This window comes from Brassica napus, chromosome C3 (genome assembly GCF_020379485.1).
Source record: "Brassica napus cultivar Da-Ae chromosome C3, Da-Ae, whole genome shotgun sequence".
NCBI classification, from domain to species: Eukaryota; Viridiplantae; Streptophyta; class Magnoliopsida; order Brassicales; family Brassicaceae; genus Brassica; species Brassica napus.
Genome location: NC_063446.1, coordinates 61,756,542 through 61,818,591, shown reverse-complemented (window position 1 = coordinate 61,818,591; position 62,050 = coordinate 61,756,542). Strand labels below are relative to the sequence as shown.

General features: G+C 33.6%; 4 protein-coding genes, 1 long non-coding RNA gene and 1 pseudogene across 6 annotated transcripts in view; 5 read left to right on the top strand and 1 right to left on the bottom strand.

Annotated features, from left to right (window-relative positions):
* Nucleotides 1-14,749: 14,749 nt before the first annotated feature.
* Nucleotides 14,750-19,945, top strand: LOC125583762 (aconitate hydratase 1-like). The gene is made up of 20 exons (XM_048751256.1): nt 14,750-14,945; nt 15,049-15,153; nt 15,235-15,395; nt 15,721-15,813; nt 15,902-16,087; nt 16,197-16,358; nt 16,490-16,634; nt 16,745-16,887; nt 16,968-17,024; nt 17,119-17,198; nt 17,275-17,350; nt 17,593-17,778; nt 17,875-17,942; nt 18,022-18,140; nt 18,224-18,345; nt 18,441-18,539; nt 18,633-19,112; nt 19,225-19,323; nt 19,406-19,648; nt 19,731-19,945. Exons 1-20 carry the CDS (start codon nt 14,942-14,944, stop codon nt 19,797-19,799), a joined length of 2,697 nt encoding a protein of 898 aa, XP_048607213.1. The 5' UTR covers nt 14,750-14,941; the 3' UTR covers nt 19,800-19,945.
* A 256-nt stretch (nt 19,946-20,201) lies between these two features.
* Nucleotides 20,202-22,068, bottom strand: LOC125583215 (probable prolyl 4-hydroxylase 8). The gene is made up of 7 exons (XM_048749848.1): nt 21,840-22,068; nt 21,727-21,791; nt 21,189-21,271; nt 21,000-21,130; nt 20,712-20,841; nt 20,431-20,618; nt 20,202-20,221 (listed from the first exon to the last, which is right to left on the bottom strand). The coding sequence occupies exons 1-7, from the start codon at nt 22,066-22,068 to the stop codon at nt 20,202-20,204; spliced, it is 846 nt and encodes a 281-aa protein (XP_048605805.1).
* A 2,112-nt stretch (nt 22,069-24,180) lies between these two features.
* Nucleotides 24,181-31,670, top strand: LOC106361293 (DNA-directed RNA polymerase II subunit RPB1). The gene is given in 13 exon segments (XM_013801018.3): nt 24,181-24,493; nt 24,606-24,869; nt 24,973-25,275; nt 25,357-25,515; nt 25,656-26,038; nt 26,113-26,590; nt 26,683-26,969; nt 27,070-27,328; nt 27,637-27,910; nt 27,913-30,697; nt 30,813-30,884; nt 31,139-31,323; nt 31,417-31,670. Coding segments are annotated over 12 exon segments (5,514 nt in total). The 5' UTR covers nt 24,181-24,409; the 3' UTR covers nt 31,305-31,323; nt 31,417-31,670.
* A 16,560-nt stretch (nt 31,671-48,230) lies between these two features.
* LOC106359036 lies at nt 48,231-50,388 on the top strand (annotated as a pseudogene).
* Nucleotides 50,389-53,125: 2,737 nt separating this feature from the next.
* On the top strand, nt 53,126-57,464 carry LOC111198530 (phospholipase D delta-like). The gene is made up of 9 exons (XM_048751255.1): nt 53,126-54,090; nt 54,491-54,635; nt 54,819-55,013; nt 55,391-55,759; nt 55,866-56,013; nt 56,131-56,279; nt 56,360-56,503; nt 56,651-56,851; nt 57,033-57,464. The coding sequence occupies exons 1-9, from the start codon at nt 53,189-53,191 to the stop codon at nt 57,327-57,329; spliced, it is 2,550 nt and encodes an 849-aa protein (XP_048607212.1). The 5' UTR covers nt 53,126-53,188; the 3' UTR covers nt 57,330-57,464.
* Nucleotides 57,465-58,960: 1,496 nt separating this feature from the next.
* Nucleotides 58,961-62,050, top strand: part of LOC106370097 — a 5,230-nt gene continuing 2,140 nt past the window's right edge. Inside the window, exons 1-6 of one of the 2 annotated variants that reach the window (XR_007320842.1) lie at nt 58,961-60,687; nt 60,779-60,899; nt 61,136-61,293; nt 61,396-61,486; nt 61,593-61,750; nt 61,848-61,962. This is a non-coding gene — a long non-coding RNA (uncharacterized LOC106370097). Of the gene's footprint in view, nt 60,688-60,778; nt 60,918-61,135; nt 61,294-61,395; nt 61,487-61,592; nt 61,751-61,847; nt 61,963-62,050 lie in introns of both variants that reach the window. The other variant, XR_001274188.3, reaches the window with a different exon arrangement.

Here is a 62,050-nt window from a genome sequence, read left to right as displayed (position 1 = left end):
TCCTTAATGTAATATTACAATTTCATATAAAAAATTAAATAAATAAATTCGAAAATTAGAATATGAAAATATACAATATCAGAAAATATACAATATTACATTTTTTACGTTTAGTTTACAAAAAGGTTAAAGAAATAAACTTGAAAAATAAAATAAGAAAATATACAATATAAGAAATGATAATATTAAGTTAAATAAATAAACTCAAAAATTAGAATAAGAAAATATACAATATAAGAAAATAATAATATTACATTTTTTTATATTTAATTTTACAAAGAGGAGTGTTCATGTTAGGATACAAATCTTTTTTCCAAAAGAAGTCATGTGGCTCATTAAATCATATGACCGAAAATAATAATTTTGACCGGAATAAACCAAAAATAAGCAATCTCTATTTCTTACGGTTCAAACAATCTTCCATAATGTAATATTACCATTTCATAATATACAAAAAAATTAACAAGAAATTAAAATAAGTAAATATACATTATCAAAAAAAAAAACAAAAAAAATAGAATAAATAAATATACAATAAAAGAAATGGTAATATTACATTAAATATAATATCTGAAATAATGTATAGTTTTACATTTTTATTATTTCCAAATCTATACTAATAATTTTACATTTTTATATGAAGAGACTGTTTATTTCCCTATAAAAAATGGCTATAAAACCATTAACGCAGCAACAGTGAGCTCACACCATTGCCCCCTCATCAAAAAAGACTTCAGCAAAAAAAAACAACGACTCCACTAACTTTGTAGGGGTTCTTCGCGTTGGAGCATCTCAGAATCACAGATTTTTATTTGATTATATTCACTTCTATCAGGCCGCGAGTACGTGGAGCTTGCGGTGTCGATTTTTTATGCCAAGCGATTATGATTTGACTAAGCTTCTCACTTTTTTAACAAAACAAAGAAGAATAAGTTATTGGGGTTAACTGATTCATTGGTTAAGCAGAGTTAAGAGTGACTTTGTGTGTTGTGTGTGAGCTTTGGCAGGTGAGAGTCAAACTTCACTTAGATAGGTGTATAGCTTCTTTATACATGAAATTTGGTTCAATGGTGTTTCGTTAACATCACATAATCTTTTGTCCATGCCCTTTAGCATAAAAGAAATCTCAGTGTGTACTATTCTCTGTTTGGTGAATGACATAGTCTAAACTTATATATCTGTCACTTTATTTTCGTGGAAAACACAATTTTTCGACATTTATGTTCCGTTGAAATTTACAGTGTTCGTGTGAACCCGAGTGCATGGTCTTGCATGCTGGTTCGATGTTCTCTTTGATGGAAGGTATCAAGCCATCACAAACTTATATGTTTTGTATTGTACTTACGATTAATATACCTTTAATGTGAAACAAATAAATAGAAAAGCTAACATATTATGTTCTCTTTATATCCAACAGAACTGCAACGAGGGTTCATGACTGCTCCTGCTGCACCAATAACCTATTGGTACCAAATTTACGATATTATTTGTAAGAACAAAAAAAAGAAAATCCATTTACGATATTATTTTTGACATTTCATCAAAATCCGACAAATGGAAATGAAAACGAAAGTAATATCATGGATATTCTTTTTGTGGTTACCAAGCTCAATCTTAAAAATATTCACATGAAAATTGAAAGAAAAACACAACAGTGATTATTACATAATCAAAACATAATTCTTATTTTTTAAAAAAATTAATAAAATCTAATAAATAAATTTCTATTAATTAAGTAGAATTTGTTTTTTCCTCATGAAACACATCGTCAAATGAAGAAATTTACCACATTTGGAAATTTATCTAAAATTTATCAGTAAAACATGAATATAATGTTATTGTCTCCATTAAGCTCTAATGAACTGTTGTTCGATTGAGTTTAACCTTTCATTCTTAGACTATGATAATTATGATAGTTACAGTGATACTTTTTAAATGTGTGATTTTAATTTTAAACAAAGTAGGTTAACATTATATTTTCACAAACACAAAAATTATGTAAATTCATTAGATATTGATAATTTAGAAATCAAATTTAATTATTAATAAAAAAATAAAGTTATAAACCCGCACTTAGTTTAATTATATTTTTTAATAAGTTGGTTTATTATCCATTTTGGGATTAAAAGTAACAAAACAAAATTTCTTTTCAGTTTTAAACTGTGAATAATTAGTTAAATGATATATCACTATCAAATTTGTATCTTTTTCCACAATGTAAAAATAATATCTTATTATTATAATCTTTTGCAATATTAAAGATTAATACAAAAGATTAAAAACACTTATATATAAATAGCTATATTCAAATATATACTAAAATTTGAAATATGTTTAGTTGTTTTTTAAATTGCTTACCCGTCTTACTAATAAAATGGACATTTTGAGGCTCCATAGAGCGTCCATATCAGCAAAAAAAATTCTCACGAAAGATGACACGTGGCATAAAATATAGTTTTACATTTTAATATTTCTAATTTTCGAAAATCATAAATAATATGTAAACATACAGCATAAAAAATGGAAAAACTACAAAATTACCATTTTTCACTTAAAAAAAGACGGCTTATCTCCATAATGTAACATTACCGTTTTATAAAAAAAAAACAAAAAACATTATATATAATTTCGAAAAAAATAAATATATGTAAATATACAAAAAAAAAATGGAAATACTACATTAAACATATGTAAGATTACCATTTTACATTTTTATTTTTAAAAAATAATATGTAAACATACAACATAAAAAAAGGAAAAACTACGTTAAACATATGTTAGATTACCATTTTTCACTAAAAAAAGACGGCTTATCTCCATAATGTAACATTACTATTTTGTAAAAAAAAAACATTATATATAATTTCAAAAATAATAAATAATATGTAAACATATAACATAAAAAATGGAAATACTACATTAAACATATGTAAGATTACAATTTTACATTTAAAAATAACCATAATATGTAAATATACAACATAAATAAATGGAAAAACTACATTAAACATATGTAAGATTACTATTTTTCACTAAAAAGAACGACTTATCTACGTAATGTAACATTACCATTTTATAAAAAAAAAAAAAAACATAAATATAACTATTTGACTATTTATCCAAATCTATCTTAAAATGTAAAATAGAGATATTTAGTAAATAAAAAGTACAAGAAATGGAAATATATATACAGGAAAATAAATAATAAGTAAATAATGTAAATATATAATATATGAATTATATATATAATAATAAGTAAATACACAATTTTTTTTAAAAAATGGAAAAAGTTCATTAAGCATTAAACATCTATCTTAAAATGTAAAATATATAATATAAGTAAATACACAATTTAAAAAAATGGAAAAGGTACATTAAGATTTAAATATCTATTTTAAAATATAAAATATAGATATTACGTAAATAAAAAATATAAGAAATGGAAATAAACATTTTAAAAAATGAAAAAAGTACATTAAGATTTAAGCATCTATCTTAAAATGTACATCTATCTTAAAATGGTAGTAAATTATATAAAAATGGAAATACCACATTAAGCAAAAAAATAATAAAAATGTATAGTTTTACATGAAGAAAGTTCCTATAAAATTCATTATTCCATCAACATCAACCTCACACTAACAAGGAAAACTTCAAAGCACTCGAGCAAAAAAATGGTTCCACCATCAACTCTTACCGTCCCAAAAACCTTTAATGACCCTGAATGAGATTTTTTATAACAACGAACTTTTTGTTAGGTGGATTCATTGTTAGGAAACCCGCAACTTCCAAAAGCCAAACTTATTCATGGAAATTGAATTGCTTTTCATAGACTCAAAGGTATTCTTACAAATTTAAATTAATCTAATCCATAATGTTATGATCAAACCATTACAGTTAATAACCATTCAAGCGTTTATCCCGAAACACTTCTTTCTTCGCCGAATCAGGTATTGGTTCATGTTGGTTTAGTATTGTTTTTGGTTTATTAACCGGTTTAGGATGATCCTATTGTAAATATAATTTAAGTTAGTTTAGCTTATATTATGCTTAAAATAACTTAAATTAAATAATAGTAATATTATGCTTAAAAAATAATTTTAGAGAGTTTTCAAATATAGTTTACATTATAGGTGATGAATTTAATTTATTAAATTTGTTTATTACTTAAAACTAAGTTTTTTTTAAAACATACTGAGTTATAAATATCAATGCTGGATTGGTGAGTATAACATGAAGACAAAAATATAAATATTTCATTTTCAAGATAAGAAATTCAGCTTTTATTCAGTTACCCAATATATAATATCTTAAATTATTTTTTAAAAAATATACATGATTTATATATATAGATTAATCTTCCAAACTTAAACTATTATATTATATATGAATAATGTTTTAAAATAAAAATAATTTCTGATTTAAAATAAAAATAAAAACAACAAATGTTATTTTCAAATAATGGATGTAATTTACATTATACTATCATTTAACAAGTATTAGATACGTTTTGATATATCATTATTTTCCATTTCCAGAAAAAATAAATTGTTAAACATCAATATCATCTAGGTTAAGTATACTAACAGCACAAATTCAAACATCACAAAAATTATTTACATAAACATTATAATACAATAATTTAATCAAAAAATACAATTCAAAAAAACAATATTCAAAAGAATAGTTATATACTTAATATTTGAAAATCAAAGATATTTTTCTAAAATTGTACTTACCTGGCCAAGGAGATCAACCATCTTTTTACGGATCGATCGATTGCTGAGCATGTGGTCGATCCGAAAATACTCTGCAGTTTAATTAAATATCTAAAACATTTATTCCAACACTCAGCAGATAATTTTGCTAAATATGATAACTAGATAGCCAACAAAATTACAGAAAAAATATTTAAATAGTAAAAAATATGTTAATTTAATGTGCTAAAATTTAAAAATAAATTTTAATTATGACATGCATCTTAACATTTATATAAATATATATCATAACCTAAATATAAATAATTTAACAACTTAAATTAGATAAAAATAAAAATCTCGGACGTAACCCGGGTTAATCCCTAGTATATAATTAAAGAAAACAAAAGAATGAGAAGGAAAAGACTACAAAATGCTATTAATGTCAGTTATCAGCAAAATTAAAGTTATTATAACTGTAGTTATGCAAAAGATATGCTTTCTTTCGATTTGTTTTTCCATGTGGAATGTTTTTCGGTTTTGGAAAAGAGATCAATATCTTACGTTCATCTTGGACTGTTGTAATATATAAATTCAATTATTTTGTGGAAAATTTACCAAATATGACTCAAAACTTGATTTTAACCCTAAAAGTAACCTCAAACTTTAATCAAATGTAAAAATATCCTAAGAAGCTAGTAAATTTACAATTAGCCTCTTATGACCAAACAAAAAATCAGAATTTATTTTTACCATTATAACCCCCTTAAGTCTTCTGAGAATTTGTAAGTCTTTTGAGGTACTTCCATGAAAGTCTTCTCGTATAGTAGATCTTAAAAATAATTTATAATTTTTTTAAAAAAAATATTTTGATAGGAGAAAAATTGAAATCGTGTAATTATAAACAGTTGTAAGTGATATAAATTAAGATATAATAAAATTAAATAGTTTTCAACATAGATGAGTGAAAGTAGTTAATCATGATATTCTTGGGTTTAAGATTTGGCAACATATGTTGTAGTATTGTATGTATTCTTAGGGTTAGATTTTGGAAAGCTTAAATGTTTTTTTGAAAAATTAAATTTTTACCTATATGTGTTTATTGATGTGTATAGTAAACACTTTTTAAGTTTAATTTGGTTTTATGAAGTGTTTAGTTAATTTATTTATTTTAGAGGTTATGTTTAGAGTCTAGACGACTAACATGTAAGTCGTCTAGTAAGTCTTCTATTTTAGTTTCCCGCTAAAAATATTTTAGTTTCCCGCCAATAATATTGAAATCTTTTGGGCGACTTACAAGTAAGTCGTCTAGGAAGTCTTCTGAATCGAAAATATTTAACCTAATTGGATTTTTTGTCTCCCTATATAAAGATAAATTTACACATTTTTTCATCCTCTCAAATGACTGCAACAAAAATATAATGTTCCTCATTCTAAAACTCTCTAACCTCTCTCTAATCTTTTTGAACTTATAAACACCAAACTTTATATCAACTTATTGTTTTTGTCTCATGTCTTTCTCACTAATTTATCTTGTTTTTGCAGGTTTTTTATCACATGGTTCTCATCTTCCACTCATTTAAAGGTAGATCTATTAATTTTAGATATGTATTTTTGTGTGTTCTATAAAGATAAATCTATCTAATCTCACTCATTTTCTCTGTTTTTAAGCCATTTGAATGTTTTTGCATATGCAAGTTTTTCAGATCTGTAAGACATCTCGGAAGTCTTCTCGGAAGTCTTCTGACGGAGTCTTCTCCCATGTCTCCCTTTCATAACAGATTTGAGCGTTTTGGTAAGTTTTTATGTCTGTTTTTTCTTCATTTGGTAACCTCCTATCGCATAAAGTTCATACATTTTTCCCAAACTAAAACTCTCCAAACCCACTTTAATCTCTTTGATTTGAAAACACCAAATTTTATATGAATTTTTCATTTTTGTCTCATGTATTTCTCACTAATCTATCATTTTGTTGCAGGTTTTTGATCAGATTGTTCTCATCTTCCACTTGGATCTGTACGTTGTGTGTTCTATAAAAGTATATATATCTAATCTTCCACTCATTTTCTCTGTTTTTAAACCATTTTGAACGTTTTTTTGATATGATATGCAAGTTTTTCAGATATGGGTTTGATATACATGTTTTTCAGATCTAGATCAGACTTTGGAAGATTTATGGGAAGTTTTTTCGGAAGCCTTCTAAAATATAATGCGCTAGAAGACTTCCAGGAAGTCTTTCAGACGACTTCCACGATGTCTTCTAGGAAGTCTTCCAGGAAGTCTTCCAGACGACTTCGAAGAATTTTTCCAGGAAGTCTTCTGATGGAGTCTTCTTCCATATCAAGTGGAGTCCAAGCTTGTATTTGTAGAGGAATGATCTATAATAGTTTTGTTTCTGGTCTGTTTGTTGATTTGCATGTGTACTCCTTTAGTTGTGATTTTTTTTGTAAATTTGAAGATATATTAATGAAAAAATTTGGTGAATATGTTCATTATCCATAATAGTATTTTGCCAAAATTACTTGACATAACTAAAGTTATTGATACAACTTCAATAGAAAACACACAATAACACAAAAAAATTAATCAAATGTATTACAACTAATAGAGAAGAACTCTCAAGAAAACTTAGTCAAATTCACAGAAGATAAAACATTACATAAGTTCAAAGAAGACACATTTAAACCATGTTACTTGATATTCTTGAAGTTACTTAACACTTTTGAAAATTAAATAAACATATGTTAAAGTTACTTAACAAATTTACAAAAACTGACGCATGGAAGTCTTCTGGAAACATTAATACACATGAATGTTGGTAACCCAATAAATATCACCAATTAAGTTATAAATTTCATTCAGTAGCCCTAATATTGACTAATATACATGAATTAATTAAAAAATATTAAAAAGTCTTTATAGTTTTTGAGAAAATAAAAGTTCATTAAACATTGACGCAGACGACTTCCACGGAGGTCGTCTGGTAGACTTCTAGGAAGTCGTCCATTTAGGTTAGTTTTGCAATTGATTTTTAACCTATGCGACTTACATGGAAGTCGTCCATCTTTGTTTATTAAAAAAAATCGAGACGACTTCCATGTAAGTCGTCTAAGGAAAACATGTTAGTTTTGCATTTGACCGGATTGTGTCCAAAATTTGACTTTTCCTGGACGACTTACACATAAGTCGTCCAGTAGAAAATTAAAAAATTAATATTTTGTTACACCTAGACGACTCATCGTCTCACTTTAGTTTTGCAACTGAAATATAAAGGAAAAAATATGTTTTTTCTAGACAACTTACACGAATGTCGTCCAGGATAAACAAAGTTTGACCAGAATCTCGGAATAAAATCATTGACGACTTTCGTGTAAGCCGTCTGATGGACGACTTTCGTGTAAGTCGTCTAGACAAAAATATTTTTTTGTTTTATTTTTCAATTGAAAAACTAACCTGAGACGACTTACATGTAAGTCGTCTAGGTATAAAAAAAATATTGATTTTTTTAATTTTCTACCGAGGAAAAGTCAAATTTCTGACACAATCCGGTCAAATGCAAAACTAACTCGTTTACGTTAGACGACTTACATGGAAGTCGTCTCGAATTTTTTTTTTTAACAAACAAAGATGGACGAATTTCATATAAGTCGTCTAGAAAAACACATTTAAAAGTTAATTGCAAAAGTAACATCTGCATTGACTAGAAAACTTTCATGTAAGTCGTCTATAACCAGACGACTTACCCATCTAGACGAACAGATCTGGAAAACAAACTGATTTCATAGTTTCATGAGATAACTTGTTTAGTACACAAAAGTCTTCTCCAAGCACTCATAATTTCAAACAAAAGTGACCCACCAAAAATCATAAGCTTCAATGGCTCTATCAACCATAAAAATTTTAGAATCAAAATATTTGGTTTTTTTGGATGAATATGGAGAGAAAGTGAAAGAGATGTTGTTTTTAATTCATAATAATTGAAAAAGAAAGAGTGTAAATCGATTTTAGGTGCATAGAGCTTCAAATTGGTTGTCATGGTGGTTGGTGTATTGATGGCAATGGCAATCTTGTAAATACTTGAAGATGATGAAGTTGAGAGAGTAAAAATACCATTTTCGAAAAAAACTAATGGTATTTTTATGAATAATATGAACTTGTGGGATGAATATGGCAAAATAAAAATCCAAAAATAAATGTGGATTAGTTTTAGGTTTGACATTGAGTTTTGAGTCAATTTCGCAAAAAGTCCTTATTTTGTTTTGTTTAACTATAATTGATTTAGTCAATATAATTTTTAAGTCTTGACTATATATGTATATGTAATTTTTTTTCTTCTAGTAAAAAGTATTATATTTTATTTTGTAACATATATGAAAAAGAATTAACCACCGCGCAGTTGCGCGGGCAATATCTAGTAATTAATAAAGGGTTTATTGGCGAGATAGCCATATATGAGTGTCAAATTAAGTAAGTAGCCATGATTTTGACATAATTAAATGTCAGGCTTTTTGCACCCAATCTAACCCGTTATACCCTTTCCAGCAACAAGTTTCCAGTTGCATTGTCTAAAGTAAATGACGTGGTTGTTTTTTTGTGGCTTATTAACAATCACAGAACTGTACTGAAGGCGTACATCAGATATATTTAACACATATGATGAAAGAATAAACATCGACATTAGGGAATAATATTTGTCTGTGTAACAGAACATACGTACACGTAATGGATATTTGATGTTATTGAAATTGCTATTTCATATAGATAAATAGCATAGTTCACATATTACAGGACAAAATATATGTGTTGTAAGTACTCAATGCTTCTCAAATGATAACCGCTGGAAACATGGTTATAACAGAGTAATCCATTGTATTTTATATAGAAATGAACTTTTTATATTTCAAACATTACAATGATGAAGAACGATAGCGCATTCGGTACAGATCATGCAATTTCATCTCAAGTAGAATAGTTTGTCAATCGATTCTATCTCAAATAGAATAGTTTGAACATATAACTTTTCATATTCTATTTCAAATAGATTATGCATAAAAGATCTCACACAGACAAGTTGTATTGACTAAACCCTAAACCCAAATATAATATCTAAACCCAAATAGAATGGAACAAAATAAATAACACAATACATATTCGTAAAATTATAAAATGTATATAATTGCATGGAAAGAAGTTAATGATGACCCTAACTAGGCCTGGGCGTTCGGGTACCCGTTGGCATTCGGGTCGGGATTTTCGGGTTTTCGGATTTTCGGGTTTACGCTTCTAGGTCCCATACTAAAATTTTATTAGTACGGGTCAGGTTCGGATAATAACACTTCGGGTTCAGTTGAAAATTGTATTGCATCATAAAACCCATAAAGTAATCATATATCTTTTGGATTCAGGTTATATCGGTTTGGTTCAGATATAACCAAAGTAAAAAACAAATTTTTTGAAGCAAAACATAAAGAAAAACATCTAAATTAAATAAAAATTAGTCTATCACATATAAAATTGATAAAATAATAATAAAATGTTAAATCAAGCAAGAAAACAAACATCATTTGTAAACAAACATCATTTGTAAACAATATGTATTGCCTTATAGAGAGTAGACTTTTTATTTCAATGAACAAATTATAAAATATTTATTTATAACTAATTGTGTTCTTAAAGCATTTATTAGAATTTTAATATTTATTATTATATATAATATTACCGCAAATATTGAATTTAATAATTGGAATACTTATATATATTTCAAAATATTTATATTGACTATTAATTTCAGATTTTTCGGGTTACCCGTTCGGGTTCGGTTAATAACACTTCGGGTTCGGATATTTTTTGTACCACTCTACAAGACCCGTTCGGGTATTTTTATGTTTCGGGTCGGATAACGGGTCGGATTTTTCGGTTCGGGTTCGGTTCGGATTTAGGGTTCCGGAACCGGGAGAATCGTCTTGACCTAAAATTTCTGTAAAAGAACAGATGAGAAAGTCTGGTCGGAACAGAGAAAGACCTAATGTCTCCATGTCTTTAGAGCTTAAAGCAGAGGTGTCTAGCAAGATATATCAGAAAACCAATCTCAAAATAAACAAAAATTGCAGGAAAGTCATGTTTAACGATTGAACGGTTGAGGACTATTTGATTCATACCACTTCAATGAGCGACATATATATAAACAGATCATGGTTTTGTTAATGCTTCTGTCAGCTCTTCAGAACTTGGTACTGATCCAGCTTTCCCCTGAAAGTTTACGCAATCATGGATGTTTGAAAAGAGAGCCATCATACCTTAGGAATTTTCTAAGATGATGATCAAGTTTCTTTCTCTTTGCCCACCACAAACATATGTGCTCTTTCGTGTCTTCTGATATCACTCAAATTACCCTATAAGTGAATTACTCTTTCAAATAAGAGGTTCAGTTGTAATATTTAGGGGTTGAATCCACAGAGACTCTAGGATTACACAATAGATTTGTAGTCTTCGAAGCAAAGCTAGACAATTATGATTAAAGCAGTAAATCGGTTTTGAACAAAGTGATTGTTCGATTTAATGGTTTTAGGTTGTAAACTGTTTTGGAAAGGGATAGACTTGGGATAATTCTCAGGTATGACAAGTATCCAAATGTAATTAAGTTGTTTAGGAATTATATATTATATGTTCTCGAACTCAAACTTAGGTATAATCTATCAACTTTCGTTTGTTTAGATTATCTAATGTCTAGATATAAGATCTCAGTTGTCGCTTGTTGATCTTGAGAAAGCGTCGATCGATGATTCTATGAGAATATTGATCGATTCACCTTTCAGCCCGTCGATTGATGCAACTATGCAGTTGTCGATCGACGTTCCTTCTAGCACGCTTGCGAGCAAGTTTGAATAGGTTCTCTAATTTTCTAGACAAACGTCCATGTGCATCTAGTAAATTAGATCATACTAGTTTACTTTGAGGTTACTAACCAAGCTTCCGCTTGCGCTAGTTAAACGTAAGATCTAGGTTTAGGGTTATCAATCCTAGACTTAGCATTAAGAACAACTATACGAAGAATTATTAAAATACCCTAACAACAATTCATATTAACAATACATAAATCACCCTTTGAAGAACCCTAATCTAACAATAAGAGTACTCAGACATATTCATAAGAAACATGGTCATAATGATCTGAATAATACCTAAAATGAAATGAGTATGAAAAGTAACAAGATAAAGTAAGAAAATAAGGGAGTTCAAGAGCTTCTATGTTATGAAGTTCAGATCTCTCTCTCCTCTCCTAAACTCTCCAAGCTATCAAGTATACCTCCTCTTCAAGTGCGTGACAATGGTGGGAGAAGTCTCAAGAAGGCATGCCTCTAAAATGATACAAAACCCTAATAAATAACCTAACATGCGGCCATGGACTTATGTGCAGTAACTTGGAGTTTTGGGTAAAACTTGTGATTTCCTTAAATGATGTTCTCGCGGATGGCTCGCCGTCGATTGACATCAATAGCTCTCTGTCGATCGATGGTGAAAGTGATCTGTCGATCGATGGTTATATTCAATAATCGATACGCCTTATTGATTTCAACATAACTCTCTAAAAGGTTCCAAAATGCTCCAAAATCACCATTTCCCTCAAATGAGTATCTAAATCTGTCAAAGCTCTGAAAAGACTCCAAATGCATATAAAAGCTTAAGTAAACGATGTCCCGAGGGTGGCAGAAGCCTACGGTGCTGCAAGGTAAGAAGATTCTCAACTCCGGGCAGATTTAACGGCTGGAGTTCCGAAACGACTTTAACCTTTAAGAATTTTTTTTGGCTTGTATTTTGGATATTAGAATATTTCTATACTAGTATTATTACCCCATGCTAAGCACGGGATCAATTTTTACTTGCACTTAACTGATGTATTTTTTTTTGAAATATTGCACTTAAACGATCTTTTTATTGTACAATTCCAATGTTGTTGTTTCATTTTTGTTTTCATCAAAATTAAGCATTATGTTAGTAACACACACCGGCATCTAAAATTAGAAGTGGATGCATTCAGACAAAGAGTTTGAAGCCTTATAAGAATTATTATGATTTTTCAGAGATATAATATACATATCTGGAAACAATTTTCATAGAAAGTTAAGATACATACAAACATGCATAAATGTAGTTAAAAAATATGTTTAATCTATTCAGTTTTGTTTGTATTTTTTTGTAAATACTCTTGAAAATATAAATCTCCTTATTTCTAATATAATGGAAAATAAAAACAATAAAACTAAACAAACGAGATTTGATATATTTAGAATATTCAACTTGTATATAATAGACATGCTCTATTATAATTAAAAAATATATATTTTTGAAACACTCAGATCATAACTTACAGATTTGTAAATGCTTTGCTGCATCATCAAAGTTGTTAATACTCTTTTTCCCCGGTAGAGTGTTTGGTTTTTAATGTATTTTCTTCTTTCGAAAGCTGTATCACATCTTTAATATTGACTGATGGAATTTCTTCAAGTAAAGGCTACAAAAATAAAATAGATACTTTTAAAGAAAAGCATAAGAAAAATAATCAGATAAGATCAGTTACAAAAAAAAAAGGAATTAGAGAAGATCTAAAATACCACTTGTTATCAGATTATGGACACCTGATTCTACTCCTTCGTTTGTTGGAGAAAAAAGTCCTTCATTTTGTTTCGGCTTTTATTTTGCTGGATTGTACGTTGATCCAATAATACTTCATTCTTGTTAAAGCCAGTTTGTCTTATCTTCTTCTCTCCTGTTTCTGAGGGATGTAGAGTTGTACACTTACATAAAATATTCTATTTCGCTCCCTCTATCTCAGATTCTCATATTTGGAAGAAAGAAGATACAAACCTGTTTTTTTACCAAAAAAAAGATACAAGCCTGATTTTTTCTAAAAAACCTTGCATGCGAGAGCTTGATACATAAATATCATAGTGAAAAGGCATAGAAAATAATGAGATCCAGAGAAATTAAGCAACAAAAGGAGAGAAAAGATGAGATGATACATCAAATATCAATTTATCTTGGAGAAGATCCTTTGTGTGGATTTGAGTAAGAGAACCTTACAATGACATTGCAGAAATATAGATGATGGAGTGAAGGTAGTTATAAGAGAGATTGACGTGAATGGTGATCGTGGAGGTGTAGGCAAGAAGAACTGTTGGAAAGAGATTATTGAATTGAACTGGATTGTTAAGAAAGTGTGTTACTCTTCTTTTTTCCATTTTTATTTTTGCTTTCATTATTTTATAAACAATTTTTAATTTTTAAAATAAGAAATAGGATCCATGTGTCACAATTTGATTGGTAGACTGACTTGTGTTTTAGTATATAAGAGATATTAGATTTTTATTTTAAATTTTTGAATTTACGTCAACAATTGATATACATTCGTCGTAATATTTACAATCTGTTTAACATGATTTCAACGACAACGTGTACGTCTATGTCACGACGAATGTTTAAAGACATATATACAACCATTTAGTAGGACATAACATTATATCTACTTTACAACTAATAGGTTTATGACGATTTAACGATTAATATATTTAGTCGTAATATTTAAGACTAATTATCCGTTACGACGAGCTATTAACGATGAATGATAAATCGCGTTAGTTTATCGTAATAATGAATTAATGATGATTTAACAACAAAATGTGCATTCATTTATTATTTTTTGTAGTGTTTTGATGACGTGTCTGTTTGTTATCAACTGAAATGAGTTTGCCACATGTATAATATATCAAAGAAGAACTGATGAAGACAACTAATATACGTTAGTGCGATATGTGAAAATTAATTGACCAAGAAGTTGCATGAATTTTATCAAAAAAAAAAAAAAAAAAAGAAGTTGCATGAAACTCTATCTAAGTTATTCCAAACATAAAAAAGGAAAAGTTATTCGATGCATGATGAACTTTTTTTTTTTTTTTTGGGTCATGGCACATACGACTCAGCCATATATTAAACATTTAAACATGTAAGGTGGAAGGATCAGAGAATAAAATAGTTAATTAAATTATTATTCATGCAAAAAAAAAAAAACAGAATATTCAGAAAAAAAAAAAAAATCAAAGCAGCCATCACTTCTGACGAGAAGAGCCCACACACGCATATTTTCAGATATTTTTTTTATTCCAACATATAAAAATCTTTATCGTCGTCTTCCGATTCATCGCATCGCCAACTCCGCAAACTCAGATCTCTGATTTGCTTCTTCATCCATGGGTACCTACTCTCTCCAGCTCTGTCTATGATCCAAAACGATTCATTATTTGGCTTTGTTATTTGATTTGATTTTTTTTGCCTCCTCGATCCGATGCGTTTTCAGCTTCCGAGAATCCTTTCCGCAGCATACTGAAGACGCTAGAGAAGCCCGACGGTGGCGAATTCGGAAACTACTACAGCTTGCCAGCTCTGAACGATCCAAGGATCGGTGAGTTCGCTTCCATCTGATGACCAAAAATAGTCAGAGATCCATTTTTCTCTTCTGATGTTGTTGTTGTGGATGATGCAGATAAGCTTCCTTATTCCATTAGGATACTTCTCGAATCAGCGATACGTAACTGTGATGAGTTTCAAGTCAAGAGCAAAGATGTTGAGAAGATTCTTGATTGGGAGAATACTTCTCCCAAACAAGTTGAGATTCCGTTTAAACCTGCTCGGGTGCTTCTTCAGGTATACACAGGCTAAGATAAGGCACATGATTGAGAATTGTTTGGAGGCCAAACATAATCAACTTGACTTCGGGATATCAATTGCTTGTTGAACCCTGTGAATTGCGGAAAGAGTGCTTATACACGTTCTTTATGAGATAATAAGTTTGTTGAAACCTGTGATTTGCTTGTATTAAGAAAAACTATATATTGATCATATAATAACATTTAGTTCGTAATTGTTTCAAACCCCATAAATCTCAGAGCCGCATTTTTTAATGAGATAAAAGTTTGTGATCTCCGGAAATAGATTGATTTTAAAGTCATTTTTTTCTGTTTGTTTTCAGGACTTTACTGGTGTCCCTGCAGTTGTTGATCTTGCTTGCATGAGAGATGCTATGAATAATCTCGGTGGGGATTCTAATATGATTAATCCCCTGGTTAGTTTCCTCCCGCTGCTATTTACTGAGATTAGATGATATCATTTGTCTGTATGGTATGGTACAATGTTTTTTTTTGTACATGCAGGTCCCTGTAGATCTTGTCATTGACCACTCGGTTCAAGTGGACGTGGCGAGATCAGAGAACGCAGTGCAGGCCAACATGGAGCTTGAGTTCCAACGTAACAACGAAAGATTTGCTTTTCTTAAGTGGGGTTCCAATGCCTTTGACAACATGCTTGTCGTTCCTCCTGGATCTGGAATTGTTCATCAAGTAAGTAATAAGAGTTCTGGAATAAGTGTATTTTTCTGTAACGTTGGGAGTCTTTTTGATGTTTATTCAATATAAATGCCTCACAGTTCTATAATTTTGCGATTTTCAGGTCAACCTAGAGTACCTTGCCAGAGTTGTTTTCAACACAAATGGACTTCTTTACCCAGACAGTGTTGTTGGGACAGACTCTCACACCACTATGATTGATGGACTCGGTGTTGCTGGGTGGGGAGTTGGTGGTATAGAAGCTGAAGCTACCATGCTCGGTCAGGTGAATTATATGCTCTTTCTGTCAAGAACTCAGAACTAACTGTCTGAAGTCTTTTGCAGTTGAGATTTGAACACTTTACTGATTTTTCTTCTATTATAAACTGTAACATGGATATATCTCTTTCTATACAGCCAATGAGCATGGTCCTGCCTGGTGTTGTGGGTTTCAAGTTAACGGGTAAACTAAGAGATGGAATGACAGCTACTGATTTGGTCTTAACAGTGACTCAGATGCTGAGGAAACATGGAGTAGTTGGAAAGTTTGTAGAGTTCTATGGTACATTCGTGAAGAACTTGATATCCATATATGTCATTTCTTTTACTTTCCCAGTACCCGACTGAGCTAGGCTAACTCACATATGCATCCAATTACTTTTTCCTACACAGGGGAAGGGATGAGAGAATTGTCTTTAGCTGATCGTGCTACAATTGCTAATATGTCTCCCGAGTACGGTGCAACCATGGGATTCTTCCCCGTCGATCATGTGACTTTGCAGTATCTCAAGTTGACAGGCAGGAGCGATGAAACTGTAAGGGTTTACACGAGTAATCTACTTTTTTTGTGTGATTGCGTTTCCATCAGGGTAGTAATTTGTGAATTGAATTTCAGGTCTCTATGATAGAGGCGTATTTACGAGCAAACAAGATGTTTGTGGACTACAGTGAGGTAAACCCTGGACTCTGTTACCTCATTTCTTTTGTCTATTTTCATCTATCATAGAGCATAACATTTTCTCCACTTGGGGACTTCTTTCTCTCAGCCTGAGAGTAAGACCGTATACTCCGCAAATCTGGAATTGAATCTCGAGGATGTGGAACCTTGTATTTCTGGTCCCAAGAGGTACTAATAGCAAAATTGTTCTCCATAAGTTTTCTAGGATCTATTCTAATTATAACATTTATTCTCTATGCAACAGGCCACATGATCGCGTTCCTTTGAAGGAAATGAAAGCGGACTGGCATTCTTGCTTGGATAATAGAGTAGGATTCAAGGTTAGAATTATTCTTTCTTGTTCAGAAGAAATTCTTAATGTGAATGCTTGCAGTCCCGAGGGTTTAGTAGGAAATTATAGCCAATCTAGCAAAACTGTTACAGTGGTTTTCTAACAATAGTACAATGTCGAGGTGTTTGAGTCATTAAATTGGTGCAATAGACAACTGTGTCCTGCAACACAATTTAGTCCCAGTATACAAAAATTGTGGTTAGTGATCCTACTTCTCAATGATATTCTCAGGGGTTTGCTGTACCAAAAGAAGCGCAGAGCAAGGCTGTAGAGTTCAACTTTAACGGAACTCCAGCACAGCTTAGACATGGAGATGTTGTTATAGCAGCAATCACCAGTTGCACAAATACCTCAAACCCTAGTGTTATGCTTGGCGCTGCCTTGGTTGCAAAAAAGGCTTGCGAACTAGGACTGGAGGTTTGACCACTGTCCTTTCTAGCCATCTCTTTTGTGTGAACATGTTTTGATATCTAATGGAAGTTATACAAGTGTTTGAAATTTCTCCATTGTTAGGTTAAGCCATGGATTAAAACTAGTCTTGCTCCTGGCTCTGGAGTTGTAACAAAGTACTTGGCAAAGAGGTACTGCAAATACACCACTGAATGTTTTGTTATTTATTTCCTCCTGGTATCATGTGGTCCTGAGTTTTGAGTCTTGCAGTGGCTTGCAGAAATACTTGAATCAGCTTGGATTCAGTGTAGTTGGTTATGGGTGCACCACATGCATCGGAAACTCGGGGGATATCCATGAAGCTGTGGCTTCAGCAATAGTTGATAATGGTAAGTCCTCGAGTAATGACGAAATGCTTATTCACTTGAATTTTCGTTGGTGGAACTAAATATATTTCTGATCAATGTACAAGACTTGGTGGCATCCGCTGTGTTGTCCGGGAACAGAAACTTTGAGGGACGTGTTCATCCATTAACAAGAGCGAACTATCTAGCTTCCCCTCCGCTTGTCGTAGCCTATGCACTGGCTGGCACTGTATGTTAATGCTTACTCTAAATCCTTACACAACAATTAAGTATTCTTGATAATGTAAATGAAGCACTGAATAATTTCCATGAATGTTCGTGCAGGTTGACATTGATTTTGAGACGGAGCCCATTGGAACTGGGAAAGACGGCAAACAGATATTTTTCAGGGACATATGGCCCTCTAACAAAGAAGTTGCCGAGGTAAATATATTGCGGGCTGCTCGTGCAATACATAAACAATAAGAGATTTTAATAATTAGAAGGGATGTCAAATTCTCTGTTTCGTTTTTATAGGTTGTGCAAGCCAGTGTCCTTCCTGACATGTTCAAAGCTACATATGAAGCAATCACCAAAGGGAACTCCATGTGGAACGAGTTATCCGTAGCGTCAGGCACACTCTACGAGTGGGATCCGAAATCAACTTACATTCACGAGCCGCCTTATTTCAAGGGCATGACCATGTCTCCACCCGGTCCACATGGTGTGAAAGACGCGTACTGTTTGCTCAATTTCGGAGACAGTATAACCACTGATCACATCTCACCAGCTGGTAGCATCCACAAGGACAGTCCAGCGGCTAAGTACTTGATGGAACGAGGGGTGGATAGAAGAGACTTCAACTCTTACGGGAGTCGCCGTGGTAATGATGAGATAATGGCGAGAGGAACTTTCGCCAATATCCGTATTGTCAACAAACACTTGAAAGGGGAAGTTGGTCCCAAAACAGTCCACATTCCCAGTGGAGAGAAGCTTTCTGTCTTCGATGCTGCCATGGTATAACATCAATTTCTAGCTCTTTTAATCATGAAAAGATTTGAAAACAGAATAATAGCAGTTTCGTAGCTTTGTTCTTATCAGATTGTATTTTCTTTATATGCTGTACCAGAAATACAGAAACGAGGGACGTGACACAATCATTTTGGCTGGTGCTGAGTATGGAAGTGGAAGTTCTCGTGATTGGGCTGCTAAGGGTCCAATGCTTCTGGTACATTTCTGGCTTATATGCTTTTTCGTCTTTAACAAACCTAATATTTTACATGGTTATAAAATGTATTTTACAACAACAGGGAGTGAAGGCTGTGATCTCAAAGAGCTTCGAGAGAATCCACCGAAGCAATCTGGTGGGAATGGGAATCATACCATTGTGCTTCAAGACAGGAGAAGATGCCGAGACTCTAGGCTTAACAGGCGAGGAGCTTTACACCATTGAGCTTCCAAACAATGTCAGTGAGATCAAACCAGGACAAGATGTAACGGTCATTACAAACAATGGCAAATCTTTCACAAGTACACTCCGATTCGACACAGAGGTAAAAAAATTAAGAAAACTCGTCTTGATTCTTGTGGCTTTTAAGCAGACCGATGTTAAGTAAGATGGATTTGAAATGGCAGGTGGAGTTGGCTTACTTCAATCACGGAGGTATATTGCAATACGTAATCAGGAATCTGATCAAACAGTAATAAATCTGGTAAGCCGCGAGGGACTTCATGTCAATGTGAACTTTGCTTTCTCTGTCTTATGTTTTCGCTTCTTGCTACAGTCACTTGGAACCATTGTCACAAGTCGTTTTCTAAATTTCAAATAAAATATGAGCACTCTTTTGTTATACCAGGAAAAAATTGATCGGTATACATTTATTTATTGTATTGTCTATCAAACAATAAGATTTAGGTCTTTTTACTGTAGTTGATAAGCTAACATCAACTCCATCAGTTTACTTAATTAAAGGTGAAAACGTGATTTAGTTGCTCCAGAGTTTTTTTTTTTTTTTGTTGCTAAAAGCTGCTGCAGAGTTTGAGAGCTCGTAAGAGACGTATCAGGATGAAATTGAAAATGATACACATACTAGTTAATGTTGTTAGTTAGATTTGATCATGTAAACCTGCAAAAGACGACAGAGACATTAAAACAATCAGAGACAATACAAAGTAATCAATACTAAAGTGAGATTAAGAGAGCTTAAACCTCTTAAAAAGCCATCTTCATTTTATTCAAGCCGTGTACTCGTTAAAGTGAAACCATTTAGTTGATGACCACTTGTTCCCTTTGATCACTGGTTAAAAAAAAGGGCAATCTATCTCTCTTTCTTACCATGCAAGCTTGAAGGGTCTAGGGTCGCATCAGGCCTCGCACTCCAGAAGAGTAAAGCATCTCTCTTCTTTGGTAAAACAGAGAGTCCTTCTCTACCACATTGTGAGAGCTCGTTCCACCACGGGACATCACTAATGTTTCCTTTAGCTGCAGGGAAAACCGTCTCTCCGCCTTCTTCAACGTCCGAGCTACGATAGTAGTAGAATCAAAGGAAGAAAGATTATTACATCTAGCGCATTGATGATCATGATAAAGATTGTGAAGATTTATAGTTTACATACAGATACATGAGTACCGTAGCTATTCGGTTCCCTCCTCTTTTGACATTGTACTCGTCTGAGAAATAGTCATGATGAGGCTCATATTTCTGCCCAACTTCATAGTGGAGAACTTGTAGCCCTTCTCCATTTTCTACATTTACGTCACATTAACACCACAAGAAGAGTCTCTAAGAAAATTATAGACTAAAATAGAAAAACATAACTGATAATCTTAGACGACCAAGTTCTTTTTGTTCGGTTTGAAAGTGTATCAAGTTTTGGAGAACTAAAAGGACAGAAGCTACGTACCTACAGGAATGAAGGTGAAATCTGAAATTCTATTCTCAATCTCTTCCACTATTTCGTCTTGCCCTCTTTTAAGAAACGTTCCTGAACTTGTTCGTACTCTGCACGCTAATAGAGTTGCAAAAGTTAGGGTTCTAAAGAATCCAAAATCAAACTTGAAGGGGAAAAAAAGACATCAATGAGTAACATAACCTGCTGTCTTTGCTCCCTCCAGTTTGCACATCAACCACCTTTGACTTTTTCATGCTAATCAAGTGCTCACATTCTTCATTTGTCTTACAAAATTTTAAAGAACACACATGTCCCAAGATCAAAATTCCAAAAACTTTCAAAATGTATACTTATAATCTCAAACATGAACATGTGTTTCCTGTCAGATTTGATTGGCGGAGAAAGAGATCTAAACACATGGGAAAATTTAAACCAAAGTTGAGATTTCATCGCTTGTGCGACAAAAAGTACCTTAACTATAAGAATAAACAACACGTGGGAAAATAATTTCACCAAGTTAAGATTTCATAGCTTGTGTGATAAGAACCATCGTAACTATATGAATACGCATAATGAAGTAAGTTATAAACACATGTGAAATTTTAAACCAAGTTAAAATTTCATAGCTTGTGTGACAAGAAACATCTTAACAACATGAATAAGCATGGTGATTGGTGAAGTTGAGTTCTTGATCAAGCATATAACATATCTGTATCACAATTTTAGCAAACATAGTTACCAGGAAATTATGGTAAAGGAAAGCTCTAGGCTCCCACGAGTACATCTTCATTTCCATAACTCTCCCTGCTTGATAAATTCATATCTATTACTCAACCAGGAAATGAAGATAACTTGCCAAACAAGCAAACAGAAACCCTAACCTCTCCTCGCTATCCCGTACAATTGTGGTCAAATCAACCGGCCTTGAAGAGGACCTGCTGGTGCTAGGTAGTGAAAGGATACCGAGACCGAGAAGAATCATAATGAAGAAGAGTAGAAGAATGATAACTGTGAAAGCCTGCGTAGTCGTCGATGAAGATTTACGCGGCTGATGACGGAGGTGATACGGTTTCTTGGCCATTTGAGTTTTATCTATAAGTTTTCAAGAACCCACTGAAAACATGCATTTGAAGATGATGGAATCTATAAACATCCATGTACTTATTAACCACCATATCTATTACTCTGCTTTAGTAGAGAGAATAGGGTAGATCAATAATTTAATTTTATCAACTCTCATCTCTCGTCAATTCATTCTCTATATAATCTAGATGGACATTTATATCAAATTTCCTGCTAAATATAGTTTGAAATCAAGTTAAGAAAAGAATTGTATATTGCAAAGACTTTTTTTTTTTTTAACACATATATTGCAAAGACACGTATCTGTATTTTAAGAAATTTTAAGAACTGTAGACAAGAATAGTGAAATAAACTAGTTAATTCAACTCAGTATTAAAAATAAATTATGTTTAGTTTCCGTTGGGGCTATTTAAGGAGTTAGGCATTTCCTATACTAAGATGAATTATAGATATCTTAAAGTTTCAACCTAATTGCATAGTTATAAATTCTTACAGCATAGGCCATAGGGATTCTTTTCTTATTTTCTAGCTTTGAGCCACTTGCTGTTAGTTAATTAATTGCTAGAACCTTTATTGTTGGGCAAATCTCCAAAATAGCACATTTTTAAGTTTATATCACAAAAATAGCACTCAAAAATTTAAATGACCAAAATAGCACATTTCTAATTTTATCCTTTGAAAATTTTAATTTTTTTATTTTTCAAAATTTGAAATCTTATCCCCAAAACCTCATTTCTCAACTCTAAACCCTAAACCCTAAACTCTAAACCCTAAACCCTAAACCCTAAACTTTAAACCCTAAACCCTAAACTCTAAACTCTAAACCCTAAACCCTAAACCCTAAACTCTAAACCCTAAACTCTAAACCCTAAATCCTAAACCCCACATTTTAACTCTAAACCCTAAGTTTGTGACTTTTGATAAAACATTAAGTGCTATTTTTATGATTTTTGACTTTGAGTGCTAGTTTGGGAACATAAACTTGATTTAGTGTTATTTTTGTCTTTTTTTCTTTATTGTTTGGTATTTCAAGTATACTGTTTAGCTTTCACCAATATAGTTAAGTGAGGTTACTATTGTCGTCATCGTTTTACTCATAGATCATAAATCCTACATTGGTTTGTTCACGACCATTTTTATCCCATAGTGCTCTCACTTCTCATGCAATGAATATGAAAGTTAAACCAGTAGCTGAAATGTATTTTGAATAAACTTGTCAATTGCTACATTACATGTATAAGATTGAGACTGGTTAAGAAAAAAAGAAAAGAAAGATACAAAGACTGGTTATATTATTATTAACACATTAGTCATCATATATCTTAGCGAATTAGCCTGCTTATTGTATTTCATTTTTATTCCCCAAAAAGACTAATTAACCCTACTTAATTAATTGTAATGTTAAGAATATGAACTAAGTTCACCAACAAAAGTAAATTAAAACAAGCCGAGCTTAATGGTTCTTTTGAGAAAACTACTTTCCTTTTTCATGTGTGTTTGCATAAAAATTCGTTGCATCGGTACAGTAAACCGGAATACAACAAGAAACCTAAACCAACTAAACCGAATCTTGAACTCTTGGTAGCCAAAGAGGCAAAGACACATGGCTTTCATGTTTCATCCCTAAGTTTTTTTTTTTGCTCGTCGATGGTTAATTATACTATTACAAACTATGAGAAATATTATAAGACGATTCTACAGCCGGTAATTTTACATGCCTTATGAGGATTCACGTCTGACTGCATCATCTTGAGCCGGCCTATGAGATCCATGCATGATGGTACTTTTTGTGTCATGCCGAATATCTCTTGTACGTTTTTCTCCATAAATCTGCAACTCAGACCTACTGGTGTAAAAGCATTAATGAACCCTTAGTTAAACCACCGGAACGAGGAGGCTTCCACGTTTCATCCCAAGTTAGGGAAAAAGTAAAGAATTATAATTGGGGCCCCGGCTAGTCCGAACCGACCTCCAAGGCGCCGTTTTTCTATAAATAGATTACAGAAACAGATAAATGATAGTTGGGCCTCAGTCATTTACGGCCCATTAAAACCGACTCTGCGGGGACATTTTTCTATAAATACAGAGCTTAGGGCATCGAAATCTATCTTTGCTCGTTCCTCTCCTGCGAAGAGACGAGAGAAATCCAGATCTGGTCGTCTCCCAACAAAACGAAAAAAAAAAAAAAAAATTTAGCTCAAGTAAACTGCAAACTCACTCATTTGAAAGAAAGGGAAAACACCAATCGGGGTTTAATTCCAATTTGAATCCTTTCTTTCAATCCGCGTTCTAGGGTTCTCGATTCTTTCGAATCCGTCTTTGATCGGAGCTCCGCCGCCATGGATACGCGGTTTCCGTTCTCTCCGGCCGAGGTCTCCAAAGTCCGTGTGGTCCAGTTTGGGATTCTCAGCCCCGATGAGATCGTAATCCTCCTTTCTCTAGCTTATTGCTCCTCCGTCTATTTGAAATCGAATAGGCTTAGTTGATGAGCTTGTTCTTCTCAGTCTAATGATCTAATGGCTTTTTGTTTTGCAGAGGCAAATGTCTGTTATACACGTGGAGCATAGTGAGACCACGGAGAAGGGTAAACCTAAGGTGGGAGGGTTGAGTGATACTCGGCTTGGAACGATTGATAGGAAGGTCAAGTGTGAGACGTGTATGGCTAACATGGCCGAGTGTCCTGGGCATTTTGGGCATCTTGAGCTCGCTAAGCCTATGTATCATGTGGGTTTCATGAAGACCGTGTTGAGTATCATGCGTTGTGTTTGCTTCAACTGCTCCAAGATCCTAGCTGATGAGGTGTGAACGAATGTCAATGTGATTATGATTCTTAGAGACGGAGGATAGATTGGAACTGTATTGAGTATTTTTAATCCAATTTGTTGTTTTTTTTTTCGTGAAGGATGAGCATAAGTTTAAGCAGGCCATGAAGATTAAGAATCCCAAGAATAGGCTTAAGAAGATTCTGGATGCTTGCAAAAACAAGACCAAGTGTGAAGGTGGTGATGACATTGATGATGTTCAAACCCAAGACACAGACGAGCCTGTGAAGAAAAGCCGTGGTGGATGTGGTGCAACGCAACCTAAGATCACTATTGAGGGAATGAAGATGATTGCAGAGTTTAAGGTTACAAAGAAGAAAAACGATGAAATAGACCAGCTTCCAGAGCCTGCAGAAAGGAAACAAACACTTGGCGCTGACAGGGTTCGTCTCTTTTCTTTCCATTTCTAATGTACATATCCGTTCATGTTTGGGGTAATCTGATGCCATGTGAAATTCTTGCAGGTTTTGAGTGTTTTAAAGAGGATTAGTGATGAGGATTGTCAGCTCTTAGGGTTTAACCCTAAGTATGCTCGGCCTGACTGGATGATTCTAGAAGTCCTTCCTATTCCTCCACCCCCTGTTAGACCATCTGTTATGATGGATGCCACTTCCAGGAGTGAGGCAAGTCTGGCTTTTCTTTACCGAATAAAAAAGTTGCTTAGCTCCTAGTGCAGATTTAGTCTGACGGGAAAATATTATCTTCATTTTTGACTATGCCAACTGATTGTGTGTCGCCTTGTTCATGCTTCTTGTTGATGCAGGATGACTTGACTCATCAGCTAGCTATGATTATTCGGCACAACGAGAACTTGAAAAGACAGGAAAAGAACGGAGCCCCAGCTCACATTATTTCAGAGTTTACACAACTCCTGCAGTTCCATATAGCAACCTATTTTGATAATGAGCTGCCTGGACAGCCAAGAGCTACTCAAAAATCAGGGAGGCCTATTAAATCAATTTGTAGTAGGCTGAAGGCAAAGGAAGGCAGGATCAGGGGAAATTTGATGGGAAAACGTGTGGATTTCTCGGCACGTACTGTTATTACACCAGATCCAACAATAAATATCGATGAACTTGGTGTACCGTGGAGTATTGCCCTGAATCTCACATACCCAGAAACAGTTACTCCATACAACATTGAGAGGTTAGTATGTTTGGCGTTTATTTTATATAAAGAGAGTCCTCCTCCATGTTTTGTTAACAATATTTCATTGGCAGATTGAAGGAGCTTGTTGATTATGGACCACATCCTCCACCTGGGAAGACTGGGGCGAAATATATCATTCGGGATGATGGCCAGAGACTAGATCTTCGGTACCTTAAGAAGAGCAGTGATCATCATTTGGAACTTGGATACAAAGTGGAGAGGCACTTAATTGATGGCGATTTTGTTCTTTTCAATCGTCAACCAAGTCTGCACAAAATGTCTATCATGGGTCACAGGATTAGGATCATGCCATATTCGACCTTCCGTCTGAATTTGTCTGTCACCTCTCCTTACAATGCTGATTTCGATGGGGATGAGATGAACATGCACGTACCACAGTCATTCGAGACCAGAGCCGAGGTGTTGGAGCTGATGATGGTTCCTAAATGTATTGTCTCTCCTCAGGCAAATCGGCCTGTGATGGGTATTGTGCAGGATACCCTTCTAGGATGCCGTAAAATCACAAAAAGAGATACCTTTATTGAGAAGGTAATCATTTCTTTAGCGATTACTTGCTGAAGTTCTCTTTTTGTTAATTAAAAGTAACCTAATTCCTCTGCTGATATCTTTTCCATGTACAGGATGTATTCATGAATACGCTTATGTGGTGGCAAGACTTCGATGGGAAAGTTCCAGCTCCTACAATTCTGAAGCCACGACCTCTTTGGACTGGCAAACAAGTCTTCAATCTTATCATACCAAAGCAGATAAATCTGTTCAGGTACTCTGCTTGGCACTCAGATGCAGAGACTGGATACATAACTCCAGGGGATACCCAAGTGAGAATTGAAAGAGGAGAACTTCTTGCCGGAACTCTCTGCAAAAAGACCCTTGGTACCGGTAATGGGAGTCTCGTTCATGTTATTTGGTAAGCTGATGCATCCTGTTCACTTGACACCAAAATATTAACATCAAGATATGTAGTGTTGATCGTGGTTTGTGTACATTTTTCTTTTCTTGGTTTATAGGGAAGAGGTTGGTCCTGATGCAGCTAGGAAGTTCCTCGGTCATACTCAATGGCTGGTCAACTACTGGCTTCTGCAAAATGGTTTTACCATTGGAATCGGTGATACTATTGCTGATTCGCAAACAATGGAGAAAATTAATGAGACTATTTCTTGTGCAAAAACCGCCGTGAAAGACCTTATCCGTCAGTTCCAGGAAAAGAAATTGGATCCTGAACCGGGGCGAACTATGACCGAGACGTTTGAGAACAGAGTTAACCAGGTACGTTAATGTCTCGATAATAATTTTCATTTGGTGCGTCTCTGATATGAGTGACTCCTTATTAAGATAAAAGCAAGTAACCGTAGTTCATTAGGAATAATCATGGGTTAGTTACTTTATCCTTTGTCTATGGGAGAGGTTGAGATTTGTTAGCGAGAGGAAGAGAGAATTGTAACAAAGATCTCCGTATTTCGTTAATCATAAGCGCTCTTCTTTATTGATCTTTGTCATTTACAACGTTTGATAACCTAAACGTTTCAGTGTCATTGAGTTTCTTACATATTCTGACTCATAAACTGCTCTTATAGGTTTTGAATAAAGCTCGTGACGATGCTGGAAGTAGTGCTCAAAAGAGTTTAGCAGAAACCAATAACCTGAAGGCCATGGTGACAGCAGGATCCAAAGGAAGTTTCATCAATATTTCTCAAATGACAGCGTGTGTTGGTCAGCAAAATGTGGAAGGGAAGCGGATCCCATTTGGATTTGATGGCCGGACGTTACCGCATTTCACCAAAGATGACTATGGGCCTGAAAGTCGTGGGTTTGTCGAGAATTCGTATCTGCGTGGGCTGACTCCTCAAGAGTTTTTTTCCATGCCATGGGAGGAAGGGAAGGTCTTATTGATACTGCCGTGAAGACATCAGAAACTGGATACATTCAGAGGCGATTGGTCAAGGCTATGGAGGATATTATGGTTAAGTATGATGGGACCGTCAGAAACTCGTTGGGTGATGTCATTCAGTTTCTCTATGGGGAAGATGGTATGGATGCTGTGTGGATAGAATCTCAGAAGCTGGATTCCTTGAAAATGAAGAAAGCAGAGTTTGATAGGACGTTCAAGTACGAGATTGACGACGAGAACTGGAATCCTACATACCTAAGTGATGAACATCTTGAGGACTTGAAAGGGATCAGGGAGTTGCGTGATGTATTTGATGCAGAATATCAGAAACTCGAGGCTGATAGATTTCAACTCGGGACTGAAATTGCTACAAATGGTGATAGCACTTGGCCATTACCTGTGAACATCAAGAGGCATATCTGGAATGCACAGAAGACTTTCAAGATTGACTTGCGCAAGATTTCGGATATGCACCCTGTTGAGATTGTTGATGCAGTTGATAAATTACAGGAGAGGCTGTTGGTTGTTCCTGGTGAAGATGGATTGAGTGTAGAAGCACAGAAAAATGCCACACTGTTCTTCAACATTTTGCTTCGAAGCACTCTTGCTAGTAAAAGGGTTTTGGAGGAATACAAGCTCAGCCGTGAGGCTTTTGAGTGGGTTATTGGTGAGATAGAGTCAAGGTTCTTACAGTCGCTTGTAGCTCCCGGGGAAATGATCGGTTGTGTTGCTGCTCAGTCAATTGGAGAGCCTGCTACGCAGATGACTTTGAATACTTTCCATTATGCTGGTGTCAGTGCGAAGAATGTTACACTCGGTGTTCCCAGGCTGCGAGAGATTATTAACGTCGCTAAAAGGATTAAAACACCTTCCCTATCTGTCTACCTTACACCAGAAGCTAGCAAATCAAAAGAGGGGGCTAAAACTGTTCAGTGCGCTTTGGAGTATACTACTCTCAGGAGTGTCACTCAAGCCACGGAGGTTTGGTATGACCCGGATCCGATGAGTACCATTATCGAAGAAGATTTTGAATTTGTGAGGTCCTACTATGAAATGCCAGATGAAGATGTCTCTCCAGATAAAATATCTCCTTGGCTGCTTCGTATTGAGTTAAATCGTGAAATGATGGTTGACAAGAAGTTGAGTATGGCAGATATAGCAGAGAAGATCAACCTGGAGTTTGATGATGACCTGACCTGCATATTTAATGATGACAATGCGGAGAAACTGATCCTTCGGATCCGGATTATGAATGACGAGGGAGCCAAAGGAGAAGCGCAAGATGAATCAGCTGAAGATGATGTTTTCCTTAAAAAGATTGAGAGCAACATGCTGACAGAAATGGCGCTCAGGGGCATTCCAGACATCAACAAGGTGTTCATTAAGCAGGTTAGAAAAAGCAAGTTTGATGAGGATGAAGGATTCAAGACATCGGAGGAGTGGATGTTAGATACAGAAGGCGTTAATCTGCTGGCTGTTATGTGCCACGAAGATGTGGATCCAAAGAGGACAACAAGCAATCACTTGATTGAGATTATTGAAGTTCTTGGAATTGAAGCAGTTCGTCGTGCTTTGTTGGATGAGCTTCGAGTTGTGATATCCTTTGATGGCTCTTATGTGAATTACCGCCATCTTGCCATATTGTGTGATACAATGACCTATCGAGGTCATCTGATGGCGATCACTCGACATGGTATCAACAGAAATGATACTGGGCCTCTGATGAGGTGCTCATTTGAAGAAACTGTCGATATTCTGCTGGATGCTGCAGCTTATGCTGAGACAGACTGCTTGCGTGGTGTTACGGAAAATATTATGCTCGGCCAGCTTGCACCTATTGGAACAGGAGACTGCGAACTCTATCTGAATGATGAGATGCTGAAGAATGCAATTGAACTTCAGCTCCCTAGCTATATGGATGGACTGGAGTTTGGAATGACTCCTGCTCGCTCGCCAATGTCAGGAACTCCTTATCATGAAAGCATGATGTCCCCAAACTACCTCCTGAGTCCAAATATGCGGTTGTCTCCAATGTCAGATGCTCAGTTTTCTCCATATGTTGGTGGAATGGCGTTTTCTCCTTCTTCATCTCCAGGCTACAGCCCATCTTCTCCTGGTTACAGTCCTACTTCTCCTGGTTACAGTCCGACTTCACCTGGATACAGTCCGACTTCTCCTGGCTATAGTCCCACTTCTCCCACGTACAGTCCTAGTTCTCCTGGCTATAGCCCAACTAGCCCTGCTTATTCTCCAACAAGTCCTTCATATTCTCCCACCTCCCCTAGCTACAGCCCAACGTCTCCTAGCTACAGCCCAACGTCTCCAAGCTACAGTCCAACGTCTCCAAGCTACAGCCCAACATCCCCGAGTTACAGTCCAACTTCACCTGCTTACAGTCCAACTTCTCCTGCATACAGCCCAACGTCACCTGCATACAGCCCTACCTCTCCATCTTACAGTCCAACTTCACCATCTTACAGTCCGACATCGCCTTCTTACAGCCCTACTTCACCCTCCTACAGTCCAACATCTCCTTCTTACAGCCCTACTTCACCTGCATACAGCCCTACGTCTCCTGGCTACAGCCCTACATCTCCAAGCTACAGTCCAACGTCTCCTAGTTACGGTCCGACATCTCCAAGCTACAACCCTCAGTCTGCTAAATACAGTCCATCTCTGGCTTACTCTCCTAGCAATGCAAGACTATCACCAGCTAGCCCTTACAGTCCTACATCTCCAAACTACAGGTCAGTAGTAATCTGCTCTGTAGTGTGTTTGTTCTTTCTACCAACTTTGAAGCTGTCATAATCCCTTGTCGTTTCTTTATTTTGTTAACTATTCATAAATTTTCTTACTCTGCAGCCCTACATCACCATCCTACTCACCCACATCTCCATCGTATTCACCTTCAAGTCCAACATACAGTCCCAGCAGGTTCGGTTTTTACCCACTTGAATCTGTTGTATGCATCGCTGTCATTTAGACCAACTTCACCAACTACATTTTCTTTGGCATTTGGGTTCTGCAAAGTTGTTGTTTCTTATTGTTGAATCTGTCTCAGTCCATAGATTTTCTGTAGTGTGCGTCGATGACATTTAGAATTACTTCACCAACTACATTTTCTTTTGCATTTGGATTCTGCAAAAGTGTAACTGAGTTGTTGTTCTTTCTGTTGAAATCTGTCTCAGCCCATACAGCTCAGGAGCAAGCCCTGACTACAGCCCAAGCGCAGGTTACTCACCAACACTTCCTGGTTATTCACCCTCATCCACCGGTCAGTATACACCACATGAGGGTGATAAAAATGACAAGACTGGAAAAGATGCCAGCAAGGATGATAAAAGCAACCCTTGAAAGGAATTCAAACGTGTAGGTAACGTTTAAATCTCTTGGAACCATTGGATTTAGAACTCAATAGTAGCTTGCTCACAAACCGAAGCCATCACATGTTATTTCTTGTAACCAGAAGCAGCAGTGGATGATGCTGTGAGATAGAAAGAAGAAACCGTTTCAAAGTCGTCTCCTTTGTGACAGTTTTCTTTCTAAGTAGTTCCTCTATGTCGTGCTTTGTATAAATTGTTCTATTTTTCATAAAGCTACCCATCATGGATCCAAAACAGAACAATATGAACATCATAGTCTTTGGTCTTTTCTGTCTGGTTGTTGAGTTCTTGTCTTGTCGGATTTCAGAAACTAAACATATTAAACTGTTTTTTTTTATTCGTGTTTCTTAATTGATTAGATTTTGAATCGACAATACTTGTTCTTTACTGTAAAGATCACTAGATTTTGATCCGCGCCGATTTATTTTAGAATTAAATAAATGATTTTTACACAAATTTTTATATAAGATAAAATATAGATTTGAGCACATTTATCGGAAACCAAGAAATTGAACCGTACCATAAAAAAAACAAAATTAAACTGAATTTCATATATAATCGAGCGGATCCAATATCTCTAGAATCAAAAAACCAGGACAGAATCAAAAACTAAGAGTATCTAATTTTTTTAAATACAAATTATATACCAAAAAATATTTGTTATATTTAATTTTGAAATAGCCAAATATCTAAAAATATTATTTATAAACCGACTTACCCAAAAAAGCGAATTACCCATTTTTTATTTAAAATATTAAAAATTATCTGAATTATTCGTATTTTTGTCCAAACAACCTGAATAACCCGATATTTAAACTAACCAACCCGAATTATCCAATTTTTTTATTATAAATCTGAAATTACCAAAAACCATATCGAACTGGAAACAAATTGGAGCCGAATTTATTTTGGATATTAACTGGTTCCTAACTTTGATACCCGAACCAAAGTAGAAACCAAAATAACTTAACTGAAACCGAACTATACTTTGTAAGTACTTGAAGAATTTCTAAATTTCTAAAAACACAACACCAAAAACCAAAAAAAAAACTGAAACCAAATGTTGATGACTAATAATGCACTACATTTAGATGGCGTGAAAAATTATGGTACTTTTACAAAGTTTTTAACTCCTTTTAGTTGGATATATATGTGGTTTATAGACGATTTAAGATATAAGCAGTGTTTTCATACACGATTTAACCCGCAGTCGAAACGGTAAATTTGGTAACAATATATAATATGGTTTCGATTTAATGAAAAAACTCATTAAAAATGCAATAAAACCTAAAAACCCGCCATTAACCCGTGAACCGACACATGTTAGATCCAGTAAAATCCCAGAAAAATGTGATTAAACTTCTCATATACTTTTTATTAGTATAAAAAATTAAATAAACTATTTGATTTGTCATATAGAGTAAATACATTATATTTATGTTATGCATTTTAGTTTATGAGTTTTGTAATGATCATATTAAAGTTACATTTGTGAGTTTTGAAATTAATATGAGATTTTAATAATTTTAGTTATATTATTATAATATAACTATGTAAATAGATGAAATCTCTTTTTTTTTCCCAAGTGAAATAGGATTCTCTTACACTCTCAGATTTTATGTATATATATATACACTAACGTGTGTTGTGCACTATTAGTCTATTATTATAAATGTACTAGGGGCATTGCCCCCGCGCAAGCGCGGAGTTATGAACAGAGTTCTTGCTTCATCTCAATATTTGTTAGGGTTATTGTAGCTGTGAATTTTGCGTTTTGGGTTGATCATTGTTTTTCAAGTTTTTTATTGTTATAGGGTTAGAGTTGTGATCATGAACTGTGTATGCACTGTTCTCCTCTCATGAAGGACTAAACTGTGTTAGTAATGTGATTGATATAGTTCGTGATGTTGTTTGATGTGTCACTGAGACTTATTGTTTGTTTGTCTTTTTAATTTTTTATTTGTACTGTTGAGATTACATAAATTATATTAAGGTTGTTGAGAGTACTTTTTGTTTCTGAATATTTTTTCTCCAGTTTAGTTGTGTAAGTTGTGTGTATTAAGTAATAATATTTTTTATTCTTATTATGTTGGTTATATGTTTTTTTTTTAAACTTGTTGCTTTTACCAGACCTTTAAAACAAATACATGAAGACTTGTAGAAATAACTATAAAATGAGTGACAATTAGTATTTGGGCCTTAATGGGTTTTAAACGAATATATGTATTTCTTATAAGAAGACAATAGCATTAGCCTGTTGACATTGAGCATGTAAGCTATTTTCATAAGACAAGAGGAGTGAGCAGGTGGAGATGTTATTGACGCCTTTGTGTCTGTTGAGGTTGTCTCTTGTATCTCCTGGTGTGGCTGTGTTTGTTTCTCTTTTATTTGATGGGTAATATGTAAATAAAAATCATTGTTAGTTGTATTTATCAGAGTTTGTAACTTACTCTACTTTTTTGTTCAGGTAATTTCACTGATCTTGGTTGTCATCTTCGTCTTCTTCGTAAGAATATGCGAAAGTAAGTTTGTAAATTGTTAAATAGCTGGCCTCATAGTTTGTATTTGTTTAGTTGGTTCAATGTATATGTCGTTGAGTTTTAGTTGAGTTGATTGGTATGGTATATTTGTTTTGAAGTTTATTTGTAAGATTAGACAAAAAGGGAGGTGATCATTAATGATTCGTCTAATTTTTGGTGTTTGGTTTGTTTGGGTTATCATTATTGATGTTAGCACAATATAGACAGTAATATAAAGAAAATTATGTGTTGATTATTTCTTACGGATCAATGAGGAGACGGATAACGACTCGAGTTGTTTCCTTGGTGAGGTCAGTGCCCTGGACAGAACGGATTTGTCCAACCACGTCTGCGAGTTTAAATATCATTTATGATATCGAAACATAATATAAACCCAGATGCAATATGATAATATACCTGGGAGTTCTAGGTTTGTGTTCGCAATCACTTGGAGATTGTCGAACAGTCTAATTTTCATCAATAATGGTTAGTGAGATGAAACGAATGAGGAATGGATGATCAGTTATCTTGTACATGCTTGAGCACCTAGCAACCTCAAAACGATCGACTTTCAAAATGTAATCTGCTTTCAAAGATGGCTTGTAATGATTAGCACGTCCGACGGGAGTAAACCCATGAATCACTGTATCTGCAAATAATATTATTTAACAAAGAATCAAGAAATCAATTAAAATAATTATGTTAAATAAGTGTGAGAGATCGAAGATTAAATTATCTTTTCATCAAGGAATAGAACCGTGATTCCCACAAACTCCCTGTCTTTCTTGAAGTTCAGGGAATCCCAGAAGCGGAGGAAGCCAAAATCTATGCTCTGACTACTACGGCCAAGACGGAGACTCGAAGGTTGAGTGACGGACGCCGGTTTGAGGAACTGGAGAGGCAGAGGACAAACATTTTCTAGAAAATGGTTAAAGCTAAGAGGAATCAATGAGTTTTGTGGAGATGTAGATTGGGTTCATCAAAGATGAAAATTATATATATAGGGGTTTAAAGAGGGGCTACAAATCAGGAACATTTATGATCAAGCGATTTAAGATGGGGACATGAAGAGTTCAACGCTGAAAAAATAGATTACGAACAGACACACGGCGCAACTCTGTAACTCAGACTTGTTTGAGACAATGATGAAAAGAACTCAAACTCATGTTAAACGACAACAGTTTACAATATGGGAAAACTATAATTGTTGCAAACTTGAGCTTTTTTTCATATAACGTGATGAATCTCATTTAAAAATGAAACTCATAATACACTTGTAGGCCCGACCCTCAGAGGAAGCCGAAGAAGCGAGGGCTTCCGACCTTTATAAATATATATTAGGTTTGGCCATCAATGTACAAAGTATCATTTAGCTTAGTGGTATAAATGTTGGTGATTATATCTCAATAACCCAGGTTCGAGCCAAGGACTTGACACTTTTTCACATTTTTTAAAAGTGGACCCCACAAAACGCTGAGGTGGCACGCTGAGGAGTGAGCAAAAACTCAACTATTATAATATAGATTTGTTAATGTCACACACTGAAGGTTAGCCAAATAAAAATGTCACACGGTTAAAGACTTTTTGTAACGGTTCCTCGCTTTTAATGAATAATTATATATATATGTCATAAGAATCAAAACAATCGGTAATGTTTTGTTTGAATTAATTGTAGGACCAAAATAATAACTAATAATAATAGATAGACCAAACAACTTTTTTAAGTAGATTTATTAAAACTGCTTCTATTTTAATAGTATTGAAAAAATTAAATAAACTATTTGATTTGTCATATAGAGTAAATACATTATATTTATGTTATGCATTTTAGTTTATGAGTTTTGTAATGATCATATTAAAGTTACATTTGTGAGTTTTGAAATTAATATGAGATTTTAATAATTTTAGTTATATTATTATAATATAACTATGTAAATAGATGAAATCTCTTTTTTTTCCCAGTGAAATAGGATTCTCTTACACTCTCAGATTTTATGTATATATATATACACTAACGTGTGTTGTGCACTATTAGTCTATTATTATAAATGTATTTGTTAATGTCACACACTGAAGGTTAGCCAAATAAAAATGTCACACGGTTAAAGACATTTTGTAACGGTTCCTCGCTTTTAATGAATAATTATATATATATGTCATAAGAATCAAAACAATCGGTAATGTTTTGTTTGAATTAATTGTAGGACCAAAATAATAACTAATAATAATAGATAGACCAAACAACTTTTTTAAGTAGATTTATTAAAACTGCTTCTATTTTAATAGTATTGAAGTATTGAAAAAATTAAATAAACTATTTGATTTGTCATATAGAGTAAATACATTATATTTATGTTATGCATTTTAGTTTATGAGTTTTGTAATGATCATATTAAAGTTACATTTGTGAGTTTTGAAATTAATATGAGATTTTAATAATTTTAGTTATATTATTATAATATAACTATGTAAATAGATGAAATCTCTTTTTTTTTCCCAAGTGAAATAGGATTCTCTTACACTCTCAGATTTTATGTATATATATATACACTAACGTGTGTTGTGCACTATTAGTCTATTATTATAAATGTATTTGTTAATGTCACACACTGAAGGTTAGCCAAATAAAAATGTCACACGGTTAAAGACATTTTGTAACGGTTCCTCGCTTTTAATGAATAATTATATATATATGTCATAAGAATCAAAACAATCGGTAATGTTTTGTTTGAATTAATTGTAGGACCAAAATAATAACTAATAATAATAGATAGACCAAACAACTTTTTTAAGTAGATTTATTAAAACTGCTTCTATTTTAATAGTATTGATAGTATTGATTTGAGCTCTTTCCATGCGGCTCTCCTGATCCTCTAATAACGCTAACGTTTAATTCAAAATCAAAATGTGTTGTTTTATTGTGGACTATCGTGGCAAAATAATATATATATTTTTTTTTTTGATCAACGTGGCAAAATAATATAAGATCCAGATTCATGCTGGTGTGATTTTTTCCGGTACTATTTTATTTTAATTAAAGTTTATTCGACGATGATTTCCGGTACTGATAGAAAGCAGGGAAAACCAAACCGGGCCGAGCGAGAAGAATGAGCCAGACCAAAAATTAAAATCCGAGTTGATTCTCTTTTTCGATTCGTAGTGCACCATAAGAAACGTGAGTAATGCCCACAGGCAATTACTTACTAGAGGTGTGATATTAAAAAAAGAATTACTAGATTTTTTTTTTCTATTTTATAGTGTTGTATATTGTATAACTCTATAAAATTATTATTTTTTTATTCGACACTATTAATGTATAGTTATTTGTTTAAAACATTTTACTTTATTATTAACTTTGATTACTTACTAATATATTTTTTGAGTTAAATACAAAAAATAATAATATGGAATAATCAAATAGAGAACTTTCTTCAAAATATGTTTCTTTCTTTAATTTATAAATTTTACATATAATATATTTTAATTTTATTTATTTATATTATAGATAAAAATATGTTTAAGATATTTAACATTTACATGTTGTGTATAAGAAAATACACTTTAGTATATATTGTTTTAGTATTTTATGAGAATTCTAAGTAAAAATATTGTTTTGTTTAAATAATATAGTCCTATTATTTTAATAAATTTATACGTAGAAGTATTTATCGTATTAATTTAGTAAATTTTATTGATATAAGATATTTTTTGGATACTATCATATTAACTTTTTTAAAAAAATTAAGACTTTAAAATATTAGATTGCTTTAAACTCTCGGTAACTTGAAAAACGATCGCACGCATAATCAGATTGAAACCATAACAGGATATGAAAGTTGAATTAGTCATTGCACACCCTAAACCAGAAGTAAACATAGGTCTCGTACTAAACCCAACACACTGGTCTCTAACATCTCTAGGCATGATATCGAAATGATACGAGATCCCAAAACAAGTCCTTTTGTTTCTGTTCCAACATTCATGAAATTCTGAAAAGCAAAATTTTCGAACATTCTCATCTAAAACGAACAGCGAATATAACAATCTACAAAGATTTAGATATGAGATGACAATTCATACTCTTCCCTCTACATTCACACGAATACAAATATTCTTTTAAAATGCGAAACGCAATTCATTAAAAAGCAGCCGCAAAGCGGCATGCATTCAGAGCCACACGCGGCCAGTCCCAAAAATATAAATACGGCCACACTTAGCCAAAGCAAAAGGCCAACAAGGCTAATCTCGAGGCCTACAAAGGTCCAATACAAAATGCCACCAGCAGCAACATGCTCGATAATCTCTTCGCAACACATAAACTAAACTGTAAAGGTTTCATTGGAAAACAAGGTCGTAACACCTTTAACTCCAAGATGAACTACGAAAGGCTTAATCCCTTCAACAAAGATACGTGGGCAGCCTTCAAAAGGTGCAGCCCCAATCTTAACACATTCCATTCTCATGATGAATAAAGAATGAGAGTCCACTACTTGTAGAAATAAAAAAACGAGATGACTCTCCGCAATAAAAAAAACTCGAAAAGGTTTTCAAGAGAAAAAGGAAACACACTCCTAGCTGTAGATTCTGATTAAAAACATCACTTGCTCCCAAGAATCGTCTTTGAAACTTACAGGCTAGGGGGCTAACTGTTGAGGTAAAGAAAATAGTAATCTAGAAATTAACGTCTAAGATTGTTACTTTTGGAAAACTTTCCCGAGAAAATTTCAGAAAGTGCCAAAGTAGAGATCTTCGAAGTATCAAAAAGGCTTCGTCCTCGTCCAACTCGCTGAATGGTGAGTGGGACGAACTGCGTCCAGCTCCCATATGACAAGCATGACGATTCGAGTCCAGCTTGCCATAGTGCGAGTAGGATGAACTGCGCCCAGTTCGCCATATGGCGAATGAGACGATCCGAGCCCAGCTCCTCATATGGCGAGTGGGACTTATGGCGAGCGAGATGATACAAGCCCAGCTTGCGATATGTAAAGCGGGGCGATACGAGCTAAGCTCGCCATATGACGAGCAGGACGTTACGAACCCAGCTCGCGATATGGCGAGCGGGTTGACGCATACTCAGCTCACTATACGGCAAGCGGAATTACACAAACCCATCTCGCCATATGGTGAGCAGGTTGACAAATACCCAGCTCGCCTCATGGCGAGCGGGTCGACGCATACCCAGCTCGCCATATGGCGAGTTTGAAACCTGCACTCTCCAACTTGATAGAAGGTATTGAGATATGTACATATCTACATTAGTTATGATTGGATATGATCATATATTCTGCGTATCTATATTATAGGATAGAAACATTGTTAAAATAGAAGGGTCCTGGACCTAAGAATCAATATAGAAAACATTTTTCATATCTTTGTTTTCTGACAAAACATTTCCTATTTTTACTAGTTCTCTAAACTTTCCAAAACAATGTGACTTACCCACAAAAATGTAAATTCGGAATCAACAATACATGTATAAATATATATGTATAATTGATTGGTAGGCTAAACAAAAAAAAGAAAAGAAAACTTATAAAGACTGAAAAGTTTGGTGAACGAAAAAAAGAAAAAAAATGGATACAGGTTCCATCCTAGCCATTACCATCATCATTGTGGGACTCATCATCCTCTCAGCTCTTGTAGCTTGCTTATTTTGCTCCCGACAACTTATCGAACGATTTGCGAGTAATGAATAACTATTATTTTGTTACAAATTAATTATGTGTTTTTTGTTAGTTTTCAATCAAGTTTTGTTTCGCATAATGATATTGTAATTCTATTATATTTGCATAATTGAATTATGGTTTTATTATGTTGTAATTTTACATACCACTAGTACCTTTATCATCAAACTTATAAGAAATCTTAAAATCAGTTTGAACTTTTTCATTAATGTGTACATTTTAGTAATTCAATAAGATCATGAGTACAAAGAGGAAACACAACTGATCAACCAGTAGCAGTAGGCAGTTCATATTTTACCTTCTAAACCGAATCTACAGGCAGCATTGTGGACTTTTCAAGTTGAGGTAAAAGCACCCAGGCACAAAGAAGCAAGCAATATTGAAAATTATGAGGAAGAATAAAACAGTTTTTTACCAAGCAGTAATTAAGATCTAAACAGAGCCGTCAAAGACAGGTTACAATAGAATAAGCTTTGCATTTTACCTTCTGAATTACCATTGAGATTTCTCTGCTGAGTATACATGCTAGCGTCAACCATGACACCAGTTTTGTGAAAGGAATGTGACCTGTTAAAGGTAACAATCAAAAGAAGAGGCTAAGGAGGATGATACATACACAATTCTAAAATGTATATATGATCAATTTGGCATGTCTTCTCTCATGGCATAAATTTTGCATTAGGGAGGACAAACTTAAGCAATGGCAAAACTGACAAGATAATTACAGTCAATAAAGTAACTTCTTTCCCAGTAAACTCCAGCAACTGACTAACAGAAGGTTGGTTGTGACTCGACCAGCCGGTTTTATAAAAAATAGAGATATTATGCAGTAGTGCCTCATGAGCTAGATCCATGAGAGAGATCTTCTTTATGCTCTATTTCACATGAGTTGATTCTCACTACTTTATATTATATGTTATCAATGTGTTCAATCTGGATTCAGGGATCTACTTATGCCAATAGAAGTTTGCTCTTGACGATATCACTGAAGCCTGCATTGTTTCCGATGGATCAGAATCACCAACTTGTGTTGGTTGAAGGTGCGATGATTTCAGAACCGACTAGATATCAACATTTAGTTGGAAGATTTATTTACTTGAGAGTAACGAGTCCTGAGTTGCCGTAAGCAATTCATACTCTTTCCCAATTTATGCAAGCTCCGAAACATGAGCATTGGGATGCAACCATTTGTGTGGTACGATATCTGATATGGAACCCAAGACAGAGAATATTACTTAAGGCAATGCATACTTTGACTTTGAGTGCTTGGTGTGATGCAGATTGAGGAGCATTTTCCATCACAGAAAGATCTTTTAACGGCATGGTTTATTCAGTTAGTTGGGTCACTGGTTTCTTAGAAAACATTCAACACAAGACATAGACTTTCGCTCGTAAACGGAAGCAGAATACAAAGCAATGTCGGATACAATTAAAGAGATGGTTTGGTTGAAGAGTCTACTGACTACATTTGGCATCTGCTTTGACAAACACAAACCAATTAAGATTCATTGTGATAACACTTCAGCTATTCATATGAGCAGCTAATCCCATTTTCCATAAAAGGACAAAGCATGTTGGAATTTAGTAACATTTCATAGGAGATTAGGTGTTTTCATGCACCACTTTTAAAATTTAAATCAACATTAAATGTAAATGCATGACACAATTAACTTCAAGTCATGTCAGTATTGTTAGTATTCTATGTCATAATTTTTTTCTTTCAAAATCAATATGATGATGACACATGACAAATCACTTCTCAAATAATGTCTAAGGGATGAGATCGTGAGAGGTTTTGTTACAACAAAACATGTTCGACAATGATGCAACAAGAAAATATTTTTGACGAAGGCACTTGGTAAGAAGGAATTTTCAGTATTTCTTATCAAGTTAGAGTTCGAAACCTACACTGTCCAACTTGATAGAGGGTATTGAGATATGTACATATCTACATTAGTTATGATTGAATATGATCGTATATTCTGTGTATCTATATTTTAGGATAGAAGCCTTTGTTAAAATAGAAGGATCTGAGACCTAAGAATCAACACAGAAAAAATTTCCATGTACTTTGCTTTCTAACAAAACATTTCCAATTTTTACTAGTTCTTAATAAGAAATCTAAACTTTCCAAAATTCTGTGACTTACCCACAAAAATGTAAATTCAGAATCAACAATACATGTATATATATATATATATAATTGATTGGTAGGCAAAACAAAAAGAAGAAGAAAACTTATAAAGACTGAAAATTTTGGTGAACGAAAAAAAAGAAAAGAAAATGGATCCAAGTTCAATCCCAGACCTAGCCATTGCCATGATCGTTGGGCCACTCATCATGCTCGCGGTTATTTCAGCTTGCTGGTATTGTGGCCGACGACTTGAAATCGAGAACTGAATAACTATTATTTTGTTACAAATTAATTATGTATTTTTTGTTAGTTTTCAATCAAGTTTTGTTTCATTTAATGATATTGTAATTCTATTATATTTACATAATTGAATTATGGTTCTATTATGTTGCAGTGTTAAATACCACTAGTACCTTTATCATCAACCTTATAAAAAATCGAAAAATCAGTTTTAGCTTTTCATTAATGTGTACATTTTTTTAGGAAATTATTAAGTGAGATTTTGAAACGTATAATTACAGCTTGCACTTTTAACTACAAACTCGAATAGGACTAGCATCTGGAAATCATAGATTTATTTTCGAAATTAAATAAACTATTTTTAATGAATTTCTATATAACATAGTGTATAGATTTGGGCATATTTATTCGGAACCGCGAACCGAACTTTACCAAACTGAATAAAAAAGTAACCGAGCAGATCATATCTCTCTAGAACCAAACAAATTGAAATGAAGTGAGAACCAAATGGGTACCTTAATTTTTAAATTTGTTTACTTACAAATATTTGTTATATTTAATTTATACATATTATATTCTGAAGAACAATGTGTTTTCATTATTCCAATGTAGTAAGGATATGAACTGTCGATTTTAAATTAGAAATGATTTTTTTCTAATCATATATTTGTACAATAGTTGTAACCATCAATTTGCACTACCTTTTATCCCTATACAATTTAGAAGCTATTGCTATTTTGATCCGTTCTTTCAAAGCATAAATATATTTTTGTTGACCATTTGATAAAATTTACATGAATTTACAATTTTTATTAGAAAATAAATTATTTAAAATTATTCTATTATGATGTAGTTTCAAGCAGTATTTTCATATTTGATCCAGATCTGTGGTCGAACTGGTAGACTCGGCGCCCTGTATATAATGTAGTTTGGATTTATGAATTTTTTTAAATTAAAAATCATATAGATCCAGGTAATAACCCACAGTTACTAAAAATTGATCCACACTTTCAAAATGTGGGATATTTAATAATGAACAATTCCATTAACAATGTTTTAAATGTTTTGTAACTTTGTAAAAATTTTGTCCATTTAAAACATTTTGCATTTAAATCAGCATTTTAAACCCAAAATGGACCCGCGGTTGATATGTAAACTCGGTGATGCAATATATAATCTGGTTTGGATTTTAAGAGATATCCATTATTTTTTAAAAAAATGATGAAATCTTCGAAGACCGCTTTAAAAAATGATAAAATCTTCAAAAAACGCTAAAACCCCGGGTTAACCTGTTGAACCAATGGGTGATTGATATGTAATCTAATTTTATTTTAATTGTTATTGTTTAAAATTTAAAGTTAATTTCAATGTTTCATTTGATATTAAATACTTATTAATTTCAATCTTGTTGTATTTCTATTATATGTCATAATCTGCATAAACTGGAAAATCTTATAATTTGTTTCTACAATTATAGGATGTATTCCTTACAAAATATTGAGAAATTGTGGAAAATTGTCCCCTTATAAGTTTGGTATATATATGGGAATTATGATGATGATGGTTTGAATGTCTCTATATAATTGTCAACAACTTTTGATTGTAGTGTTCTGCAGTTAACATATTTCAATATCAAAAACATTCAACGAAACATAGATATATGTCGACGTCTCACATAGTTTTGTTATGAATCTAATAAAATAATTGCAAGATGACATAATTTTGCAAACATCATTTGTTGCTATAAGGTTTAAACTTTGGTTGACTAAAATGTACAGTATAACCTCTTTAAATTAATTCTCTATAAACTAATATACACCAAAAATCTCTAAAAATAATATAATTTTATAGTCTTAAATTGAGTTTTTGTTTTAATTACTATATCGATAAATTAATAATCTCTATAAATTAATAAAAATTTATAGTTTTAGTGTAGTCTCAACATTATTAATTTATAGAGGTTTCACTGTAATAGAATAATGATATTCTTTCACTACCCATATTGACTACAAATTACGAATACAAAAGTGTGGTCTTAATTTTACGCCGACTGTACATCTATATTACGACGAAAACAAATTTGAACTAAACATAAACCTAGAACGACAAATTTTCATCGTAAATTTGTCGTAAACTTACGACAAACAATTTGTACATGTCGTCGAAAAGTTGTTGTTACATTACGACAAAATTACATCAACACATTTGCATTTAATTAACGACTAAATTACGAATAATATAGAAGATTGTTGAAATTGTGATAAATATTTATATGTATGGTTGGTAAAAATAGTGGTAATATAATTGTAAAGTAGTAGTAAATTTTATGATATCGTAAATTCGTTGCAACATTCTCACCTATCAAATTTGAAAATTTTCTAAATATGTTCTCCTTTCTGATTCTAAAGATGCACAAAAAAAGACAAAAAATAAGAGTTGAAAAATGTCTCATGGTGGCAATATCAATGAGTTCCGGAGTTGGGTTTACGCACATAACGATTCTGCGGAGTAGTTGTCTTGACAACAAATTTTCCAACGGAGTAAAGGAGCAATCTCCTCTGATTTCGTCGCTTCCAGAAGACATCATCGTCGATATCGTAGCTCGTGTGCCAAGAAGCCATTACCCAACTCTCTCCCTCGTCTCCAAGACTTTCAGGAAACTCATTGCTTTCCCTTAGCTCTACAAGAGGCAATCTCAGCTGGGAATCACCCATCACCGTGTCTACGCTCTCCTCAGTGACCCCTACACTGGTAACTCCCGTTTCTACATCCTCCACTGCAACCGCTTGGTCATCGTCGGATCGCTTCCTCCCATGTCTCCCCGTGGAAGCTTTGTTCCCGTTGGTTTGAAGACATACGTGTTCAAAAACCCGGACGCGCTCAGCGTCGACTGCGCCTCTCACACGGTGCAGCCCATCTCCGACATACCTCAACGCATGCTTAGAAAAGTAGCTAATGCCGTCGACGGGAAGGTGTACCTGATTCCTTTTGTAGTTAGTGTGTTAATGTTAATATTCCTATAATGTCGGGATTTAGGCATAAGTATACTTTCCTTTTCCTAGTTCGCATAGGCGATACACTTTGTATAAATACCAAGGTCGGATTGATGAATAAGATAAAACATTACATTATAGGGGGTGATTGGTGGGATGTATGAAGTGACTTTAGCTTTAATTTTCATCTACAACCTTAAATACTACCAGTTATGCTTTATCTTAGTTTTTAAAGGTACAACCAAAAAACTAAAGTTACAGTAAAAACATACAAAAATGGTTGTAAGAATCTTATTTTCTAAAGCCTCGTCTTTTTAGCTGTAAGAAATTTTAAAGCTACATTCCTTAAAGCTAAATCGAAAAATTCTATAGACTAAATTCTAAAGTAAATTTTCTACAGTAACAGCCCAACCAATCAGCCCCATATTTTATGGTATCAGAGCCAAAAGATCTCTAAACCCTAATTTTTTTTCTAGATCACGCTTACTGCTGTTGATCATCCTCTTCAAAATTCATTACTTCTACTCCGTCCATCATAAACGATTTCTGACGTGTTTTCTACTTCTTCTAACCCGACAACACAAGCTGCATCTATCCTACCATCACCATACTATCTCAGCCCATCCGACAACCCTCGAGCACTTATTAAGTCGGTTCTACTTACTAATGAAAACTACTCTGAATGGTCTACGGAGCTCCGAAATTCCCTGCAATCAAAGCAGAAAACGGGATTCATCGGTGGCACCATCACAAAACCAGAAGCCGAACCTGATCTATCACGGTGGCTCACCATTAATTCTATGGTTGTCGGATGTATACGTACGTCGATCGACTCTAAAGTTAGATCAACAGTAACACATGTTTCTGAAGCATATAAGCTTTGGAGACACTAGGCTTCCGCTTCTCCGTTAAAAACAGAACTCGTCTACATCAACTCCAAGATGAGATCACTAATTGCAAACAAGATGGGCAGTCGGTTCTTGACTACTATAGAAGACTCACCAAGGTATGTGAAGAGTTACAGAACATGAAAAGTTCTCGGCCGTGTACTTGTGCTGCTGCCGCAGACATCGAAAAGGAGAGAGAAGATGCTCGAGTCCATAAGTTCTTATTTGGACTTGACGACGCACGATTTGCTTCCATACGATCGCGCATCACTGATGAAGAGCCGCTGCCAGATCTCAATATTGTCTACTCTCGTATCATTCGCGAAGAACAGAACATAGCTTCTACACGTGCCAAAGAGCAACGAACCGAAGCATTAGGATTCTCGGTCAAAGCTGATCATCCGAAGGAGTCTACTGCAACTACAGTTGAGGTTCAACCATCACGATCCAGAGATCCAGCAAGATTGTGTACACATTGTGGACGAAAAGGGAATGACTATTCTGAATGATTTCTAGTTCACCGTTATCCAGAGTGGTTCAATGAACAACAACGTCAAAACAATTCATCAGGTTATCGGGGTGGTCGTGGCGGCCGATCCAGCAATAACCGAGGTCGTGGACGTGGATGAGGGAATGCAACGCAGAGAATTATAACGACCCGGTTCACTAGACACATTGGCTTGGTTTATAATTAATTACTAGATCTTAACCCGCCCGACTGGACGGGTCTATATTTTTATGATATATATATAAACATTTGCAGATCTTAATTTAGTTGAACGAATTTGTATTATTAAAGTTTACTGTTTAAACTTTGTATTTCGTCACTGTATTGTGTAATCTTGAAATGTTGAGAGCAAACAATATTTTATTTAGATTTTAACAAATTTACAGTTTTAAGAAAAATACATATTTTATTTTATGTATATTCATTTGTTTATGGAAAATTAAACGAAGCCAAATATATCAATTCAATATGGTTAAAAAATCATGTGTATTATATATTTCGTAACTGGATGTGTAAGATCTGTCAAATTGTTATACAGTATTTAAAATCTATATTATTATAATCTATCTTAATACAATTATAGGGGAACCTTATTTATAATTAATGAAAAAAATGTTGAAAAGGCAATATATATTACATCAGAAACTGTTTGTTCTTAATATATGATAAATACTTTTAAAATATGTAAGAATAAGGTTTTTAAAATAATTTTTTCACATAAATAAATAATAATAATAGAAAAACAAAGATAAAATAATAAATGTAATTTGGAGAGGTAGTTATTCGATATTAACCTCCAGCACTCGTAACTGTAAAGTTCTCAATAAACCGCCATTCACCAATAGGAAGGTTGCGCTGTAGACGATACATCTGATTTCTTTTGGCAGAAGCATGAAGTTTCTCACCCTAAACACAATATAAAAGCTGATATTAATATTTTTTGCTAGTATAAACAACAAAATCGATAGAGTATTACATATAAGAGACAATATATATATATATATATATATATATATATATATATATAAAATCAAACTTACTTGTTCATCCATGAGAACGCATTCGAGAGATTCACCAGAGTTGTTGTTTATCTTACATGAGTGAAGACACTTCACATATACTCGCCAAGTGTCTTTGAAGGGTTTGACTTGGTTAAGAAAAACCAAACTACTTTACTTGTTAGACATTTTAGTTTTTTTTTTCTTTGCTACGGTGAGTATGAAGAATATGAGGGGAAGGTTTATATATATAGTGGGTTATACGTAATCTAAATTTTTTAAAAAAAAAATTAATAGCACGAGTTTTGTGGAGTCAATCAAGCAAGATATATATTAGTTTCCTAAGTAACTAAATTTGTTAGCACAAAAAGAGAATATTCGGTTGTTATTCTTAAAAGTGGTTTTGATAATTTATTATTTGAAAATTGGATAAAGAAGGTGTGAAATGAGGGAATCAAGTAATTAGGATTCTCGTTCAGATATGTTAGTTTGTAAGATCGATATATGTGGAGTTAATGTGTTGGAATTATGTTTTTGTTAAGTTTAGATTTTGTGTATATTTGTTTTTGAAATATATGCCTTATTTTTAACTTGGAAGTTACGTTCTGTTAAAATCTAGCCGTTTTTATTAATCCTATTTTAAGTTAAAATCTAAAGTATTAAATATATGCCTTATTTTGTTTTGTTCACGTTTTTAAAAAGCATGTCGAATTTTTAAATTAAAATCTAAAGTATTAACTATATCTATGCATCCAAACAAAACAGTTTTTATTAATCCTACTATTCATATACCCAAACAACTCTGAAATGTACTTCACTTTTAATAATATAGAATATAGATTACTAAAACACCACTCATCCACCTTTCCTTAAACCTAATCGTGTTACATATACGTACATGTATCCTCTTCATCATTTGGCCGTCAACATCACAACACAGTGAACGAGAGATGAGCCATGATCCTCTCCTTCATTATTGATTTCTCTCCTCCATACTGTGTTGGTTTGGAGATTTATTTTCACCACCACCACTCGTCGTTCTTTACGGAACCAGAACCATTGCCGTCATACCGCATCACCATTCCAACGACACCATCCATGCCGCTGTCGTTAGCCGGAGCCACAGCCGTAACTGTCAACCACCGTTATGTGCCACCATGGGCCGCGGGTCATCGGAGGGGCACGTCCTTGTCACCGGAGTCATCGCAAGTCTCATTAAGTCTCCATCGGTTTTCGGGTGTAGTCATCTCGTACGTACCAGTTCCTTAATATAAATTAAAAACGTGACCGAGCCGAAAGGGAGAGAAGGCACATGGAACTGGATCCATCGTCTCACCACCACCTGGCACCAACCACCATCATCACTTGTTATCTAAAAGCCGTGTAGCTAAGTGTTCTTCCTTCCTACTTGAGCTACAAGCAACCGGCATATAATTAACTTTAATCGTGACGTGACATGCCATGCGCAGGAAGAAACATGGAACTTTAGGTGTGAATTATATCAATAATTCATGCTAATATAATGCCTAGACCGAGAGACATATTCGTTTTGGGTATTTCCTGATCCATTTCCAATATTGGCTAAGGTGGGTGAGGGTCTTTTCCCGAACTTCTCTTATACGGCTTAGGACCTCGAATAAGTATAATTTATTTCTAATGTGTTCCCTCTGCGTGAAATCGAGTCTGTCATTGCTTGTTTGGTTTTTAGGTTGTTTGCAATCTCGTCTGATTCCGTCGCTTCCAGGCGACGTAACCGTTGATATCCTAGCTCGCGTACCAAGTAGCCATTACCCAACTCTCTCCCTCGTCTCCAAGACTTTCAGGAAACTCATTGCTTCCCCTAAGCTCTACAAGAGGCGGTCTCAGCTGGGAATCACCCAGCACCGTGTCTACGCTCTCCTCTGAAACCGCCACACGGGTGACTCCCGTTTCCACATTCTCCACCGGAAACTCAACTGCAGAAACCGCTTGGTCATCGTCGGGTCGCTTCCTACCATGTCTCCCCACGCAAGCTTTGTCCCGGTGGGTTCCAAGACATACGTGTTCAACGATCTCGAAGCCCTCAGCGTCGACTGCGCCTCTCACACGCTGCAGCCAATCTCCGACATGCCTCAACGCATGCTTAGAAAAGTAGCTAACGTCGTTGACGGGAAGGTGTACCTGATCGGTGATTCCTTTTGTCGTTGCGCCCATGAAGATGGGTCGTCGTAGGAAGCGTGGAGGAAGACATTGATGGTTTTTGTTTACGAACCAGAGGAAAACAAGTGAGAGTTGATGAACGAAGTGTTGAACTCTAAGGAGCGGTGGGAGGGTGCGTGTGTGATTGATGATGTCCTCTACTTTCACGATCGTTCTGGGGAGAAGGCGTTTGATCCGAAGCAGAGCCGTTGGAGTGCTGTCAACGGTTTGGAGGAGTTTTTGGCTGTGGAGGTGACCGATGTGGTCCAAAGTGGTGAAGTGTGGGGAGAAGAGGTTGGCTCTCTTTTTCCCTAAAAAACGTGAGGGCAATGAGGTCATTTGATGTGCAGAGATTGCTTTGGAATGGCGCCAAGGTGGAGGAGAGATTTGGGGTAAGGTGTTGTCCTGTGATGTTGTCCTTGAGGATGGGCGGTTTGTCATGGTGAAGTGTGTGTCTGTCACTGTTTGATGCACAGCATAAAAACTTTGTTTTAGATCTTTCGTAATTTAGTTAAATCCTAAATGCCATCTCGTGTGGTTGTAAGTTTGCTAACATCGTCAGTATAAGACAAAACCTGTGCTATGTTCAGTTAAATTTGTTTATGTTTTTATCTGAATCGTTTCATTATACATGAAGTTTGCATCGTCACTGGTTTAACGTAGTATGCCTAATTGGAAATGTAGTCAGTTTTAGACAATTTATGTTTGGTTCATGCTCAACTTATGATGCAAACGAAACCTAAGGTTCGCTAATGTTTGGTTCCCGTTCAACTATGATGCAAGCCTTTGATAGAAGAACTAACTTATTGTTGCTTCTATAAAAATACATAACAATGTAAACATTATTTTTATTTATTTTTTTTGTAAACTTATAGAAATTATTAAAAGTTTCAAAAGAAAACTAAAAAACAATACTGAATTACATCACCCCGCCCACATGAACGTAATTCAACGACGGCATATATGAAGAAAACAGCTCCGACCACCCTCGCTTGTTAGTTGAGTATTTTATTTTGTTGTTTTTTTTTGGTAAAAGTTTTTTTTTTAATTTTTTTATTGTTTTCATAGTGTTACTCATATTTTAAAATAACAAAACCTCTTAATCTCTTTTTTTTTCTTGAGCAAAATCTCTTAATCTCTTTTAAATTAACGAAATTTCTTTATTAAAATTTCACGCTCATGTAGTTGGAAAGGCCAACTATCTAGTTTATAATAATGTTAAACTAGGTGTTTTGCATGCGGACATAATCATCTTACGAATACTTATTATTTTATGTCTTATTAATCCAAAAATCAGAATTATAAAACTCTAATTAGTGAACATGTCGAAGGAAAAAAATTATGGTGAATTCTTTGTTCCTCAAAATTTATATCAGATATGTTAAAATTTTAGTCAAATTATTGAAAGGTAGATCCCATTTTTTTCTTCTAAATTCTCAATGGAAGAATGAATTTATAAGAAAACATATCCCTATGCAATTTTGATAAGGAACAAATTGAACAAAAATTCATATTTTTTTCAATTCCTCAAATGAAATTTTATTTTTTATTTTGTTCATTTTTTTCATTCTTCTAGTGGTCACCAACTCAAGCTATAGTGTTTCACGGATTAAACTTAAACTGGTTTAAAGTAAAAGCAAGAAAATTTGTTTTGAAATCATTCACAAGTTAAATTATTATTTATGATTTTAAATAGTTAAATCAAACATCAAATTATTAATATGTCAAAAAGTTGTTCATCAAATTATGTACTTATTATTGTGTTAAAAGTTTTAAAACACTCATATATTAGAAATAGTTTAGAAAATATATTTATATAAATATTTTTGTTTGACTAATATTTAATTATAAACTGTATTATATCTTAGTTTTTTTAACTTTATAATAAAAAATATTGTTTTCAGTTAGCAACACAATATATATAAGAATTCTCTTAATTTTTAAATATTTTTTCACAACTTTATTATATTAGTTTATAATTAATTATTTAATATAACATATAAATTTAATAATACTAAAATAAAATGCATTTTTTTATTATATATAAAATTCATTAAGGGTGTTTTGAAAATTAATAAATACTCAGCTAAAAACTAATAATAAATCAATGACCTATATAAAAGCTTAAAACCTAATAAAATATGACAAATAAGAAAGTAAGAATTTTAATATAACATATATATTTAAATATTATTAAATCAAATTTTTTTTTAAATTATAGATAAAATTCATTACAAATAGTTTTTTAAATTAATAAATTAGTGATTCAGCTAAAAATTATTAATAAATCAATGACTAATCTAAAACCTAATAAAAATATGACAAATAAGCAAAATTGACTAAAATCATAGAAAATATGACAAATAAGCAAAATAAAAAAAATTATATATCTAATTACATATTTTATAGTTATATTATTTAAATTAATAAATTATAGACTCAACTAAAAATTATTAATAAATTAATGACTCAGCTAAAATCTAATTTAAACATGACAAATAAACAGTTAAAATCATGGAAATCATGACAAATAAGGTAAATTACTTCATAAATAATAGTATAGACTGATCAAGTAACTAATTTTAGAAACACTTGAAAGAGAGACATTCAAAGTTTTAGGTAACGTCTAAAATCTCTTGGAACCATTGATTTTAGAATTCCTACAAGCTCACAAACCGAGCCACATGTTATTTGGTGTAACCAGGATCAGCAGGGGGATGATAAGAAAAAGCAAGAAACCGTTTCAAAATCATTTCCTGTGGATAACTTTGTCGTGATTTGTATATTGTTCTAAACTTACCCATAAAAGGAAACAATATGAACAAAATCGTCATAAACTTTTAGCTTTTTAGTATGGTTTTTGAGTTGTTGCTTTGTTGGATTTCATAAAGTAAAAACATGTTAAACGTTCTGTTGTGATACATATGTAAGGATTTTTATGTTACTGTTTCTTCGTGGAGTAGGTTTCGAATCGAGAATACTTGGTTCCGAAAAAAGTTTTGATTGCCATGTGTTTCAACAACTGGATTTTCCGATGTGGATTTTAGCGAAAGAGTTCCGGAATAAGGAGTTTTATTCGATTCGTTTCTTGTTTAATTTGCCATTAAAGGATAATTATTGGAACTTATCGGATTCTTTAAATATAATTTTCTTCATGTTCTAGATTTCCTGGTTAATACATAATACTATGAAATTTTGAAAAACTTTTTTTTTTTTTGATAAATCCTATCGATTGATCCGGTCGGCTTTGGGAGGAACACACTTAATGCTACAGAGTGGATTGACTACTACACTGCCAGGGTGAAAAACTTTGCTTTTTGTATTTATAAATTTCCATGTTTTCGCATGAAACACATTAAATTCTTTTTTTTTTACCATAGATGTATTATTCTATTTTCTACTTTTTATTATTACTAATTCTAATAATTTAATAAACTAAATTATCCACACAAAGTAGACCCGATCATCATTCTCAAGCTCACCATTATTTTAGTTTTTATCTATAAACGAATGTAAGAAAATTATTGTGAACTAATTAATTAAGCAAAGTGTTAATTAAGTGTCTTCCTTCTTCCTTCCCTCTCTCATTCACCAAAAACCTTATAAATATCCATCTAATTTTTCAAAAATAATAATAATAATAAAACTTTCAAATAGATTTCGCTCCTCCACAACAACGACAAAGCCCTGTTCGTTAGGGTTTCGTTCCTAACCATGGCCGAGAACGTCTCAGAGGATGTGATCCTTTTACACGGCGACCTCGATTTGAAAATTGTTCAAGCGAGGAGGCTACCTAACAGGGATACCTTCTCCGAACGTATGCGCCGTTGCTTCAAGCCTTGCAACTCCTGTATTAAACCTACTACAGACGACTATGACGGCGAAGCGAGTTCCGACGACGACGACGAGAACATCCGTGGCCTCCCAAGGAATACCAGCGATCCCTACGTCACCGTGTCCGTCCCGCAAGCTACTCTTGCTCGGACGCACGTTTTGAAAAACGCTTCGGATCCTGTTTGGAACCGGCATTTTAAAGTTTCCGTGGCGCATCCCCTGTCTTATCTCAAGTTGAAAGTCAAGGACTACGATGTCTCCGGTGCACAAACAATTGGCACTGTCCGTATCCCGGTTCAGCAAATCGCTTCTGGCGAACGCATTTCGGGATGGTTTCCTGTCCTTGGCCGCTCAGGAAAGCCGCCAAAGAAGGAAACCGCTCTCCATATTGATTTGAAATTTACTCCGTTCGATAAAATCCAACCCAAGACGACGCTTGGTGTTATGGGGACTTACTTCCCTTTGAGGAAAGGAAGTCAGGTGAAGCTTTACCAAGACGCTCACGTGATGGACGGAATGTTACCGGAGATTCGGTTGGAGAACGGGGAAGTTTATCAACACGGGAAATGCTGGGAAGATATATGTCATGCTATTTGTGAGGCTCACCATATGATTTACATTGTTGGCTGGTCTGTCTTCCACAAGGTTCAGCTGGTTAGGGAACCTACAAGGGTTCTGCCTAGAGGTGGTGATTTGACGCTTGGAGAGCTGCTGAAATACAAATCGGAAGAAGGTGTTCGAGTTTTGCTACTTGTATGGGACGATAAGAGTTCTCGTGATAAGTTGGGATAAGCACGGTGAGTAGTGTCTTGCAAGCAAAATCAATGTCAAAGTTTTAATTTTTTTTACTAGATAGAACTAAGTTTTGATAATAAATTTTTAATAATTAATTTATCATTTATTATTATTAAAAATACTATATTCAAGTAGTTTTATGTTAATTAAGTATTTGGTATAAATTTTATGCTTTTCAATTATGAATATTTTTATTAATATATAAACAATATCAGAATATCTATATCTATAAATTTTTAGTTTTGATGTTTTCAGTCCCCATTCATTTCTATCCCATGTTTCCAACATAGGAGTTCAGTAAGTGTGCTGTTATCTTTCTTGCTGAGTACCAAATTTTAAAGAATTGGAGTTCTGGTGAGAATATTCATGTTTTGATAGGGTACTAAGATATTGCATGGCATGTCATCTATTGCAGCCAGGAGTTATGGGGACACATGATGAAGAGACTAGAAAGTTTTTCAATCATTCTTCTGTTAAATGTATATTGTCACCTCGTTATGCCAGCAATAAGCTTGGGTTGTTCAAACAACAGGCAAGTACTTCTCTTCATTGTTTATATGTTCATGATAGGTTGATGTTGATTTTTGAGTTCGGTTAATGAGAGATGCACCTTGACTCTATAATCAATGTTGGACGTTGGCCATAGTTTGTCATTGACTTAGTCAACGGTTTGTTTACACGTGTGTCTGTTTGGCATGGCTGGTATCTTAACCAGGTGGTTGGCACTCTCTTCACGCACCATCAGAAGTGTGTTCTTGTAGACACTCAAGCTGTTGGTAGTAATCGCAAAGTAACAGCTTTTATTGGAGGGATCGATCTTTGTGACGGCCGCTATGACACACCTGAGCACCGGATATTTCACGATCTTGACACTGTATTTAAGGATGATTTTCACAATCCTACATTTCCAGTGAGTATATGATTATTTAAACACGCTAAAATCTTAACTGAGAAATACCTTTAGATCATTAAATCAAATTTTTGTTCAAAAAATATCATTAAAAATCATCCAAATAAAATTAATTAATTAAAAGTTAAAATACATTTTCCAGTTTTTATTTTTTTTATTTAGGCTTGGGTTTACTAATTAGAATTTAGAATTTGGTATTTAGCTGTTGAGGTTTTAGTATGTAAGGTAATATAGTGTATTTATTGATTAATAAAATGAAATTTTAGAGATTTTTCTCTTTGAATACTATCTATCAAAAACTAAAAACATGCTAATAATTAGATTTGCCCATCTTAATTCCTTAATCCTGATTGGTATTTCTTTTTCTACTTGCTCAGAGTGGTGCCATAGCTCCAAGACAACCTTGGCACGATATGCATTGTAGGCTAGATGGGCCTGCGGCATATGATGTTCTCATAAACTTTGAGCAACGGTGGAGAAAAGCGACACGATGGAAAGAGTTTAACTTAAATGGGAAAACTCTCTGGCAAGATGATTCTTTGTTACGGATAGGACGTATATCATGGATACTAAATCCAAAGTTCAAATATCGGATAGATGGTGTTTCACATGTTCCAGAGGACGATCCGATTGTTTATGTTTCTAATGAAGATAATCCTGAGAACTGGCATGTTCAGGTGTTCCGTTCTATCGACTCAGGATCCGTGAAAGGATTTCTAAAATTTGAAAATGATGCCGAGGCCCTGGTTAGTAGATCATCTTATTTGCTATTATTACAAATGTTACTTGACAAACACGTTTATTCAATCAAATATCTACTAAGATTTTGAAATTTTTATTGATTTACTGCAGCATCTAGAATATGACAAGCGTCTTGTAGTTGATAAAAGTATCCAGACTGCGTACATCCAGATAATCAGATCTGCTCAGCATTTCATATATATCGAGAATCAGTATTTTCTTGGTTCTTCTTATGCTTGGCTTGATTATAACGATGCAGGTACATCTTGATCTTTGAAGAAAGTCCTTAGACTAGGAACTAAAGTGCTAGGGTATAGTCTAAAAATTGTTCTCAATTGTATGTGCACCTGATCATTGGTTCTTCTTGAATGAACAGGAGCTGACAATCTTATTCCTATGGAGTTGGCACTAAAGATTACTAGTAAAATTAGAGCTAAAGAAAGATTTGCTGTCTATGTCGTCATACCAATGTGGCCTGAAGGCGACCCAAAGTCGGGACCTATGCAAGAAATTTTATATTGGCAGGTAAGACTTTTAGCTGACTGTAAGATTAGCATTGATATATGAACATATATATTTGCTAAGAAAAATATCTTCGTTTTTAGAGCCAAACTATGCAGATGATGTATGATGTTATAGCACGAGAACTTAAGTCGGTGCAGTCAAATGCGCATCCTCTAGATTACCTTAACTTTTACTGCCTTGGTAAACGAGAACAATTTCCAGATCATGATATGCCAGCAACCAATGTGAGTGCGGTATAGTATTTATAAAGACTAAGAACTGCTTCATGCACTCAAAATCTAGCATACAGATAGAGATCATATTCATATCACACACATATATTTGCTAGTCGTAGTCAGCATAACAAGTTTCTTTACGATGTGCATTTTCAGGTTACGGATTCTTATAAGTTCAAGCGTTTCATGATCTATGTGCATGCAAAGGGGATGGTAGTAGATGATGAATATGTACTTATGGGATCTGCGAATATCAACCAAAGATCTATGGCTGGCACGAAAGATACCGAGATAGCCATGGGTGCATATCAACCCCATCATACATGGGCTAACAAGGGAAAACACCCACGTGGGCAGGTTTGCCTTCCCTCCTCTCATCATCTATACCATTTTAGATGCTTAATAAGTTGGTGTTTCTGAAACTCAAATCTTCTTGGAAGAATAATTACGAAAAAAATTGCATTAAAATTTGAAAATGTGGCTGTCACTTACACTTTAAATATATTTTAAACTTCAAAGTTATTATCTCTATCAATAGGTGTATGGGTATAGGATGTCACTATGGGCAGAGCATTTAGGCAAAACTGGAGATGAGTTTGTGGAGCCCGGTGATCTAGAATGTGTCAAGAACGTTAACGAAATCGCTGAAAGGAACTGGAGAAAGTTCATAGATTCGGAGTTCTCAGAGCTGCAAGGTCACTTGATTAAGTATCCTCTGCACGTAGACATTGATGGTAATGTGATCTCTCTTCCAGGTTACGACAGTTTCCCAGATGTTGGTGGTAAGATCATTGGAGATCATTCTAAGGCTATCCCTGATACTCTAACCACGTAATGTTTATTATCTTCTCTATTAAAAGAGAAGTACCATTTTTATCTACTATTTAGAAGTCTACTAGGACCATTTCATTAATCACATAATATGATATAATAATTAATAGGAATATTAATAATAAATTAATTTTAACTATAGATTTGAATTTTATTTTCAGTTATAACAAAATCTGTTGAGAAAAATCTAACAAAATCCTACTAAATTTTTAAATAATTTTATTTAATATTTGTTTATTTAATTTCGTAATTAAATAATAGAATGCTTTGATTTAAATAAATTATCATCTACCACTAAAACGGGTTCAAATTTGTTAATCATGTCAGATTTGTTTTATACAAATGAAGTTATTAACATATGTTAAAAATTTATTTCTACAGCTATATATTTTCAAAAATCATATGTTGAAGAATATTTTTTATTTGATGATTTCAAATTATGAAAACTCGAAAATGTAATAAAAAAGGTAAAATGTATAAAACAAACCCCTATATTAATAAAATAATAAGAAACTTAAACAATAATCTTCTCTATTAAAAGAGAAGTACCATTTTTATCTACTATTTAGAAGTCTACTAGGACCATTTCATTAATCACATAATATGATATAATAATTAATAGGAATATTAATAATAAATTAATTTTAACTATAGATTTGAATTTTATTTTCAGTTATAACAAAATCTGTTGAGAAAAATCTAACAAAATCCTACTAAATTTTTAAATAATTTTATTTAATATTTGTTTAATTAATTTCGTAATTAAATAATAGAATGCTTTGATTTAAATAAATTATCATCTACCACTAAAACGGGTTCAAATTTGTTAATCATGTCAGATTTGTTTTATACAAATGAAGTTATTAACATATGTTAAAAATTTATTTCTACAGCTATATATTTTCAAAAATCATATGTTGAAGAATATTTTTTATTTGATGATTTCAAATTATGAAAACTCGAAAATGTAATAAAAAAGGTAAAATGTATAAAACAAACCCCTATATTAATAAAATAATAAGAAACTTAAACAATAAAATTAAAAAGTTATAAAATACTAAACACTAAAATATAAATTGTATATTTAAATTTATATAATAATATTAAAATTAAATATTTATAAAATGAAAATATACCCGCACTATGTGCGGGATAAACTCTAGTCTAATGTTAATATGAAAGTGTTGTACATTGTAACCGTGTTGTTTAATTTATTATATTTGTGATTTACTGTCAAACTGTTTTTCTTTGGGGTAACTAAAATAATACTCTTTCTCTTTCCTTTTCATAATACTATAAGTAGATAATGTTTTAGAAAGTTTTTGTTGTTTCATAATATATAACTAGATTTTGACCCGTGCTTTCAAAGCGCAGGTTTATTTTCTTTTTTTTCAATGGTCAAAATATTTAGTAAATGTCATATTTTATATATTTGTGTTTTATTTTATAAAAGACTTAAATTTTTTATCTTTCTTTATCGTGTTTCATTTAAAATGACTATTTATGTTTAAAAAATTAAACTTTATTTTTTTAATGAATTAAGTTGGTATAACTCTGATAAATTAATTTTATTATGTGGTTAATATTTTTAATAAAAATAATTATATACTTTTAATAAAAATTTATACTTTTCAACGAAAAAATCAATTTTTTTTATGAATGCTTAAATTATATTAAGAAAAAAATTAATTAAAAATGGTTGAAAAAATTATTTGAACTTGGACTCAATGGCCCAAAGAAAAAAAAAAGTGATAATTGGATCTGATTTCTTAATCGGCCCAAATGACCCAAGAGAGATCTGATGTGGACAGTGGACTGGATCCAAAAAATGGTCCAATATAGATGTGTTATTAATATTACTTGATTGCCCTTAATTAATGAAACATGCAATGTTAGTAAAAAAAAGGCAGACTAAAGTAAAAAGGACAATTGCTTTAATAGTATAGATGTCTTGACATTTCTATACTAACTTTAGTTTTATTTAAATTTATTTGATAATAGATTATACATCTCTATTTATAATTGGTTACATTAATTTTAGTTTATGATTTTAAAAATGTTTTTAAGTAAATTTTCTTAATTTTTGTGCTTTCATCCAAAACATCATATATAATGAAAGAGAGCGAGTATAAAGTTTGTTTTAACATTCGTTTAATATTTTTGTTACAAAAAAATGAAAAGATTAAATATACGATTTTACAAGATACAATACTAAAAGGGGAATAAGGGCTCCATTGAGCCTATCCAAGTCAGCCAATTTAATCAACCAATCATACAATTTTGATGATCCACGTCATCATCAACACGACGCCAGCAAGTCATTTTCTCCGTTTTTGTATATCGTGACTTTTCCACTCCTATTTATGACTTATCTCCTCCCTCCTCCTTCAATTAATCATCATCTCTAATTCTATGATCACTCACGCTTCAGCTTCTCCTCTATTCTATATACAAGCTGTATTTTTTTTTTTGGTTCTGCGACACTGGTCCGTGGTCTCAGCTTCACCCGCCTTCATCTCCATGGACGGATCGAAGGAAACGTCAACAAACTCTGTGATCAACTCAATAAATCTTCTCCGATAAAAGTTGAATCTGGAAATTCCAACACAAAGAAGAGAAGATCTGATTACGATTCCCCCATGCGGCTCATGTTGCCGTCAAAAGGTACACGATCTGAACGATGATATTGACGGAGGAAGACCGGATCGGGGGTTTTCAGGTATAAAGGATCTAAATTTCTGATTAGAATATGTCTAATAAAAGCTCAAACAATAAACTCATAAAACTTTAAAATATTATGTGTTCTTTGTGAGCCATGCTCAAACGGCAACGAGCTCCTTCCCATATATTTTTAGTTCTTTAGATTTTCTCTTCATGTGTACATTTTTGTTTGCAGCTAATGTTTATATATATTGTTATATAAAATTGAGAACCTTGCGATGCCATTCTTGACGTTATTGAGAATAGATGATGCGAACAAAACAGCTGTAAGTTTCTGATGCTTGACGCATGATTGACGCTTTGTTATCTACTCATAACAAAGCTACAAGCAATTGTGGATCAATGTATTGATTTCTTAAACAGGTTACTGTGTTTGATAACAACCTGAACTTCAAGTATTTTCAGATCAGATCCACGACTAAGCAAAAAATTACAATATTTTATCCTTTTCCTTTCAAATATATATACAAACTAATCTGTATTGAATTTGCATTTTAAAATTTCTGTTCAGGACTTGCGGGTCAATGCCAGTTGTAGAGTATGAAAGATATAGTCTGCAGGAAGACACAAGTTTAGTGACTGTGATAGGGAAGACTTTTGATCAGTTGGTATTAAACTGTCACGAGAATGTTCTTCTTGAGGTAAGTAATGAAAATGAATCTTGGTAAGTAATGAAAATGAATATGTTTGGTCTTTCTTTGGTTACAAATAATTTGGTCAAACGTCATGCAGGTTTTGTGGAGGCGAGGCTGCTGGCTCCTCTTCAACTACTTCCAAGTATGGTGGTGTTAAGGAACTTAAGTCAGTCACGCTCCAGGAGCTTAATAGCTATGTTCTCAATTCAACCCCACATGTACGTCCACTTAATAAGGTCTACTTCTAAAAAATCTCATGTTGCGCACAAGCCACTGCACCACCCTCAAACCCTTGAAAATATTTTTTTGTTATTCTTTCCTTTTGCTTACAATTATCTGATAAATGCTGCAGTTTGAATAAGATTTTAAATTGTCAAGACTCTCCAATGAATTTTGTTTCATTGTTCTCAGATCATAGTATTTAAATAATGTATTTCACTTATGTTACCCTTAGGATGTGGAGTTCATTTGCAAAGCTGAGGTGGCTGATATTGACAAAACCAATTGATGGTGGTGCTATATCTCCTGTTCTATGTGCTCGCGCAAGCTGTTTCGTGGATTCACATCTTTCAGCTGCGACGGATGCAATGATGACAATGTAGGTGTCGTCAGGTAATTTTTTCTTCACTAGAATTCGTTTAATGTATAGTCTGCATACATTGAGTTTAGAAATTGGTGATTAAGTTAACACATTCTTCAAGTTCCAATATGCAGGTTCCCAGTGCAGATGGCGGCAAAAGACGTCACTGATGCAGCTCTTTTTGTCGCATTTGCTGGGGCAATCACCAAACTTTAATTTCTTTAGGTGGGAGTTAAATTTGAGGCCAATTGTGTAGGATTCGATTTTGCACACAATGAAAACATTTAATGTTCTTTATCTAATTCTTGATTTTGATATGCCATTCAAAAAGGGAACCAGATTCGATTTTTTATACAATGAAACATTTGGATTTGATTCTGTGCACGGCTAAAGTGACCGGAATTCAGCAAAATGATGGTTGGTGTTATATTGGCTGCCTAATTATATTGGCTACCAAATGGGATTTGCTAATGCTGTGGCTTTCCTCAGGTAAAAAGCTTTGAACTGTCTCTTCCGCATATTGTAAACCAGTGGCATATATTACCAGAGGCTAAATTACTAAGATTTATTCTTTTCTTGACAACAGCTACAGGGTGGCATTGTCTCTGTCGGACCACACTGATTCAGCGGCTTTCCTAGCTTTTGATATGGAGGTTGCTAAACTTACAAACATTCAAGCTTCTGAAGCTGCACAAATTGTGGTATAACCTTTAATCGAGCACTATCTATTAACTTTTGCAAAAGATGTGAATAGATTTTGTATATAATAATGTTTCCCGCTTTGCAAGG

Bases quoted from the DNA above. Each gene is read 5' to 3' on its own strand.
- LOC125583762 (XM_048751256.1), top strand. The intron at 16,888-16,967 runs GTAAGGGTTTAC...ATTGAATTTCAG, and splicing joins CAGGCAGGAGCGATGAAACT to GTCTCTATGATAGAGGCGTA. The intron at 17,351-17,592 runs GTTAGAATTATT...TGATATTCTCAG, and splicing joins ATAATAGAGTAGGATTCAAG to GGGTTTGCTGTACCAAAAGA.
- LOC125583215 (XM_048749848.1), bottom strand. From the start codon at position 22,068: ATGGCCAAGAAACCGTATCACCTCCGTCATCAGCCGCGTAAATCTTCA. The intron at 21,131-21,188 runs GTTATGTTACTC...TGGATTCTTTAG, and splicing joins GGAGGGAGCAAAGACAGCAG to AACCCTAACTTTTGCAACTC. The intron at 20,222-20,430 runs GTAAGAAAGAGA...CGTCTTTTGCAG, and splicing joins AGACCCTTCAAGCTTGCATG to GTTTACATGATCAAATCTAA.
- LOC111198530 (XM_048751255.1), top strand. From the start codon at position 53,189: ATGGCCGAGAACGTCTCAGAGGATGTGATCCTTTTACACGGCGACCTC. The intron at 54,091-54,490 runs GTTGGGATAAGC...TAGGGTACTAAG, and splicing joins GATAAGAGTTCTCGTGATAA to ATATTGCATGGCATGTCATC. The intron at 55,014-55,390 runs GTGAGTATATGA...CTACTTGCTCAG, and splicing joins TTCACAATCCTACATTTCCA to AGTGGTGCCATAGCTCCAAG.